Source organism: Zea mays, chromosome 4 (genome assembly GCF_902167145.1).
Source record: "Zea mays cultivar B73 chromosome 4, Zm-B73-REFERENCE-NAM-5.0, whole genome shotgun sequence".
Taxonomy (NCBI): domain Eukaryota; kingdom Viridiplantae; phylum Streptophyta; class Magnoliopsida; order Poales; family Poaceae; genus Zea; species Zea mays.
The window spans coordinates 171,023,407-171,093,736 of record NC_050099.1 but is presented as its reverse complement, the minus strand read 5'-3'; the positions used below and the strand labels follow the sequence as shown (position 1 = coordinate 171,093,736).

General features: G+C 45.3%; 4 protein-coding genes and 1 pseudogene across 7 annotated transcripts in view; 3 read left to right on the top strand and 2 right to left on the bottom strand.

The window, feature by feature from the left end:
- Window positions 1-2,413, top strand: part of LOC100276831 (Fcf2 pre-rRNA processing protein) — a 3,174-nt gene extending 761 nt beyond the window's left edge. Inside the window, exons 3-6 of one of the 2 annotated variants that reach the window (XR_004857554.1) lie at window positions 282-356; window positions 474-589; window positions 1,589-1,795; window positions 1,902-2,413. Coding sequence is in view for 1 of the 2 variants with exons in the window: in NM_001365973.1 (NP_001352902.1) it covers window positions 282-356; window positions 474-589; window positions 1,589-1,697 (300 nt within the window). In the remaining variant the exon portion in view is untranslated. Of the gene's footprint in view, window positions 1-281; window positions 357-473; window positions 590-1,588; window positions 1,881-1,901 lie in introns of those variants that run through there. The other variant, NM_001365973.1, reaches the window with a different exon arrangement.
- A 436-nt stretch (window positions 2,414-2,849) lies between these two features.
- Window positions 2,850-7,504, bottom strand: LOC100276420 (uncharacterized). 2 transcript variants are annotated; one of them, XM_035966804.1, is made up of 7 exons: window positions 6,820-7,504; window positions 6,625-6,705; window positions 6,356-6,535; window positions 5,593-5,763; window positions 4,625-4,834; window positions 4,404-4,492; window positions 2,850-3,838 (listed from the first exon to the last, which is right to left on the bottom strand). In XM_035966804.1, exons 1-7 carry the CDS (start codon window positions 6,926-6,928, stop codon window positions 3,128-3,130), a joined length of 1,551 nt encoding a protein of 516 aa, XP_035822697.1. In that variant the 5' UTR covers window positions 6,929-7,504; the 3' UTR covers window positions 2,850-3,127. The 2 variants fall into 2 exon arrangements, with proteins under 2 accessions (XP_035822697.1, NP_001360986.1); NM_001374057.1 differs by having other exon boundaries at window positions 6,356-6,532; window positions 6,820-7,167.
- Window positions 7,505-13,450: 5,946 nt separating this feature from the next.
- Window positions 13,451-18,405, bottom strand: LOC103654060 (potassium transporter 25). Its single transcript, XM_008680869.4, has 9 exons — window positions 17,631-18,405; window positions 17,046-17,520; window positions 16,886-16,939; window positions 16,450-16,710; window positions 16,291-16,343; window positions 15,454-15,577; window positions 15,066-15,320; window positions 14,543-14,949; window positions 13,451-14,395 (listed from the first exon to the last, which is right to left on the bottom strand). The coding sequence occupies exons 1-9, from the start codon at window positions 17,673-17,675 to the stop codon at window positions 13,763-13,765; spliced, it is 2,307 nt and encodes a 768-aa protein (XP_008679091.1). The 5' UTR covers window positions 17,676-18,405; the 3' UTR covers window positions 13,451-13,762.
- Window positions 18,406-31,846: 13,441 nt separating this feature from the next.
- Window positions 31,847-36,443, top strand: LOC103654059 (U4/U6 small nuclear ribonucleoprotein Prp31 pseudogene; annotated as a pseudogene). The gene is made up of 7 exons (NR_160806.1): window positions 31,847-32,036; window positions 32,499-32,569; window positions 32,655-32,783; window positions 33,344-34,668; window positions 34,776-34,878; window positions 36,035-36,110; window positions 36,268-36,443. The product of NR_160806.1 is annotated as a U4/U6 small nuclear ribonucleoprotein Prp31 pseudogene (transcript).
- Window positions 36,444-38,295: 1,852 nt separating this feature from the next.
- On the top strand, window positions 38,296-41,411 carry LOC542567 (aldehyde dehydrogenase 2). The gene is made up of 9 exons (NM_001112106.2): window positions 38,296-38,535; window positions 38,834-38,968; window positions 39,061-39,203; window positions 39,301-39,684; window positions 39,770-40,033; window positions 40,111-40,248; window positions 40,349-40,486; window positions 40,569-40,630; window positions 40,755-41,411. Exons 1-9 carry the CDS (start codon window positions 38,421-38,423, stop codon window positions 41,026-41,028), a joined length of 1,653 nt encoding a protein of 550 aa, NP_001105576.2. The 5' UTR covers window positions 38,296-38,420; the 3' UTR covers window positions 41,029-41,411.
- The last annotated feature ends 28,919 nt before the right edge of the window (window positions 41,412-70,330 follow it).

Below are 70,330 nucleotides of genomic sequence, written 5' to 3'. Positions count from 1 at the left end.
TTGTGCAGCTGCCACTGGATCAGTGTGTAGTAGGGCAAACACAGAGAGCAGTTTACTGCAACAATCTGACAGTGTTACCATCTGATTGAAGCTATTTTACTTTCTACAAAGAAGACTCAGAATTGTTTTACTTGGGTTTCGATATACCATGTAAATTGTAATGCACAGTGTCCGATGTGCCTGTCTCAACTCGATTGGTATTGTGTTGTGTGTTTAGTGATTCTGGTTTATCCTTTGGGATGCTTATGTGATAGTAATATGTTTGCAATGTGTTTTTCCAGCTGAGGCATGTAATTGACCCAAAAAGGCACTTCAAGCGGGCAGGAAAATCCAAGGCCCTTCCCAAGTACTTCCAAGTAAGTAGCATAATCACCATCAAGCATACTTATTCAGCATTTTTGTTATCACATCCTAATCTGTGGAAAGCTTTATATGTGGCTGATGTGTACTGAATATTTGAATTTTGGCTTTAGGTCGGTACGGTCGTTGAGCCTGCATCTGAGTTCTACTCAAGTAGGCTGAAAAATAGGGAACGCAAGGCAACATTGGTTGACGAGCTGTTATCAGATCAATCTCTGAAGAGCTACAGGTATACCCATCATACTTTTGCCGTTTTGCATGTACATTAATGGACAGTGGCTTGTTTTTCAGTGCAAGATTTTCTGTAATAATTGCATATGGTCTTTTGGATCTCTAGCAATTCATGAAATCTAGTATCTAGCATTAACTGGAAACATTGTATGTATGGATAGTTGTAACCCGTGAAACCTATTTTAGATATACACACTAGAGCCGTGTAATTATTATGCTGGTTGGACTCTGAAACAAGGCACCAGTGTGCAGAAATTGAGAATGGCATCCTAGTTTCAGCAATCCATTTCATTGTTCCATTGTGTTTGGTTTCAATACACGGTGGGATGGGATTGCCCCGTCCCCGATTTTGAGGGTGGGGCCATCCCGTTTTAATGTTTTGTTAGGGGATGGATTTGTCCCTAGCTTGTGTTCGGTTGGAGAACATGGATCACTGCTCCTTACAAGTGGGGCCCACCTGTCATCCACGCCTACGGCTCAGGCCGTCGGGGTCCAAGGTGGGTGAGCCCGATGGCCGCCGGGTCCGAGGCGGGCAAGCCTGCGGCTGCCGTGACTGAGGCCACTACACCTGAGGCTGCATTGCCCAAGGCAGGCGAGCCCGCGTCTAATGCCGGTGACTCGGTGAACCCGAGGCTTCCTCGCGTGCTGACAGTCGACTTGTCCCTGCTCGTCCCACCTCATCTCCCCAATTTTTTTGTTACGAGCTTGTCCCAGATATGGAGGAAATATTTCCTCAGGGGATGACCTCACCCCGTATGTCCCCCAACCAAACGCTAGGACAAAGTGAGATATCCCACTCCGTCCCTGTCCCACTCCCAAACCAGACGAAACCTAGAGTCCAGGGCATGCTATCTTAGCGCTTTCCCCATCTTTGATAATTGAAGTAACCCAAAACTGCAGCGTGAAAACTGATATTGTGCCGGATCTTGTCCATAGCTAGTGCTTTCTTTTTTTCCCTCTGAAACTGAATGTGGCGCTGATCTGCGATGAAATGCAGGATGCGCAAGGTACGTGAAATTCAGGAGATCCGTACACCAGGAGGCAACCAAAAGTGGAAGAACAAGGGCAAGAAAACGCTCAAGAGGGCCAAGGATAGGAGGAAATGAGACTGGCGTGCTAGCCTTGTGGTCCAGTTGTGAGAGAACAGATTGGAGAAGTGAACCAAGGAGCGCCTTCAAATACCCCCTCTCTCGATTTGTGCGGGGTATATAGATTCTGGTTCCAGTGTAGTGTGATGAACTTCAGTAACATGATGAATTGCTTTAGATACTTCAAAAATGTTGCTGTAACACACATGTATGGTTTTTCAGCTCGTGGTTGTCAATTCTGTCGGTTGGGAGCAGCACAGCACTGTCATCAGCCAGACACCCATCAGGGATGGGGCACATGATTGGAGCCGACCGGGTGAGGCGGCGAACACGCGCGCTTGGCTCGTGTGGTCGTAGTTTTATCATCATCTTTAAAAAGGATGCTTGGGTAGGGCAGGCGAGCACGGCACGGGCTGGACGCGATTTCATGGAGTTGTTGCGCCTTGTCCTTTTGGCGCGACGAACGGACGGTCCTCCTCCATGCTGGTGCGGTGGTGCCGTGGTGTTGGTGCGGGGGGACAGCTGGGATTGGGACTGGTCGGCGTGTGGTGGACGTGGACCGGACGAACGTTCACATGGCGCCGTGAATCGAGTTCAGTGCCCCACTTGTGACCCATCGAAATGGAGAGAGTACTACACTACTGCTGTCTTCGTCTAGAAAAACGTATATATGCAATTCTAACGTGCAACTCACTTTAATATGCCAGTTATAAAAAAAACAAATCCATTTATTATGCCTGTTTATTGGTATAAATATTGATACCGTTTCCTATAAATTTTAATTAAATTAAATCATTCGAGAAAGGATATAGACAGAACTAAATCTTATCGGCACTGAGTCGTGATACGTATAAGCATTCTCTTTACGGTTCACTCGTCGAGTGGGCCACCGCCGCCTGCCTGGCGGCGCATTCAAAAGGTGAAATCATCGCCATACATAATAGATGACCCACGCGACCGGCGGTAGTAAAAAAAACGTCAGACACTATGGCCATGAGCAAATCAGCCAGCCGCCCTGGCCTGCCTGCGGCCTGCCACCGCCACCGCCACCCATGGCCATGAGCCGAGACACACACAGCACATGTCTATGTCTTGGTTCTTGCTACAGGGCCACCACCCAGCCGCTACTCCATAGACCAAATCATCTCCCCCAGACGAATTCGCGTCGAATGAGATCAAAACGCATATACATACATATATTATATATATCACCGCCAGTAAAGAGTCCAATAACCATGATGATGACCAAGCTCTTCCTACCAAAACTCCCAACTTCTCCGTTGCACTTGTCAAATGCTCCCCTCGAGTGCACTGATATCTCTATATCGCTCCCTCTCTTTTCCTTACACTTTACAGGCAGCTACCAGTACAACGGAGGACGCCAAAACACTACTAGGACGGACGGAGGCAACAATAGATCTCTTCCTCGACTGCTTATTGCCACTGGTTTAGCCCATGCCGTAACTGCTGCGGAACCGCAGCCCGTTCAGCTCGAACGGCGCCACGTCGCCGTGGTTCACGGGCTTGATCTCCACGGGACGGCGGCGGCCGGTGTCCCCCTCCTGCACGGCTCCGAAGACGATCTCCTTCGCCGCATCGCAGCTCGGCTCGTAGAAGGTCTGCGGCCCGGCCGAGTACTGCCTGTTGTGGTACTGCTGGTGATGCACCTGCTGCTGCTGCTGCTGCTGCTGCGGCGGCAGCGACGCCGCCTGCTGCTGAGGAGCAGCAGCAGCTTCTCCGGTCCAGCCGTGTGACTGAGGCCGACCGTGCCGGATGTGGTGGATCTTCTCCGGCTCCTTTGACATGAAGGCGTAGCTCTTGCGTGGGGTCGGCGCCCTCGTGTCCAGTGGCGGCGGGGTCTCGTCCCGCGGGATGGCGTAGCTCTCTTGCACTGGCCACGAGGTCGGCCTGCCCAGCTGGTGGTGGTGAACGTTCACTCGCTTCTTTCTGGAGAATGTGGCGCCGACGATCTCTGCGACTGATGATCTTGCTACACCCACGAGTTTGCCAATCGACGTGAAGAGCCCTTCCTCCTCTTGTTTCACGGGTTCGTCATCATTTGGAATCAGCGGGGGGCGAAGAGAAGACTTCAGTGGCTTCTGGTACGGAGGTGGGATGCTAGATAGTTTAGCTTTCACTGGACTCTCGTCTTCCTGCTCCTGCATTTGTTAAATTTGCATTCAGAACGATGTGCTGCAAGAAGAATACTAGGATAAACTAAAACTGAACAACTGCGTGTAAACTAAAACTGAACAACTGTGTGGTTCCCTGTTTTCTTTTTTAGATAATGCTCCACGAACCTTCCATCGTAAACAAACAACTAGATGTCTACATGCCTTTCAAAATGCACAATGTAGCTAACAAGAATATATAAGTTGTTTTAGTACTCTGGTCTAACTCGAATTAAGCAGAACAATGTTAATCTAGACACACAAAAAATTGTTTTGGCACATAAAGCTGGTAATTCTTGGCTGGCTGGAGGCATTTGGGGGCGGGGAGGACCCAGATCGAGGTCACCGGAATGATGGACACCAATACCAGGAGAGACAAAAGACTGATGACAACAAAATCCATGTGCTGGCCTGCTATGTTACAGCAGGCTCAAGGACCACTGTAGTAGTCCTAGCCATATTTGCTAATCCTGCCAATCTGGCAGGGAAGGTACATGATTTTTTTTCTCTTTCCCACCCAAAATAAAAACTGTGTTAGGCACGTGGTACTTACATCTCCATTTGAATACATCCCTAAAACTCGGCGTTGGAGCAGTGCAAGCATGTAGCCAAAGAATGCGGCAGCAAGAAGTAGTGCCACTCCTGCAGGCATGGAAAGTTAATATGATCAGTTGTATTATAGAGTTTAAACTGCATGTTTAGGTGGTAAGTTTCAGTCATATGTTTTCAGGTCCTGCGATGATTGCAGAAAAATTTGAGCAATGTATAATATACCTAGAGGAAAACCAGCTTCATACTGGTATACACAGTCATCAAAGTGGAGCTGAATCTCCCGGATTGCTTGGTTTCCTCTGTCAATCACCAGAAGCGAGCAGCTACTGCCAATGTAACGAACTTCAAAATCAGTAGAAAATTTTGCCTCGTCACTTGGCCCGTCAACATGCCCTCCTCTGCCTGATTTTCCCCCAGCAATAGTTGTAACCCCTAACAATCAGAACTCAATATGTCAGACAGAAAGGAACCTATCCTTTACAAGAGATTAGATAAGGAAGAAGTATGCATAATGATTGAAGAAACATCTGAATATAGACCTTACTAAAACTCAAACCCAGTTAGGATCACGCCTCTAGCTAATTTGAACTTAAATACAACAAAATTTATCCATGACAAATAGTTATGGAGCAAAAAAGTCATGATCCTAAACAAGTCAACAATATATATGTATATATCAAGATACAAGATAGAAATTAGGCTAGACAATAAGAAAATATCAGTTAACAAATTTCCTATGTGATTTAAGAACGTAATCTTCCACGAATAGCTAAGTTTGAATTCAAAAATGCAAATTTGTTATTTACTGATGCCTTTTTGAACGCCAAAGCGGTTTTGTTCTGAAAAAAAAATCAGCAAATCGTTTTTGTCTCTTCCATCCTGTAAAGTAGAATGGTAGGTTTTAAAAATATATATATATATTGGGAAAAGGAAACAGAGCTTTCGACAATTAGCACTCCAATAAATATTTCATCTGGACATCACTATGCAGTTCAGAGACTACTCTTAGCAAGCTGACCACAAAATGTTCATTGCCTAACAGGGCGTCTTCTTTCTAAATGCAGTTTTGGATCCAGGTGCTGAAGACACGCCGGACAAGACCAGCAAACACCAAAAGGCAAACATAGGATACTCAAGGAACAGACAGAACCATGTGCATCTTACCCTGCCCCCAGGACATCTTAGCTTACCTGTATCACTGATCTTTCTAATAGCCATGTTCATGGCATCAGCCACATAGATGTTACCCTTGTCATCCACTGTAAATCCCTTCGGATGGTTCATCCTCGCCTCTCGCAGCTTCCCATCAACATGACCAGGAAATCCTTCGGGAGAACCGGCAACAAGCTTTGGCCTGCTATCTGCATTGTTCAGCCCAGTTTCAAGGAATGAGATAAATCTTATGTGGCTCAAAATTATCTGCTGGAAAGAGAGAGAGAACATGATAGAAAAGATGTAGAATATCAGAATTCAATATAACTGTTTGGGTCAAATGTTTATATCACAGAGAGGGGATCAGCATGTGATGGTAGCAACACCTTGACGAAATTTGATTTGATACCATTGCATACATATAAGCATAAAAGTAGCATACATTGGATTGACACCTTTTCTCCAGAACACATTTCTACAAGTGAACACACCGCATAAAAATGGAAGTAGACCAAGTTGCATAAATCAGCTGAAAGCAACTGAAAAGCATCACGTAGCCTGTGCAGGCTGCAAGCTAACAAAGACATCGCCATCAAAAGAATAGTCATGCCGGAATTGATGACACCAACCAATCCACAGCTTCGGCAGCACCAACTCCACCAAACACCATAGCAGCATATAATTAGCGGAGCCCCACTGGGGAGTAACACCAAAACCTGCCGCATTCAGAGGGGGGGGGGGGGGGGGGGGGGGGGGGGGGGGGGCGGGGGGCTAGAAGGAGATCAGCCAGGGCGCACTCACATCGGGACAGCGGCAGCGCCATCCTGTAGATGTTGCTGTTCATGGAGTCCATGACGAGTAGTTCGCCGCTCTGGGTGACCTCCACGGAGTAGGGCTCGATCCCCAGCTTGCTGCCGTCGAAGACCGTCTCCACAGTGTACCCGCCCTCGTACTTCACCATAGACTTTCCCCCGCTCGCTGCTGCAACACCAGGAGGAAACACATCTCAGGAAAACACAAATCGGAACCGGAGGTGGAACAAAACGGCAGAGAGGTTTCAGTAGTCAGACCTGTCTTGGTGGTGGATTTGAGCGACCACAGCCGCTTCACCACCGCCGACGCCGCATTGGAGAGGAACCCGCTCACGACCCCTGCGATGGCAACGAAACACCCGTCAAATCCAACGCATGAAACCACCCCCGGCCGAGAGACTCGAGACTCGAAAGGCGAGCAAAACCAGGAGAGCCCGAGCCTCGGCTGCTCACTTGCGGGGTACGAGGACGCGGAGGTGGGAACCAAGGAGCTAAGGAGGAGCGCGGCCACCAGCAGCGCCCCCACCGGAACGCCCCTTGCGTTCCCTCCCTTGGTCGCCATTGGCAGCAGCAGCAGCAGGACAGCCGACAAGTGGGGGGAGATTGCTGCGCGGCGAAAGATTTTACAGGACACGGAAGGCGGACATCTGAGCGGGGGGGCAGGGAAGCAGGCAACGCTCAGATCGAGGACGGAGGATGGTAGAAACCACCAGGAATCCGAGCTTTTCTTGCGCTCCGGGAGGCGAGACGGGAGAGGAGAGAGATTGAACAAGTGGTGGTGGGGGCTGCGTCCGCTACTCCTTTCGGCGATTTCGTGGGGTTTTAGAGGGGAAGAGGAGAGTAGGAGAGAGCTCCGCGTGACGGTGGTCCGGTGGCGATGACTGATCAGAGAGAGAGTGTGTGTGTGCCGTGCAGTGCAGGGGAGTGGAGCGGGTCACGTGCAGAGGGTGATGCAGCGGATGTTCACTCATCATCGCGGTTTCGAGTGGCACGGCCCTTGTCAAGCTGCCATCACTCAGCAGGAGTGTAGTGGATGGCTAAAAAAGATTTTCTTTTTCAATTTAAGGTGCTTGCTATAAATTAATGTAAAAAAGTTTCCTTAAAAAAATCAGAAAGTGGCTTAAGATTTAAGCGGTTCTGTGAGGGCATCTTGAATCTCTCTAAATTATCATTTAAAAAATTCCGTGCGTACGATTGGAATACGACCAACCTTAATTTACAGTTGTGTTGCCTGTTAGTCTCTAATTGAGATTGAAAGAATTTCATGTGTGACCAATCCTCCTAAAGGTTACTTTGCTCCCATTTTATAGATCAAGAAAAAAAAGAGAGTTTACATCAGTTGGAGTCATAGGTCTAGTCGGCTAAGACCCAACAAACAAATTATTGTTTGTGAAGTCGTATAAGGTGCCATGACTTGGGTCGTGGTAACGTGTCAGAAATATCTTTCTTTGGCGATTGTCATACATACTGTAGGGACAAATCTATTATATCGCTTTTCTACGGACAGCGAGGGCCGTGACATTTGGTATGGTGTAGCTGTAACATCACACATTATATATTCAATGTGTTATATAAGAGACGTATTTGAAATCACCGCATTATGTGTCTCTATTTCGGGCCCCAATGTCCCTGACTAGACTAGGCACAAACTTTTGTCGTTCGAGTGGTTTTATATTTAATTTCCTTGTGTAGTATAGAATGACCCCCCACAGTTACTTTGGGTCAGTTTTGTTGGAAGCCAATATTGGGCACTGTTGACAAATTTTGATAATGTCCATCCACCATCCACTGAAAAGGATTGGTGAAATCTGGGGGTCGCCACCTCACCTGCTTGGATGGCCGAGTCTTGTTCGCGCTTCACGGGCAACAATTTAAACCTACCACGTAGCTCTGCCGGCAAGTAGCGCGGAGGAGATCTTGGACCTTTCGTGCGTGTGCTCGCTGCCCGTGTTTTGCTTGCCCGCCGCCGCCGTGCACGCCGGCCATGCATGGCCCAACGTTCCATGTGTGCCGCCGGGCGCCGGCCATGCATGCATGTCCCTTCCCCGAGTCCGATCGATCGAGTCGAGAGCGCGCGAGAGACTCGCAGCGAGGTACCTCGCCGAACGTTTCCACCACGTGCCGCGGGAGCTGCGGCCTAGCATTGGAAACGAAACTTCCAAGGGCGGGCGCGTCCGTCAGGCGTCAGCTCACATGCACGAGGGCCCCTACAGCCTGACGAGAGGTTCAGACGTTCAGCAGTAGTAGTAGTACTACTACTACCTCGCTGTTTGCTGTCCCATGCTTAGAGATGGCAATGGGTAAAAACCCGCTGGGTATTACTTGCCCAAACACGTACCCGCGAAGAAAAAATACACCCGCTAAAAAATCCATACCCATGACGGGTATAAAATTTTGCCCAAACCCATACCCATGCGGGTTTCGGGTACCCAACGGGTTTCCCATACCCACTAACATCAACATAAAAAATAATTCATCATGTAAATGACAATCAATACATTAATAAGGTAGCATAAAAGGAACAAGTGATAACTAATTTTAACCTAAAATTTGTTACATGAAGTTTATTTCAATTAGAACATATTCAATTAATAATATTATGAGACATATTTATAAGGAATGTTGATTTTAAGGCGGGTTTTAAAAACCCATGGGTTTGCGGGTATGGGTAGTGGAAGAACAAACCCATGCCCACGTACCCGTTGGGTTTCGAATTGAACCCATTAACAAACCCATGGGTAGAGAAATTGACCCAAACCCATACCCTAATAGAGCAAAAACCCACCGGGTTTCGGGTAGCGGGTACCCATTGCCATCTCTACCCATGCTGCCATGCCATCCTTGGCGTGCCGAGAGGACCTCAGCTTTACGTGACACTCGAGCGTCCTTCCAGGCTTTCTTCCTGCTCCTGCCCTGCCTGGGAGTGGGGGGACGCAACGCCAAGGCCAACGGCCCAACGCCAACGCCAACGCAGCGCACGCACAGGGCCAATCCCGGCCGGCCTCCGCGCTCTCCTTCCTCCCAATTAAACCCACGGGTGCGAGTGCTAGCCATGTGACGGCCGGGGCTCGTGCTTGGCGCGGCGTGGCCCGAGGACGAGAGACGCAAGAGGTGAGTGTCCTGTGTCCCCCGCCTGTCCGCTGTGGTGGCGCTGTCGTCGCCGCCATCGCGGACGCCATGCAAAGGATTCCAAAGTGCTCTCGCAATAGGAGTATAATATAAGCTGGCAAAGAAAATAGAAACCGCGGAAGGAGGCAAGAAACTTTGCCGTGTGGCCAGCCAGATCGTGATTCGTGCTTACCCACCAGAGCCAAGTGGAACTGGGGTCGCACGGACGGAGCATGAGGCGAATAAGCTGCAAATTAAAGGGGGGCGATTACCATGCAAATTAAGGCCCCGTTCGTTTACACAGGATTACACCAGGATTTATTCCAGCTAATCAAAACTTATATAAATTAAAGAAACAATTTTAGATAGGAATTATTCCAGGCCTCCATTCCGTAGTAACCTAACGGCCCCTAAAGGGGACGGATCCTGCATTTGCCGCCCTCCGCCACTTTGGAGGCACGGCCGCACGGTAAATTTCAAAGACGGTGAACTTTCTTTCACCGTCACTTCCCCCGTTAGATTCGTGTACAGTATGCCCCCCGACAGACAGACGCTAGTGTGTTCCTGGACCCAATTTTTTTTTTGTATTTTAGCCATTTTTCGGGAAAAAAATCACGTTTAAACCTTAAAAAATTTTAATGTCATTTTTGGACCCTTTGCTCGGCGCTGTAGCTTATGGCGCCGAGGTAACACAGCTCGGCGCCATAGGCTATGGCGCCGAGGTACGTGCTGCGTTGGCACACCTCGAGCGCGTGGCGTCGACGTGGCACCGAGCTCGGCGCCACAGATCTTGGCGCCGAGCTCGGTTGTGTTATCAACATTTTTGTCGAATACATAAACACAAAGCCTATCTAACTCAGTTGGTAGAGCATAAGGCTTTGAACCATGTGGTTGTGGGTTCAAACCCCACATTTTACATTTTGATTTGTTTTTTTTATGTCGCTGGTTTCTCACCCAGATTTTTTTATCTTTATCAAAATGCAAAAATAGCCGACGGCGCCCCAACGTATAAGCGACTCTATCCGGTCTCGGTTTCCTCGGCATACTACTCTCTTTGTTTTTTTATATGAAGTTCGTTGGAGTCGTTTTCCATGGTGGCCTGTGCAGGCTACACCAAACAAAGCAATTAACCCTCGTTGGTCGTTGTGTCGCTCATGTCGCAAGCTGGTTAGCCGGCCATGCCGATGAGTCGATCGTCTCCGGCCGGCCGTCCCTTGATCGGTGGCCTCAGCTACGCTACGCAGGCGGCGGCCGAGGTTAATGCTAGACGCGGACCAGTCACGCGACCCAAAAACGATGGCGCGCGCGAGCCTGTGCCTGTCTGTCCTAGACGGCCTCCTACCTGTGTGCAGTCAGTGTTCTTGATCAGATCAGTTGCAGGTTTGATCCTCTGTTCGTCGCGGCACGCAGCCTCGGAGTCGGAGTAGAGGCTCTGGGTCGGTGGATGGAAACCGCCTGCTGAGTGCCGAGCCCGAACGAGTATAAAAATATATTCCATGTTTAATTTATTTCTCACACATATTCTTTATCACTACTTAATTTTTTAAATTATTGAATGAATAGTCACAAAGATAAAAAAAATCTGGGTGAGAAATAAATTTAGACGCACCAGCGACATAAACAAAAAAATAAAATTAGAATGCAAACTGTGGGGGTTTGAACCCACAACCACATGGTTTGAAGTTTTATGCTCTACCGACTGAGCTAGATGGGCTCTGCACTTATGTATCCAACAAAAATGTTGATAACACAACCGAGCTCGGCGCCAAGATCTGTGGCGCCGAGCTCGGTACCACGTCGACGCCACGCGCTCGGGGTGTGCCAACGCAGCACGTACCTCGGCGCCATAGCCTATGGCGCCGAGCTGTGTTACCTCGGCGACATAGGCTACGACGCCGAGCAAAGGGTCCAAAAATGATATTAAAATTTTTTAAAGCCTAAACGTGATTTTTTTCTAAAAAATGGCTAAAATACAAAAAATTCGGGTTCCTGGAGCACTGGTACAGAAGCTGCACTACAGATACAGACGGTGGCGATCACCACCAGCCTCTCCGAGTGAAGGAGAGTGCGCGTGCGGCACGTGCACGAGGGGAACAGGTTGCTGAATCCGGGGGCCGAAATAAACACAAGGCTATTGCACTAGCACTAGCAGCTACTGTCATGGAAGAGAGATATAATAAAGTGAGGACCGGAGATGATGACTCGTGGGTCGCGCCCAGTTTGTCGTGGGCCGCCCCCAAAACCCAGGTTACGAAAATTCAAAACTCGTGGGGCGCCCAGTTAGAAATGGTTTTTTTTGAGGTTCACCACGATAATTCAGAAAGATTAAGGACCTGTTTGGTTCGGCTTTTTCTGACCAGCTTTTCTGAAAAACTGGTTGTGAGTAAAAGCTGGCTGTGGGGAGAAGCTGATGGTTAGAATCTAGGTGTTTGGTTCGTCTACTGTGGAGAGAAGCTGATGGTTAGAATTTAGGTGTTTGGATACGCAGATTCTGAGATTGTTGATTTTTATTAAAAAAAAGAAACAGATAAATAAACCGAACCAACAAGGACATTAAAACAAGTACAGTTCATTACAATATAACTCCAACATGGTTCACACAATTACATTGTTCTGAGACATACAACTGTAATTATTGCAAATACTAATAAGCACATTGCAGCTGAAAATTTCAGACTCCACAATTGCGGTGCAAAACATTACCGACTTGAGAGCTGTGTACGAGCCAAAAGAAAAGAAAAGAATTCCGATGCAGGTCACATCGAGGTATCATCTGTGTGCCTGCTGAGTTGGATGTAGCTAGGGGTGGTAATGGATCATGGCCCTAATATTTGCTTCACAAACTAACAAGGCCCTTAATTTTGCTAGTTCAAAATTATATTGTTTTATGATCCGGCCCTAACTTGATTCGATCCTTAAATTTGCTAGGCTAAATTAAATGGCCCGTTACCACCCCTAGATGTAGCACGAACCCGGAGGTCCTCGTACTCGTGGTCGTATTCGTCGTCTGAGAACTGCTCGACGGTGCGCTCCCCGACGGGGAAGCTGCAGAAGGAGTGGCGGGAGAAGCCATTGAGGCGTCGGAGGAGAAGAGCCACGCGAGAGATCGGCGGCGGGCGGCTGGGTGCGTGCGGGAGTGGGACGAGGAGGATGCCCAACCCGCGACGCAGGCCGCGGCGCATGCTACCCGTGCCTCGTTAGCTCTACTGCGGCGGCGGCATGTCAGGAGATGGAACTCAGGGGAGGCACCGAGCCAGGCAGCGCCAGCGTTTGGGAACGTAGCCCACACCTCCCGTCTCGCGCCATTCTTCTCCACTCCCAACTTGAGAGCTTCATCTTCCTCGTCCTGCTCCACCTCGACCTGACCCGCCCAACGACGTCGGCGATGCCGACCTTGGAAGCGGCCAGAGGTGAGATTAGTCCGTTGCGGCGCCTTGCCGGGACTAGAGGAGGAGGCAGGCGAGGCCCTCGCTAGGACCGGGGCGCCGGCGTGGGCGCGGAGGAGAAGGTCGCCGCTGGCCATCTCCGGCAGGCAGTGTTTTGTGAGGACACGGAGGAGAAGGTCGCCGCTGGCCATCTCCGGCAGGCAGTGTTTTGTGAGGACACGGGGTTTCTTGGGCGTGCTGTGTCGTGGCGCGCGGCGTCGAGGATAAACGGCCTTTTTGGCGCTTCTCGCGGGCAACGGTATAACGGCTGCGGGGGGAAGCGCTTCCATCAGAAGCCACCCCAGAAGCTAGGCGTTTGGTTCAGCTTCTAGCTTCTGGCGGCCAGAAGCCCCCAAAAGCTGAACCAAACACGGCCTAAGAGACGTTTCCCATTATGGTTTGTCTGGAAATTTCAGACGTTCTTAAGCCCGAACCAATTAAGAGCCGCTAACTATTAGCTAGTTGTGTCTCAACTAAGCTAACTAACTATTAGCTTTAGGGTTTCCAAACATACAATTAAGCTGCTACCTGAAACATCAGCTATAGAAAAGTAGCAGAACTACAGAGGTCGCTGCACGTCAAAACTGCTATTTTGCTAGTCGCCCAGACAATTACAGCTCACAGACAATGACAGCTCACAAGTACTGTCTGAGACTCAGCAAGTCAACAGCAGCAGCAAACATATCACGAAACTAAACACATGCTTCTGGTTGGGCTATCCACAGCTGTTTTCAAATGTCTCTCTACTCTGTGTTATCCTGTAATTATGTTAACGGTATCGGCAGCAACAAGTGGGTGTATATACAAGCGTCGTCTCATCTCTTCTAGTTTCTTCTACCTTTACACACCCCGCTAACTGTTTGTCAGACCTGGTAGACCATTCCTACCTCAAGAGTGGAGGCATGGGGTATGCTCGCGGCGTACGCAGGGCCACGGCTGTTCTTCCTCAAGAACTCGTACAACAAGTTTATCACGACCCGCTTTACGAAACCCGACCCGCTCTTCGCCTTCATGTACGAGCGTCCCAGGATGAAGGACATGCCCGCCTCCCTGGCGTCCATGAGCTCCTGCAGCTCGCGCCGCACCTCGCTGTCCACCTGGGCGCTCTTTGGTATCATGAACCTCGCTTTCTTTCGCTCGGGTGCTGCGTCGCGTGGGTCTGTCTCCTTGCGAGGGGATGAGGATGCATCAGGTTCTCCATCCTCTTCCCACATGTTAATTCCAGTGCTGATGGTGGACAGCTTCCCGGAGGGCTTATCTGTGTCCTCGGCGAAGCCATTCTTGTCGTATTCCGCGCTGCTGCGGATGAACTCTGCAATGTTGCCGACTAGCTCCTTCTCGAACTCTAGGTCATCTTTCTGGACATCGCGATAACCGTATCTGACAATGACCCTGTATAGCCTATACTCTTTCGGACCAATGCGACCCACCAGAAATCGTTCCTCAGGTTGCACATGCGGCACAGGAACTGATTTGACACAGAGGAATACCAGTACCTGATGGAAAACAGTTGTGAGAACTCTAAAAGTTACCATCCATAAACTGCCCCCCATGCACTGATGCTGTTTATCCAGATATCTGGGAAGTGCATTCAGAAAAACTGTTGCTTGAGTATGTTTATGAGCTCTGAAGTGATAAGGTACCTGGTGAAACGCAGGCAGATTGGTGACGAAGTGGGAGAAGATAGCTGGGATTCCAGACATCAGTTCTGTATGTATTAGCCCAATGCCTCGAACACGAACAATGCCCAGCGAAGGACCAAGGTTTAAGAGCCAGTTTACTGAAACCTTGTTTTGCACATCGAACTCGTACTTCTTTATCGTGCCATAGTGCCAGACACACATGACCACCATAAATATGAAGGAGAGAGTAATAGGAACCCAAGCACCTTCATGAAACTTGACAAGGGAAGCTGAGAAGTAGATTACTTCGATCGCGCCAAAGAAAAGCAGGAAACCAAGGGCAAGGAAGATACTCTTGTTCCAGCAAAGCACAATAACGAGTGACATTAAGCAAGTGGTAACAAGCATGACAGTTATTACTGCCAACCCTGTACCAAGAAAAGACAGGCAAAACCACAACAATTATATACGAGATTCACTTCAATGCATGAACAAGCACTACAAGTAGCTGGGATCAGCTATATGAATCCGAGTTTTTTTTTACCTTGTGCATTTGCCAAGTGCTTTGTGTCTCTGAAGCCAATAGTAACAGCCAGGCAGAGTATCATCAGCATCCAATTGATTTCTGGTATGTATATCTGACCATGCACTGTCGAGGATGTGTGCACAATCTTCACTCCAGGGAAACAACTTAATGAAGAGCACTGCTTGATGATTGAAAAGGTTCCAGTAATAATTGCCTGACTCCCAACTACAGCTGCCAGTATAGCAATCACCAGAACAGGCCATCTGAGTGTTTCTACAAACAAAGTTGCATACATCAGTGCTTCAAACATTGCAGGTCTTTTTAATAGAATTCTATAATAACAAATTACTTTAATAATACCATTTTATAAAGAAAAAAAAAAGACAAGGGAAAATAAAGAAACTACCTGGTACTGACACATAAAATCCAATATGATAACTGCTCTCGAAGTTGTGATGTTGTGAAATAAAAGCCGCTTGTCCCATGTAAGCCAATACAAGTGCAGGATAAACCACATATATGAATGCAATCTGTCAGGATTTTTTTTAAAAAAAAACGTTCAGAATCTGATGACAGTTCAACATTTATATTTTCCTTTTTTCAAGTGTGGTGAGTAGCTAGCACAATCAAGATTCAGAGATGACGCTAATGTCAATATCTCATGCAATGCAGGGATGTCAAGGATAGCGAGTATAATATAAAATATAAAGAATTACAGATATGCTGACAACTTAAACATGCATCGAGTACAGGCACTTGGTTGACCTTTCAAAGAAATCAGTAATTAGTGTTTGCATGAAAATTTAAATCTCCCAGCCCTATAATTAAAAGATTTCAGTCAAGAGGCAGATGCTTTCAGGAATGATTTTACTGGGTCAGGAACTGACTCAGCACAAAATTCCTAAGGAAAGAAACAATGTGGATTAAAAAAAGTAGTTTAAATGTTAATGGCAATTAGAAAATTATACTAGCGGTTCTTAGTGCATTACAATTTTTCTACATTTGCAGAAGTCTAAGTTATGATGATGATATGCAAATACAATGAAAATAAGAGTTTTAATGTGAGTCGTGTAAACATCTGGAGTATCTTGTACAAAGAATAAGAAACTGAGGTAAACTATATATGATTTTATTACGAGAAAATGGTGAACACTGGGAATCAATAAAATTCTATAAATATAACAGTAATCACTTTTCATAGTCGTTGGCTTGCTGTTGTAAGTTGTAACAGTCTCGTCTATACCTGTATTGCTGATTGCGAAAAATGTCCAAGATCTGCATACATAGCTTCAGAGCCTAAAAGTTTTAACAATAATAGAAAAAAAATGACAGACTTCCATCAGTAGAATTCAGGTATTGCCACAGTCAAACGTTAAGCAACAGCAGCCTAGCTTATTTGTACCTGTTACACAGAGAAGGATTCCACCCAGTGACATCCAGCCACCAGTTTGAGTCTTCCTGAGGAATTGATACATGTAATATGGCGAGAGGGCTCGATAAACATGGTGGTCCCAACGGATGATATTGTAGAGGCCTATTGCACTTATGCAGAGAAGCCAAATGCATACGATTGGTGCAAAAAGAAACCCAACTTTGTGTGTGCCGTAGTGTTGCAGCGCAAACAAGCATATAAGTATGGCACAGGCCACAGGAAGTTCTATATCTGCACACAAACAAGTTGCAGTAAGCATCTCATAAGCATGGTATAATAGAGCATAATACATAAAGCTGACTAAAACTAAGACAATTCGACAGTAAATGAAACATTGGCCCATATGCATTCTACCATGTGCTATAAAGCAATAGACGCAGGCAATCAAAGAAAGGATTTAACCTACATTTGTGCTGTTCCTTTTCCAACGACAACTCAAGCCCAGATACCGCAGAAAACACTGCAAACGGAGCGACATCACTCGCGTCAGAAACAAATATAATGCTATAATGCGATTGAGACCAACCATCCAAAACCAAGACTGTGGCAAGGGGTCCAAGTCCAACCAGAGACTGCAGGGGTGAGCACGCCGTCCCCGATGACCATGCATGTCCCGAGCAGTGCGAACAGCAGCAACAGCCGCTGCAGCACTCTGTACTTCTCAAGCACCGCCCTGACCCTGGACACGGGCCGCTCGCCACGACGCCCGGTGGCCTTCTCTTCCTCCATGAGCTCATCTCTGGTGCCGCCGCCGGGCAGGAGGCCGGCGCGGACGTGGCGGCAGATGAGGGAGTAGAGCGCGAAGGTGCCGCCCTCCCCGCCGTCGTCGGCACGGAGGACAATGACCACGTACTTGAGGAGGGTGATGAGGGTGAGCGTCCAGAAGACGAATGAGAGCACGCCGTAGATCTCCTCGTTGCCCTCCGAGTGCTGGATGTCGTCGCCCGCGAAGGCGCTCTTGTAGACGTAGAGCGGCGACGTGGCCACGTCGCCGTACACAACCCCGAGGCTCTGGTACGCTAGCAGCAGCGTCGCCCGCCGCTGCAGGAGAGGGATGGACGCGGCAAGCAGTCAGGAAAATGGAGGAGCAGTCAGAAGAGGAAAGCGCTCCTCCAAATCCAAGGAACCAATCCACACACCCGCGGACTAACCTTCCCGTGCGCCGCCTCCGCGCCGCCCGCGGCTTCCAGATCCATGCCCCTCCACTCCACGGCCCCGCACGCGCGCCTCAATGCGCCACGCCTGCTGGCTCCATGGCAGCGAACCTCGTGGATACCTCGGAAAGAAACAAGGAATCGAGGCACCCGGAATCCTACCGCGGCGGCGCGTCCGAGACCGAGATTTGTGCGTCGGCTTGGACTGTAGCGAGCGGGAGACCAACCAACCAGCCCGGACAGGCGAGGCAAAGCAAAGCAAGACACACTCCGCACTCCTCCTCGTCCCCCCTCCTTCTAGTAGTTTCGCGCAACCTCGGCGCAACCAAGCTCTCTCGCCCCGCCGCCGCGCCTCTTATCAACCGCTATCAAGTATCAACCGCCCGTACGAAGCGAAACCGGAGCGGTAAACTCTCGTCGCTGGACGCGTACGGGAGCGCCACGAACGAGCAAAGGCCAAAGGGGGTGGGGACAGGAGAGGAGAGGTCTCTGGCGGGCGGAGAGGGCAACTAGCCAGCCAACCACCGTGGTCTCCCCTCCGCTGCCGTGCCGCTCGCCCTGTTTTGGATTCCAGACCACGCTGCCTTTGTTTTCCCTGTATGGACGAAGTAGAGTGGAGTGGAGTGAAGCAAAGCACGCAGGCACGTAGGCCGTTCTTGTATCCGCGGGAGGTGGCGCGCCGGCGAGGGGACTGGAAGCTTGCGTGTGGCTTTCGACGGAACGAGGCGCGTGGAGCCGTTTGCTTACTTGCTTGTTGTATCAGGCTTGATACGTACTCCGTCTCTACGTTTTGCCGGTTTTAGTGCCTTTTTGGCCCTAATCAAGTGCCTTTTCTTGTTCCACTCCTTTTTGGATGCGCTTTTAAATGGCTGCCAGCAGTGAATTATACCAGATTAGATAGGAATCCATCATGATGTCCAGATGAAGCTTGGGGGAATATATATATATATATATATATATATATATATATATATATATATATATATATATATATATATATATATATATATATATATATATATATATATATATATATATATATATATATATATAGGCATCTGATGGCAAAACATGAACGCTAACTTTTTTGAACGAACAGCACAAGACAATGCTAGTTTGATTTCATCATCATCACTGAATAAATGCAAGTGAGCAGATAGTGCAACTTGATTGAGAGTTAGGTAGACAATGCTTGTTTCGTGAATAAAGTAGGAGTAGCGATACAAGTGACCAGTGAACTATTTACGTAAGAGAGGGGGAGGGGGGGGGGGGGGGGGGGGGGGGGGTGGAGTAAGTAACAGTAGTTAGGTAGACAATGCTAGTTTCATGAATAAAGTAGGAGTAGCGATACAAGTGAGTAGTGAACTATTAAGAGAAGGAAAAAAAAACTGTCGATACATCTTTTATAGCGCGCATGGTCTAGCTTGTTATCCAGTAGCATCTCTTAACGCGTATGGTCTAGCTTCTTATCTAAAGGATCTAAATAGTATTTCCCATTGAGTGTGACTTAACTGGTTAGGCAAACAAACTAAAATGTAATCCCTTTACTCATAAATATATGACATCGTTTACTTTTTAATTTTTTTTGACCACTTGTCTTATTCAAAAAAAATAATGAGTTACTATTTTCTATGATTTGTTTTATCACTTAAGGTAGTTTGTGCTTGACTTAAAAATTTACATTTTTCAATAAATTGAATAAGATGAGTGGTCAAAGTTTTTTGAAAAAAAAATCAACAGTGTCATATGTTTTTTAACGGATCTAGTAGGTTCTTTACGATTTTAGACAGTAAAAAAACTATGCACATTAAATTGTTTGGCAGAGCTCCGCTCCATGATTCTCTAGCTTCGAGAGCTAATTCTTCAATAAAGTGATTTCAAATGATTCTCTAACAAAATTAAATCTATCTGACGAATTTTTTTTTGACAAATAATATGTGAAGTGATTCATATGGGGGTTAGAGAGTGAGGAGCAGGTTGGGAGCAACGAGGCAGTTTTTTTAGCTCACAATCTCTAATATAAAACAAAGACTAGATTTATTTCGCTCCCACCCTTGAGCAACTCGGTTTTTGACCATTTAGCTCACGGATGTGATCCTAACGGAGAAAGAAGTTGAGGGAGCTTTGCCAAACGCTACATGAAACTGGCCTGTTTGGTTTGAAGCCTAATTTGCTACACTTTGCCTAACTTTTCTGGCTAAGGTTAGTTTTTCAATTCGAACGACTAACCTTAGACAAAGTGTGGCACATTTAGCCACGAACCAAACAGCCCAAAGCCTCGTATCGGTGGGCTTAGGCGTCGCGAATCCAAGTTCTTCGAATAAAGCGTGTTCACATTACTTCGTTTGTATACCACAAAAATGGAGTCTCTTTGTTGAAAATCTCGTTTGGTGTGGCTCCATCTGCTCGGGCGCGGGATCTACACACGAAGCATGTGTGAATCCACTCCAAACAAACTCTAAGATTTATATGATTTTCGTTAAACCTAGACAGGAGAGATAAAAAAGGACATCTATTATTGACAACTCTCTCGACACTAGGAATTCATAGTTGAAGTAACTAGAAAAAATTAACATAAAAATATTTAACATGCCTTTTAAACAACTAAGTTTGTCTTTAGGGTATCTTCATGCAATCTCATCGGTTTCTCTGGTGTCCCATCCATCAGGGCATCGAGACCAACCCAGACAAAGTTCAAGTCATTGAGCTCATGTGCCGCCAACTCACGTCTAGTAGCTCCAATACCTCACCAAGTGCACGCGAAGGCTCTCAACTGCTTCATCTCCAAGATTGGAGAGCAGAGCCTCCCATTATTCAAGCTCCTCCACGGCTCTAGTCCCTTCAAATGGAATGGTGAAGCTAAGCAGGTTTTTGCAAAAGCCTCAGCAAGTATCTTCCCTCCCATGCATCTAGTCATGGTAGGTCTAGAGCAAGGTGAATTGAGCTTGCCTCTCCTACACTCTTGCATGATGTTTGAAGGTTTTCAAGGAGTTTTCTAATGTCTTATTTTAATGTGTTGATCTTCTTGATCATCATATTGTCTTCGTTCAAATCTGCGATGCATCATTTGAACTATATCAGAAACACTTACAAATAATCACTACAGGAAAACGACCAGTTTCCGACGGCCTAAACCGTCGGAAATAAGTCCTGAACCGTCGGAAGTAGTTACTTCCGACGGCTTAAGACGGGTCCCGTCGGAAGTAACGCCGTAGGGGATACCCAGTCGGAAGTATCAGCGTTTCCGACGGCGCCGTCGGAAGTAAACCTATTTCCGACGGCCAGGGTGGCGCCGTCGGAAATAAAGCGAGGTGGGCCCCGCAGACGGCCGGCCGCCGGCGCCTGACGCCGTCACAGCTTAGTTCCGACGGCCCCGTCGGAAATAAGCGGCCGTCGGAAGTAATTAAAAAACAGAGAAACAGAATTTGTTTGCTTTTTGTTTTACAAACAATCACACAAATTCAATCTGCACACAATATCCAGTTTTCATCCAGAATCACATACAATACCACATGAAACACACAATAACACAAGTTCACAAGTTAAAGCACAAGTTCACAAGTTAAAGCACAAATTCACAATGTTCACAAGTTCACATGTTCAGAAGTTCACAATAACACAAGTTCCCAATACCACAAGTTCACAAGTCCATAGTACGAGAAAAACACAAGCAGACAGGCTACTCAAATGGAGGAGGTTGATCAAATGGATGTGGTTGATTTGATCCGCTAGCTCCTCCACTGTTTAGAAGACCGTCCACAAAAGAAGCGACCGCATCTTCAGAGTCCTCATTTCCCGGAGTTAGCAAGTTTCCTGGAGGGACCTACAACATTCAAAAAAATGTGTTAGTAGTTAAATTCTTGTTATGCAACGTCAAAAGAAAAAGTCAAGTAATATAACCTGAGGTGCAGGTGTGGGCCAACTAAATTGTGGAGTCGGTACAAACTGCGGGATAGGTGGAGGAGGTGGCATAGTCATCGCTGAAAAATCTGGACGTTGCCCTAGTGCTATTTGCTGAAAGAAATTGAAAGCTATGTTACGAGGATATATTAGAAAATATGTGCTCCAATTATAGTAGAGGCTCACGAGGATCTAATTACCTGCATCATCTCCTGCTGTCGTGCAAATTGAGCAGCCCAGTACTCTTGTTGTTGCTTGTTATACTCCTCCTGCCGCCTCAAAGCTTCCTGCATCCGGATCAGCTCGGCGTTTCCTTGGGTACTAGAGCGAGGACCACGGCTAGACGACCTCGATGGACGAGACCTTTCAGGCCTCACCTGAGTCGAGTCGATAACACTACCAAACATGGGGTAACTAGAAAAAAATAGAAAGAAGTTAAACACGCAACACATCATGTTAGAAAAGATCAAATCGACGAATTAATAATAGCAAACTCACCGTCCATGAGGTTTTCCGCCTCCACTAGCATACACAACCTGAGGATCGATAGGCTGATTCATCCAATCATAGTCTTGCCCATGCTCCGACATCATGGAAGCACCATATGAGGCCTGACAAATAATAAATAATGCAGTTATATTTTTCTCGACTCTTAGAATAGAAGTGCATTGTAACTAGTTGCGAAAGTCTCACCACACGCTCAGCAGCTGACTGAGAACACAACTGTTCTGGATTTGTAGGATCCGACCCCCTGTGACCTCTAAGGTAAACCTGAACATCACTCGGCGTAACACCAGAACTAGCTTCCTACAAGCAAGAGAAAATAACATAAACACATAGAAGATTCATGATATGCACGACCATAAATTACACTTACCATGCGCTTTGCCAAACGAACGTGGCCATCACCACCATATCTATGGTGAACATCATGCCCACGATTTGAGCTGTTTCTCATTGAAACACCTTTAAATCCATCTGTTGCCCAATATTTGCATACAGCCCGCCAACCAGCCTCATTTGATGCCATCCATGGCACCGAGTCTGAAAACTTTATTTCGATCCAATGTATTGTTAGTACTAACACTTGGACATGAATTAGGATAAAAACAATTTACCTCAAGATATTCTTCTTCGGTTAAGTATTTGTTTGATGCCTCACTTTTGGAACGTGGCCGACGTCCTTCCTGCCTTAATATGTAATCAGAAGTGACCTGGATCCGAGCATAATACATCTGATCCCTAACCAAGGTAGTCGCGCTCTTGTTAAAAACGATCCGTGCACGATCGTTCATACTTCCATCTTCAGGCAACTTGTAACGTTTCTGAAAAAAACAAGAAACAAGATTTTTAGCACATTGTATAGTTGAATCAATTCAAGTTGGGCTAGAGAACATACCCAGAACTCATGCCACACAGCACCTTGGGCATTCCTATGTTCCGCATTGAACGCGAGCCCGTACTGATCCCAAGACATACAAGGCACCTCAACGCCTTTCTCCATCACTACACCAGGCCAGAGATATTTGCATATACTTCCCAAAACTTTATTCACCTGTGTGCGACGTCCTTGACCTTGAAAAGATGCATCAATCCAAGACCTGCAACCACATTGTACAAAAGAAGCATTAACAAATTTCATATAATGCATGAACAAATATTTAACATTAGAATCAACTCACTCGTCGCCACACGGTACGATCAAAATCTTATCCTCCTCACGAGCAGGAACTTTAGGAGGAGGCACCCAATGTGTTTTCCTCGACTTCCGTGCCCGAGAAGACCCTCCACCACTAGAAGCTCCAGCATCACTGCTAGGCCATGAGTCCCATCCGCCTGCTGACCATCCACCCTCAAACTGACCACCACCGGAAGACCACCCATCTCCACCTCCACCTCCAGCATCATCTTCCTGCTCATAGTCTGCATCGGCCGCATCGTAATCGGCCGCATCCTCACCCCTCGCCTCCTCCTCTCGAGTCTCGTTAACATCCTGCACATGAAACACTTTAATCATTAGATTCATATAAACATTACTATATTGAAATAAAATAATAATTTAGAGTAATCACACCTGTCCATGCATATCAGGTGGAAGATGTTCCATCAAAGCCTGTCGTCTGTTGCTCGAGAGCGACTCGGTACCCTGGAACAGACACTCCTGTGCTTTGCTTCTTCCTGAAGAAGAAGAAGAGCCCTTCGTCATGCCCTTCACAAAATTCTTCAACTTTCGAGCCGCCATCCTGCATATTGAAAATTATATTAGTATAACAATAAAGAGATAACAACATAGTATAACAATAAATTAAATTTTAATTCATCAAAATAAATATTTACTTCTTAATCATATTCGAAATCAGGATTAATTTGTTGTCTTCTCAAGCGCGTCGACTTTCTCTCGGGCGTCTTTTTCTTCTTCGACTTCCGTTTCCTTTTTGGAGGAACTATTACATCATTAAGATCGCCCGCTACTGAATCTGGCTCCATTGTTGTTTCTATATTAAAAACGGGTGGAACTTCAATTTCTTGATAAATTTCTTCAACATCAGCTTCCACCTCATTTTGTCGATAACTTGTATCACCCTTTAAATATAATCTTTGACGGGGATTTACGTTGTACACTACCCACTAGTCTTTAAGATCGATACAGGGATATGACATATAATACACTTGGTCCACTTGAAAACCAAGAACAAATTTACTACAACCACGAGTCATTATACGCTCGTGTTTGACTTCTACCATACCAAATTGGTTTTGTCGTATCCCATGTTTAGGATCGATCCAATCACATTTGAAGAACATAACTTTCAGATTTTTCCCCCAGCGAAGTCGAATTCCAATATATCTTTGATAGTTCCATAATAATTCATCTCCCTTCCTTGCTCATCAAAAGACCAACATACCACACCAGTATTTGTTGTCGCAGCTAACGGTCGAGTACATTCAAATTTGGTTGAACGAAAACGATATCCCTTGACATCATAACGACCATAGCTTCTGACTTTGACAAGTGCACGTGACATCTGACGTAAGTCCTCGTCAACGTTGGAAGTTTTTTCGCACTGTCAGTTACGAATATAGATCAATAGGAGGAACTATTAAAAAGATAAACTATATGAACACATAAGAAAACGGATGTGATATTTACATGAACTCGAAACCAATTAATGAAATTGGGAGTGCCTTCTTTTCCTTCGCGAAGCATGATTTCATACAACCTCGTCGACAGTTTACCCTTATTCTGTCGTTCGTACTCTCTGTTGAAAAAAAGTAAATAAAAGAGTTACGAGGAGTAATGAGCACATGTTGCTCTTCAATTTTGAAAATCTATGCTTACTTGAAGTATGGAGTCATCTCTTCCATGTTTTCATACATGTAGAGTAATGCATCCAACTTTTCTTCACGTCCAATGTGATATTCAGTTGATGCTCCAACTGTCTTTCCCTCGAATGACAAAATTTTGAGTTTACTGCATGGACCAGCTTGATCAACATTATACCTTAATGTAGGTGCATTTACATTGTGTTCTTCTGCAAAGTATACACTCGTGAAGGCTGATATCTCTTTATATTTAAATTCTTCAGCAATACACCCTTCAACTCTTCCCTTGTTGCCAACCATTGCACTAAGCTTCTTAAGTACCCTTTCTATGTGATACATCCATCTATACTGCACAGGACCCCCAATCTTAGCTTCATATGGAAGGTGTACAAGTAGATGTTGCATCGGATTGAAGAATCCAGGGGGAAATATTTTTTCCAATTTGCAAATAAGGACCGGAATCTCCTTCTCTAATTTCTCCATCACATCTTTTTTAATTTCTTTAGCACAAAGTTGTCTATAGAAGTAGCTTAACTCAGCTAACGCCGTCCACACATCATTATTCAAGTAACCCCGAAACATTACAGGAAGTAATCTTTCCATAATAATGTGATAATCATGACTCTTCAATCCATTCATTTTTCCTGTCCTCAAATTCACGGACCTTCTGAATCCCGCGGCATACCCATCTGGAAATTTTAAGTTTTTCAACCACACCATCACCTCTTTCTTTTGCTTAGATTTTAGACAAAATGACGCACGTGGCTTAGCACCACTCTGAAGCAAGACTAGGCTTGGTCGGTTACAAATTTTCTGTAAATCTTTTCTGGCCTTTATATTATCTTTGGTTTTATCGGGAAAATCCATACATGTACTAATAATGCTTTCAGCAACATTCCGCTCTTGGTGCATGACATCAATGTTGTGCATCAGAATCAAGGCCTCCGTATAAGGGAGTTCCCACAAAGAACATTTATGTGTCCAATTATGTTCTATTCCAAATCCCAGGTAACAAGTACCGTCTGGTTTCAAATTATCGAGCGCAGCATGAATCTCTGCGCCACTCAAACGCTTCGGTGGGCCTTTGGTAACAATGGTGTCTTTTCGAAATTGATTTGCCTCAAATCTGAACGGGTGATCGAGAGGCAAGAAACATCTGTGGCAATCAAAGTAACAGATCTTCCCACCAAACTCAAGACGAAAACAATCTGTATCCTTACCACATATTGGACATGTCAACTTTCCATGACAACTCCATCCAGCAAAAATACCGTAGGCCATGAAATCATGAATCGACCACAAGTACGCAACTCGAAGATTGAATCTCTCTTTCTTGTAGCAATCGTAAGCTTCGACTCCTTCCCACAATTTTTTCAACTCATCGACTAAAGGTTCCAACATTACATTGAGATGTTTTCCAGGGTGTTCTGGTCCAGGAATGATTAGACACAGAAACATGTAATCGTATTTCATGCAAAGGTGAGGTGGAAGATTGTATGGAACTGCAAATACAGGCCAACAAGAATACGGCGATGCGGTCATATTGAAAGGTGAGAACCCGTCCGTCGCCAACCCGATTCGAATATTTCTAGCTTCACTAGCAAAATCCGAATCAAAATCATCAAGCGCCTTCCACGCATCACTATCAGATGGGTGCATCATAACTTGAGGGTTCTCGCGGTCACGTTCTTTGTGCCATCTCATCTGCTTAGCGGTGTTTTTTGAGAGAAACAACCGTTTTACACGAGGCGTGAGAGGCATGTAACGAAGTTGCTTCTTTGCTACTTCTGTTGTCAATTTATCTCCATCTTCATTTACGACCTCAACGAACCTTGATTTGCTGCATCTCAAACATTTGTCTAATTTTTCATTTTCCTTCCAGAAAAGCATACAGTTATCTGGACAAACATCAATTTTTTGATACTCCATACCTAAGCCAGAGAGTAACTTTCTTGACTGATACACGTCTTTGGGCATTTTGTGATCTGGTGGTAATACGTCGCTGATCAAATTCAAAAGTTCATTTAAGCAGTTGATGGAGAATGCGAACTTAGACTTGATAGCCATAAGTCGCGTCACAAAAGCAAGAATGGTTACTCTCGTGTGTTCGTGCAACGGCTCTTCTGCTGCTTTGAGAAGTTCAAAGAATTTTTTAACTTCCGGCGGTTGAGGATCCTCAGGATTATCTGGAAACACTAAATCGGGATCCTCTCTTAAATCCTGAACCATCTCCTCCATTCGGTCTAAATCCGGGTCAAAATCGTCTTGACCTTCTGGAGCATATCCACGGGGAAGCTCCTCACCATGATGCACCCAAACTTCATAATTTGGCACGTAGCCATTTTTGCAAAGATGACCAGACATCTCTTTCTTGGTTTGACGTTGATAATTTTTGCAAACACTGCATGGGCACCACACTCGACCATTTCTTGACGAAGAAAAAACACGATTGATAAAATCTTCGGTTTTCTGTATCCACTCAAGCGAAGGATCATTTTTTCGCCAGCCTTCATACATCCAGCGACGACTATCACCCATCGTTCGACTAATTAAAGATCAAGACAAGTTCATTAATTTCTAGATATATTATCAGCCAGTGGTCCTACAATTATAGGAAAGGATAGGTCCTAAACCCACCTAAGGGTGAACGACATATCACAGATTTATGATAAGTCAATGAGTTTGAACGAAATTTCGGCAGCATAACCCCGTTGTTCTCCATTGCACGCCCGTAATGGTGCAACGGAGAACAAGAGGGTTATGCTGTCGAAATCTCACTCAAACTCATTGACTAATCATAAATCATATTTGATATGTCGTTCACTCTAAGGCTGTCCAAAAAGGGACAATTTCGGTACAACACACTACTTTATTAAGCAATGTGTTGGACCGAAACGGGTGACGCATAAGTTTAAACCTATTTTAGTATAGTATCGCATTATACTACAACATCACATCAAATTATACTACAGCATCACATTATACTACAACATCACATCAAATTATACTACAGCATCACATTATACTACAACATGACATTAATAAAGTTCAAAATTACCTGAATTGCCCACATGAGTGACGGCTGGCGACCGGTGTGAAGCTGCGTGCGCGCGCTCACGTGCGGCCGCGTTCGGCCCCGTGCGAACGGCCACGTGCGCGCGCTCACGTGACAAGACTCGACGACGGCCTCGGGCTCGGGGACGGCTGCGTCCTCGGGTAACGCGGCGGCGGGCCGCTGCGGCCTCGGGCAACGGCCGCGGAGGCTGTGGACGACGGCGGGGAGGTCCCGGCGGCCACGGGCGGCGCTGGCCAGGGGCGGGGAGGCGGCGGCGTCCACCGCGGCGCTGGCCACGGGCGGCGGCGTCGGCTCTGGCGCGCGAGCCCCCCGGGCGGCGGCGGCCACGGGCGGCGCTGTCCAAGGGCGCGGGCGGCGTCTCTGGCGAGCCCCCTGACCGGCGGCGGCTCTGGCGAGCCCCCCGGCGGCGGCGGCGCGCTGTGCGGCTGCGGCGGCGCGCTGTGCGTGCGGCGCGGACGTGGGTGCGTGTGTGCGTTGTGTGCGTGCGTGCGCGGGGTAACGGACGTTAGGGACTCTCTTTATTTCCGACGGCCAAGGTGGTGGGCCGTCGGAAATAGACGTATTTCCGACGGCTGGCCGTAGGCCGTCGGAAATAAGACTATTTCCGACGGTACCCTAGGAACCGTCGGAAACAGTGTAGGCCGTCGGAAACTGGTCGTTTTCCTGTAGTGAATATTATTAGTCTAAATAGTTACGTTGTTCATCAAACACAAAAAAACTATTAATTAAATAGGTCACAGTTCATTTCCTTTACAACGACAACAACCAAAAAAAAAGATACGTATATGTCTGTGACACAAGGCAACCTGAACGCTATTGTCTCTTTATGTCAGTGTCGAACACCGTACCGTTATGCAAGTGCTTTATTTTTTTTTAACTAATAATACGCATGGATTTAAATAGCAGGCCAAAAAAAAAATATCAGCACCCACCTCCGTAAACTAAAAAAAAAAATCTATATGCCAGGATACAACGTAAGTAATTTTATTTAGATGTTGTAAAGAAAAGATAAAAAAAACTCTTTAATTGTTTGTGTATAAAAATGTAACTAAGAAAGTTTCATAAAAAAACAAATATTCTCGGTACATGCACACGTACATGGTTATGGAGAACATATATACCTCCGAATCAATCACAGATCGAGCGCTGAACAAGCATGCATGAAATCTATGTCACGGCTACGATGAACATTCAACAATTAATTAATTCGATAACTATGCGATTGTGCACGTACGTACAGTTTTCAGTGAGTAAAGAACGTAACAAAAACACATGGATTATAGTCGCCTCACGTAATTAATTCTCCCCCTGCAGAAATATCTTAATTATATATGGCGGAGGAAAGGTGTTTCCTTTCGTTGAAAAAATAAGTCCACTTTACACTCGCTTTGATAGCTTGCCGACGGACGACACGAAATGTGGACGAAAGGAAAGAGATATGCACGGACGGACCTGTACTTGCAGTTTGGACGAAAGCTATAGCTACGAGCGGATCGGAGCGGGTGATCGATGACGCGCGCCGGGCGTCGTCTATATCCACACAGCGGTTTGACCCTGAAAAGGACCTGTACTTGCACAACGGTAGGGGGGAAAACAAAGAGAGAAAGAGTACACACGGAGAAGTTTTGTCCTTGCTCTGTTGCTATCGGATGATGCTATCTCCTACCTTTCCCTGTTGATATTACTTGTAGCTAGGTCAACGCTGCCCGGCTAATTTAAAATCTGGACCGTCGGCGGGGTTGAAAACCTCTGGTCTTCGTCTGCGCACTCGGAGGACGACAGAAAATCTCACGCGCGGGCTCTGACAAACTGAAACCGAAGATATATTTTTGTTTTGATTGCGTAGTGTGTCATTGTGTTTGTGTGTGTGTGGGTGCTAGCTGCTTCAAATCCGTGTAGGAGCTTGACCAACAACGCGGCAATGCTCACCATTCTTGTATACTACGTACCTTTTTTTTAAAAAAAAAAATAGAAGAAGTAGATAGCGGTCGGCAGACAAGGCACAGGGGGGAAACCGAACGAAGAACAAGCACAGGCCACCTGTTCCCAGACGCCGATAGAGCCGGATATGTACGTATATGCATGATTAAAATCGTTTGAAATCACAACAGACGGAAATGGAGATGTAGTATGTGTCATGCATATTGTGTGCCTGCTACTGCTAATATATAAGCTAGAGATGTGGTGCCACTGCCACATAGCTGGGTTGGGAGGAGGCAATTAATTAAAGTTTTGACAAGTTTTTAGATCAATAGATTAATTCGGCCCCAGAGAGCTAAGGCATCAGTGTCCTGCTGTGTCCACGTCTACACCATTTCTCACAATTTACACGTAATCGCGGGTAAAATGCCACGTACGTACGTAGTTGGTGAGCAAACAATCGAAGATTTTTTCTCTCTCTAAATTTACGTACTCCGTGCTCCCAGTTCTGTAACACCACCGCAGCCTCGCCTCCTTTCATATGCTTTTAACCTCCCGTTTATTTCTAGAAGATGCCATCGCCATCGCTCGATCGTCTACCTAGCACGCGTGTCGTTTGGTCGAAAATGAAACAATGGGGATGCGGAGACGTGCGTTGCTTTCGGACCCTCGATCGACGGTTACTATGACGGTTGCCCCGGACGTCTACGTACGAGAACGATGCTCTAATGTCCCGGGAGCCGGGCAGCTCGCCGCAGCCTCCGACGTGCGCAAGAGCTGGGCTCCCGTCACATCCGCGCGCTACGCGGCCGGGCGCATGGCGACGTCGCTCTGTCGCTGTCGCGGCCGGCCGGGACCCGATGGCCGTGCCCGAGATCGATGCGGATTAATTGCGGGAAGCGGGCGTTGAGCTCAACTGGAGTCTGGAGATTGTTTTTTTTTCGGCTTAGGCCTATGTTCGTTTCTGTCGGATTAGTGGGTCGGAACGATTTTTAACCGAATTGTTTCTCTAATTTATATAAACTTTGATTATGTATAATAATTCCAGATACAATCCGTCACAGACGACCAATGTCTTAATAATTCAGCGTACGGTACGGGCCCGGCGGCGCTGGACGAGAAACCATCCTCTCGAATTCTCGATCGTCCTCGTCTTCCCCGGCAGGCTCCCATATTATTAGGTGTGTGACCTGTGTGCTCGGGCAGACATGTTGTGTGCTTCATGTGGGTGGCTGCTGACTGACCAACAGCCGGACACTCCGGTAAGCTATAGCTACGACTACGAATGTTGATTGAGATCTCCACTCTCCAGTTTGATTTTTTTTACTAAACCACACGTCATGCTTTGCTGCAGCGTGTCCTACGCATGATTTTTTATTATTAACCTATACAATGCATATATACCGTCCCGTCAGCTTCGCTTCATTTACAATCTGCATGCGTGGATTCTGTTGACAAACCGATATCAACCCGTCGTGTGTGAAGAGTATCCGGCCTACCTGTACCCCCCCCCCCCCCCCCCCCCCCCCCCCCCCCATCGGCTCGAATATAGCTGGGGCTGTTTACGTGTGGCTAGCGAAACTGCTGGTTGGTGTGCTGTTTGGTGGTCTCGGCTAAAACTAATATCTCGTTTGGGTTAGATGGTATTGAAAATAAAAATAGAAAGAATTTTATGTTGCTAGAAATTTAAATTCATTCAATTCTCTCTGTGACCTATATGAATTGAAATTAAAACGAACAGGTCTAAAGGATTATCCTCTCCAGCGCCGACACCCTCTCCGGCCGCGGGCCATCCATGCGAGCGGGAACGAGAGTACGAGACCGCCAACCACAAAGCACCGCTGACGGAGACGCAGATTTTTTTTATCTTTCTTACATGGGTCGTACGGCAGTGACCGGCGGCCCACGTAGAGAGACCTTAGCCCATTAGTGTGCAATGGGCCTTCCGCTCCTCGGCGCCTTTATTACTCGTTCGGGCTTCGGGCCCAGCCGTATTCCGAACTCGACAGTTCGGACCCGGTGAAGACTCGCTCTCTCTTTTTTTATTAACCGTACACGCGGACGGGCGCGGGGCGCCGTAGGCCCCTAGCTGCGGTGATCCGCCGCTCTCGCAGCACCGTCGCGCTCGCCTCCGCCCGCCCGCTCGTCGAGTGGACGCGCGCTGCACCGCGACTCCAGTCATGGTAACTTGATTCTACCTCGTCTAGACTCTGGACCGGTTCGATCGCACGTGCGCACATGCCGTGGTTACTTTCTGCTAGGCTACGCTTCCGGATTATGTGATCTCTCTATGGGTACGTTGCCCGTTGGAAGCTGTTTCTGGACCTAGCCGCCATGTTTCTTCTGTTATCTGAATGTGCTTTGCTGAACTTGGGGGGGGGGGGGGGGGGCTAAACCATTCGTCTCAAATCTGGATTGATGTCACATTGTTCACTATCACACGTTGTGTGCGGTATGCTTGGTTCAAGTGATATCTACTTTACGCATCCAGTTTAATAACTTACTTTGGCACTCTGATATGATTGCCTAGTTAATCTCTTGCATCCACATCCAGTATTTGGTGATACTCTTACATTTTTTTCTTCTTCTATCTAGTAACATGACTGACAAAATTACAAGCTGCCAACTAATGGCTTCTTCTTCAGGCTAGTGTTACCGATTCTTTCGTGGCGGATCTTGATGAGCTATTGGAGTATAGGACAGAGAAGACTATCCTGTGAGTTCATTTCTATCTTGGTGAAGGATTCTTACACTGCGGCACATTTTGCTAGCTGATTACTGACATGTTGCGCTGATTTCAGGGAGATGAAAACGCAGAGACAGAAAACTTGGAAGATGATGCTAATGATAGTGTCCCTGACCTGAAATCTCTTGATCTTGATAGTGTCTAAAAACATCAGAAGGCACAATGGTATAAAGACATAATGAAGGTAAACCAGCTATTTCTTGGAAACCCATGTTTCCCCCCTTGTTACATATCTGGTCAACTGTAATTAAACTAGTATATATGGTTGAAGGCGCACTGAGCTTTTAAATGGGGCTGCCCATTGTTACCCACCAATGCATAAGCTGAATAATTATAAAATTAAAGCTTCTTGTGAAGGTGAATGAATGGATACTAAATGACATAATACGATTTTTAACTGAGTCTCTTGTACTATCAGTTCTGTTCACATATTTTATCTTCCTTGTTGAATGGACTTTCCATGATGTAAATAGTTCTTCATCAAATGTTAATGGGTGTATATTATAATGTAAGTGAAGTATAAAATTATCTCTTTTTTTGTTGTTGTATTTCAGAGAATCGTCTTTATGTATTTATCTTTTGTGCTCAAGTGTTGATCCTATCGATATGTAATTTAATTGACAACACTGGATAGTCTATTCTGCTTTGTTAAATCATTTTATTACTGATGTGAGCCCTAGCTTTCTTCATTCCGTAAGCCATTTGTTAAAACCGTTTTTACTTGTTGTTCACATAAACTTGAAGATGCACTTGAAAGGTGACTCCAATCAAGGGGCCATTCTGCAAGATCAAGATACCAGCTTGTTGTTGATTGCAATGCTTCATCAGTAGATATTGACAATGAGATTACTATAATCCACAATTTCATACGTGACAAGTTCAAGCTAAAGGACCCTCTACTAGAATCCTGTGTTCACTATCCGATTGATTATGCCCGTGTTGTCTGGAAGATTGGAAATGACATGGACTTAACACTTGATTTGAAAGTTATTTACCTTCTGCAGACATGATCACAATGGCAGAAACGACAACTGGTGGGGAGCCTCTTTCTGAAGATAATTTAGTAAATACTATTGAAGCATCCGACAGAGCTCTTAACCTTGATGCCGACAAAGAAGATGATACTTGAATTTTTGAAGGGCAGAATGGGATACGTTGCACGAAACCTTGCCGCCATTGTTGGCAGTGCTGTTGCCTCGAAACCGAGTCGTGCTGCCGTGTTGGTGGTTTGGGAGCACTGGCCAAAATGCCCGCTTGTAATGTGCTGCACTGCTGCTTCTCGGTGCAAAAAAGACAAATCTGTCTGGATTCTCTACTGCGTCAGTGCAGTCTCGTATTGGTTATCTAGAACAAACTGAAGTATTATTTGAAAGCACACCTCCATCTTTAAGATTTCAGTCTAGTAGACTTATAGCTGCAAAGTCAACACTAGCAACAAGGATCGATTGTATAAGGCTATCTTCAGCAGTTTACTCATTCTCATCTCTTATTTTAACCTACACTCTATAAACAGTGCATTTTACAGTACAAAACAGTGTTTTACATGTTCATATGCACGATCTGCTGGCTATAGCCTAAGAGATGATCCAACTAGAACGGTTGTGCAGAACTTGTTAGAAGAAATTAGTAAGAAGATTGAAAACTGGCAACAACTACCACCTGCAAGGCTTCCAAAGCCAATTCCAATTCCAGACTTTATGCCTAAAAAGAAACGAGGGGTTGTTGGCTCCGGAAAATGAAGGAAAGATAATTTATTTGAAACTTTCTCATGTCCAAATTGATTAAAACTATTGTACTTCATGTAAAAGATTGCTATATAATGCCCATTCACATGTCTCATTTGCATTTTGCAATTTGTTATATTACTCGAGTTCCCTGGTTGCATTACCTGTTTGGCTGTTTGTCTTAGTTGCATTTTGCAACTTACTTTGTTATATCACTCTGAGTGACCCTTCAATTTCCTCTTACCTTTTTGTATTTGGGAACTCAATTGTGAAGATATGCACAGACCAACACGATGAAGCTTGTGAATCGGATGAAGTTTAGCATGCCAGAGGAGAGCACATTGGGTAAGTTACTCAAAACATGAACACTAGAATGGCATTGTTTAGTTTCACCCTGTCGGGAACTGGAATTCTTTTCTCCTTTTAATACCCTTTAGTATTTCTATTACTAGGTGATGGCTTAGGGAAAGGTTACGGCTTGCTTGGGCAGGCTGGAAGCGGGAAGCTACGTGTGTCAGCTGGTCAAAGCAAACTTTCTACTAAAATTGCTAAAATGTAAGCGATTTATACGTGAGTGACGGTGTTGAAATATATAAGTGAATTGAGTATTTTCTTCCGTCAGTTTAAATTTTTGGGTTTAACTGGTTAGTGCATACTAACATGTAGGTCTTCTGATTCTAGGGGCGAAGCTACTTGGTTAGCGGTGGATGCACATACATCCCTTCAAATCCAAAATTCAGTTATAATAATCAAAATTTCACCATATAAGCATCTCTCATATCCTATTCTTATGCACCCACAAGAGAGTTGCACCCCCTTTATATCCATAACTATAACAAAAAAGCAAACACGTCAACAGTGTGATGGACTGATGGTAGTGTTAGAGTGGACGTACTAACCAGTTCAATCAAAGAGCCTTTAAACTTTTCGGTTGAACTGGTTAGTGTGTCCACTCTAATAAGTTATCAAAGTCAGAGGGCTCGAGTTCGAATCATGACAGAGACTTTATTTGTGCCTCCACCCATTTATTTCTATGTTTGCACCTTTCTCTTTGGCTGCACATGATTAGGGTGTTGAAGTGTATAAGTGGATTTGTTACCTTCTCCTATCTGATTAAGCTTTTGGGTTGAAGATGTTAGTGTGTCCAATCTAACATGGTATGAAAGCTACAGGTCTTAAGTTCGAATTCTGATAGAGGCTTTATTTGTGCCTCCATTCATTTATTTCCACGTTTGTGCGTCCCTTTCTCTCTAGTTGTGTTTGCGCCTTTCTTTCTAGATGGACGTGAGTGACAGTGTTAAAGTATATAAATGAATTGATTATCTTCTTCCATCAGTTTAAAATTTTGGATTCAACTGTTAGTGTATACTAACATGTAGGTCTTCTGGCTATCTATTAGTATTCAAATCTTAGTTGCATAAAAGAAATGCCCCTTGCTGTGTAACTATCTACAGCTTTTGGGGGTCTTTTCTCGACCCTGTATCCCTGTAGTTGGAGTTAAACCTTGGGGAGTCGAAATTGTTTACCTGGCAGCATATATGCCATTGCACCGGATACCATTCCCAATAGACACTGCTTTATTATGCATGCTGCTGCCCTGAACTTATACATTCTTCAAGAAAAAGCTTATTTGTCTGCACTTGTAATCTTAACAGTCCCTTTTTTACAATACGTACCTCGTCATTAATCTGTTTTGGTATACTTACATCAGTTTCAAAGAGAACAGTTCTGAGAGTAGTGTGTGAAGATTGGGGTTGACATCAAGCTTAGCATTTTCGCCAGTTCAAGTAAGTGAGCTTTGAGTTGGGAGTTTCAATGTTCCGTTTCCACTGTAATTAAGCGTGATACACGGCCTCAGTTTCTTTCATTAGAACTTGGCCGATTGCCATTTAAATGACTGTTTGGCAGCTAGCGCCCATAATAATTCTACAGAAAACCATACAGTGCCAGTGATGAAGGGACTAGGTGCATAGAAGAATTAAGAAGAGCAACTCTCGGATCCGAACTGCTCTTTAATTTGCTTGCTCCAAAGTCATCATCGACAACGCTCGCTGTACTTTCTTGGAAGTCACCACGCAGCTTAAGCCACAAAAATATACCATGTAATCTTGACTTGATGCTCCGTCGTATGATTCTAGATGCAGCTTTTTGACTGCTACTTTTTTCTTTCTTGTTTGCGCTTATGATCGCTACAGTTTCCCCTTATCTTTGGTCCTCCTATCAGTTTTTTACATACAGCTCTACTTTCTTCTGTGCCCCTGTGTGTGATCCATCTTTCTCCCTCTCCCGGAAAAGACAACCAACAGGAGACGATGTGGCTGCATATATTTATATATATATACAATACAAATCGAATTGTCACTCTTTTCTTTGGACCATTCCCTGCTACCTTTCGAAAACCATTTGTGATGCTGGCGTGTAAAAGGACCCGACCTTAATCTGTGTGCGCCCACAGTTTTGGAACAGCGGGCGGACCTGGTGGAGCACTTATCAAGTTGAGGACCTGCCACGGCTGGTCGAAGTGGACGATCAGTTCCTTGGATGGTTGCTCGAGAACTGTTGCGCATCTTCTTATCATCTGCGGTGCGTACTAGAAGCCAACCAACTTTTCTGCATCCAGCCATCTAGGACCAGGCAGGAGCCCAACTTTCTTGTGACGACGGTCCTTGCTCGATGGATTGCCCAAGTCTGTCAGTCTGTCCGCGCATAAGCTCTACCTCTACGAGATTTTGGCCTTGCATACGCGGCCTGTCTTTCGGATTTGCTTTGCGCCTTGTCGAATTTTATTTGGCCGTATAGACCGATCAGTGTGGGCACGGTTCATTGTAGCTGGACTGCCTCCGCCCGCCCTCCACTGTGAGTTCCGGCTTTGTTTTTCACGTGAGCTCGCCATGAAAGGCTGTGGAACGATCTGTGCTGCTTACTCCACGCAGTACAGTACTTATGGCGACATCCGTCGTAATCGTCGAACCGGATTCGTCTTACTCATACGCTTCAGGATTCAAGAGCCACGAAAGCAAGAGTCGTCGTCGTGGATAAAGTAAATTACCTGACAATTCTTTTTTTTCCCTTGTTCGCACGTGGTGCAAGCTAAACTTTGCCCACCAATGTATGTTTTTATATATTTATCCTGAACAATTGGTTGCGACCGGGATTTAAAATGTTTTTATTCAACTCTACAGTTGAATGCTCGTGCATTAGACGACGGGCGGGCCCATGAGCTACGTCACCGACGAATACAACCAGATATCGAAAATAGCGAAAGGGGGAAAAGAATCCACGCTTGAGAACGAACTGCATGCGCGCGAAGTGAAACATTCGGCTGTACGTTCGTAGTGGAAAATAAAACTGGGCCAGAGCAATACCTGAAGATTTGGATGACAGATTTGAAACACGCTGGGGGGATATTTTTAGGGGTTGCTTGGTTTCTAGTGACTAATTTTTAGTCTTTCTATTTTATTCTCTAAATTACCAAATTCGGAAACTAAAACCCCCCTTAATTGGACTTTCTAGCCTACTTTAGCTTCCAATGTTTGCGTTCTAAAATTATCCCGCCCACCTTGTGGATTTGATAGGCAGAGCTCCTGCCGTTTTCGTTCAAAAAAAAATCCAATCATTTGTTTTTTTAGTATCATAAATATCAATCGCTTTTTTGTGAAAGACAAATACAAAAGCTTAATAGTCTTACAAATGTCTTTAAATCAATAAACCAAAAAAATTGTCTTAAAAAATTTTATGCAGTACATTTGTCTTTGTGGCGGCGATGGTCACCTACACGCTTGTGCTCCCATAACTGTCTAGTACTACTGATAGAGCACAACACTGTCATGCATTCCCATTCCTTTATTTATCTGGACGTGCGCCGTCAGCAAGATGGCAACTACTCCGGCGCTGTCACGCGACCCTGCTTCCCGTCCCGAGCTCGACGCTGGCCTGATATATAGCATTGGAGTTTGTTGGACCTTTGGTGGCTAGTCCCGTCCAAAAGAATCGCAACTCGCAAGGCAGCAGAGAGCGAAGGAGGCCAAGGCCATCGCTCTCCTAGCCTCGGAGACTTGCCTTTGCATACACATCCCCCCGGAGGGCGGTGTGAGGGCATGGCTGCAACCGTGAGGAGGGCTGCTTCCTCCGTCCTCTCTCGCTTCCTCCTCACAAAGCCTTCGCCTTCGCCTGCTTCTGCCGCCGGCAATAAGTCCGCTCTCCTCGGAGCAGGTGACGGTCTCTATGGACCCTATTATTTTCTTGGTTCATCTCTGCCCGTGATCGCAATCGAGCTCTGGTACTGGAACTGCAAGGGATGTCTTGGCTTGGCTTGGCTTACCATTTTCCTGTTGCCGTTTCAATCACCTTATCTCCGATAGATCACGCGCCTACCATGCGCCAACGAACTAGTTTGAAGCTACTAAGAAATTGTTCCGTCAGTCCATGGATTCTCCTTTCATCAGCGATTTGTGATTCACGCTCTCGCTGAAACTTTTGGCTCGACTCACTGGACGCGATCTGCTGCCAGGGGCTGCTGCTCTTCACAGGTTCAGCACCGCACCGGCATCCGCGGCCGCGGCCGCAGAGGAGCCGATCCAGCCCGCGGTGGAGGTGAAGCACACCCAGCTCCTCATCAATGGCAACTTCGTCGACGCTGCTTCTGGTACGTACGTACGTACGCACGCACAGCAAGCTTATTGCCTTGGGCCTGTCCTGCCGACGGCGTCTCAGCGACCGACGTGTGCCTTTCGCCAGGGAAGACGTTCCCGACGCTGGACCCGCGCACCGGCGAGGTCATCGCGCGCGTCGCCGAGGGCGACAGCGAGGACATCGACCGCGCCGTGGCCGCCGCCCGCAGGGCCTTCGACGAGGGCCCGTGGCCGAGGATGACCGCCTACGTACGTACGCGCGCAGCAGCAGAACCCGGCGCTGCCTCCATTCCATGTCGGTAGGGAGCTACACGCTGACGGACGGCAGCTCACGCATGGTTTTCAGGAGCGGTGCCGCGTGCTGCTGCGCTTCGCGGACCTGATCGAGCGGCACGCGGAGGAGGTCGCGGCGCTGGAGACGTGGGACAACGGCAAGACGCTGGCGCAGGCGGCGGGGGCCGAGGTGCCCATGGTGGCGCGGTGCGTCCGGTACTACGCCGGGTGGGCGGACAAGATCCACGGCCTGGTGGCGCCGGCCGACGGCGCGCACCACGTGCAGGTGCTGCACGAGCCGGTCGGCGTGGCCGGCCAGATCATCCCCTGGAACTTCCCGCTGCTCATGTTCGCCTGGAAGGTCGGCCCGGCGCTCGCCTGCGGCAACACCGTCGTCCTCAAGACCGCCGAGCAGACGCCGCTCTCCGCGCTCTACGTGGCCAACCTCCTCCACGAGGTCGGCTAGCGTCAGTCACACGTCCCCGAACGAGGTCTCGGCACCTCGATCCTGAACTAGCCGTCACCGTGGTTGTTCGTTGCAGGCTGGGCTCCCCGAGGGCGTTCTGAACGTGGTGTCCGGCTTCGGCCCGACGGCCGGCGCAGCGCTCTGCAGCCACATGGGTGTCGACAAGCTTGCGTTCACGGGATCGACGGGCACGGGGCAGATCGTGCTCGAGCTGGCGGCGAGGAGCAACCTTAAGCCGGTGACGCTGGAGCTCGGTGGCAAGTCCCCTTTCATCGTCATGGACGACGCCGACGTCGACCAGGCCGTCGAGCTCGCGCACCAGGCGGTCTTCTTCAACCAGGTGCGTGCGTCACTCAGTGCGTGTCCAACTCTACTGCCGGTTCCGAACGCTCAAACGCTTTCCCCCCGGACGCACAGGGCCAATGCTGCTGCGCCGGGTCGCGGACGTTCGTGCACGAGCGCGTGTACGACGAGTTCGTGGAGAAGTCCAAGGCCCGCGCCCTGAAGCGCGTCGTCGGCGACCCCTTCAGGGACGGGGTCGAACAGGGGCCTCAGGTACGTATACGTACTCTTATTTCTCAGCGTCGCCCGGCGCATCCGCTTCGGTTTCAGCCGTCCCCGGCCCTGAGATCTTCTCCTTGCGCCGCGTTGTCAGATCGACGGCGAGCAATTCAACAAGATCTTGCGGTACGTCCAGTCCGGCGTCGACAGCGGTGCCACCCTCGTCGCCGGCGGCGACAGGGTAGGCGACAGGGGCTTCTACATACAGCCGACGGTGTTTGCCGACGCCAAGGTAATAGGTTCAGCGAGCATCTACCAAACCAAACCACACCCTTCGATTTCGATCTCTCTTCAATGGCGTAAGGTTCATGCAGGACGAAATGAAGATCGCTCGGGAGGAGATATTCGGGCCGGTGCAAACCATTCTCAAGTTCAGGTACACACGACGCATGATCTTCTTCTGACGACACAGTCACGCAGGGCAATAATGGCGTTCGAGTAGCGTGACGGCTGACGGCGCAGAGGCGCCACGCGCGCTCTCTCTTCTTGCTTTGTGGCAGCGGCGTGGAGGAGGTGATCCGGCGCGCGAACGCGACGCCCTACGGGCTGGCGGCGGGGGTGTTCACGCGGAGCCTGGACGCGGCCAACACCCTGTCGCGGGCGCTGCGGGCGGGCACCGTGTGGGTGAACTGCTACGACGTGTTCGACGCCACCATCCCGTTCGGCGGCTACAAGATGAGCGGCGTCGGGCGGGAGAAGGGCATCTACGCCCTCCGCAACTACCTCCAGACAAAGGCCGTCGTCACACCCATCAAGAACCCCGCATGGCTGTAAATCACATCCTCCGTCCTTGCCCGCACGGCGCTGCGCCGGTTCTCGGAGAACGTGACGAATAAAACAAACGGTTTGGTTAAAAAGACAAGGACGACGGAAAATGGGTCATTTTTATCTCCCTTAGAGCATCTCCAACAATGCCTCAAACTAATGCCTCAAATCGAAATATAGGGCTCTACACAGGAAAAACCACTCCAACAGTGCCTCAATTCAACAAATTTTGTCAAAAAACTATAGGGCACCCTCTCAAGTGCCTCAAATATACTACACCGTAGTGGGCTGCCCTATAATCTAGATTTGGGGCTTTACTGTTGGAGCGGGGTGTTTTGTTGGTGCCCTAAATTCTATAAAATTTACTTATTTTAAAATTATAAGGCATTTTTATAGGTCACGTTGTTGGAGATGCTCTTAACAAGCACCACCCTAGTCACGTTTTCATCGAACTTTAAAAGCACGCGAATTGCTCAGCTCTCAAAACCATTTAAATTACCCATTAGGAGAGGTTTTCATGGTGATTTTAGCTTTTTTTTAATTAATGTTTGGTTGCAATGACAGGACAGGATGAGATGAGACGATCTCTTGTATCTCTTAAACAAGTTTGTTTGGTTGAGGGTCAAGTGTTGGGACAAGACTAGGGGTGGGCATTTTAAAACCGAAAATCAAACCCGAACCGGAACCGAACCCGAATAGACCGAATTGTCGGTCTATTCGGGTTTTCGGGTTCGGGTTTGGTTCCTATATGTGCTATATTTCGGGGTATGGGTTCGGGTTCGGTTCCTAACCTTTAAAACCCGAATAGACCTAATAACCCGAAATATAAAAAAGCTCTTAATATGTGATGGTATTATTATATGATTTATGAACTTATTAGCTAGAAATAATGATATCATCTTAACGATATTATATATATCTTTGTATGCTAATTTTTATAGTCACTTGTTGTAGTAATAGTACTTTCAATTAATTATTCATTGTATATATTTTAACAAACATACTAGTCTCTCTACAATTCGGGTCTATTCGGTGGACTGAATAGACCGAACCGAAATTGTGAGTCTATTCGGGTTCGGTTCCTAAAATATTTTTGAAAATTTTGGTTCTCATTTTTCAGAACCCGAAATTTCACAAACCCGAATAGACCGAACCGAATTACCCTAATAGACCGAATGCCCAGCCCTAGACAAGACTATCCCAGTGTTGTCTCCAGTTATCCCTTAAAATTGGAGGGACGAGAGAGGACACCAGAAAACATCCCTGTCCTGGCTGTCCCACAACCAAACGCATAAAAGAACATCGGTAGACAAATGAGTAAGGTTTTTAACTACAAAATATCTCTACTTAAGAGCATTTTGAGAGAGAAAAATCCTATATATGGATTGGGACATGATAAACCAAAAAGAATTATAGATGATGGAAATACATCTACACACTTTTAGGAATTTTATATAGCTCTAGTGAAATAGGGAAAATATCTAGGAAAATATATTTTCCCCAAAACATTCTAAATAGATAGAATGAACATAAATGCAACATAAACTAATGTCGTGGAAAGTTTTAAAAATGCATTTAGACATTGAGATAGTTTTGTGGATTTTTTTAGATTTTCATGGATATTCACATTTACTTTAAGCTAATTCTGATTTCTAGAAGCTTCTAAATACATTTTAATGGTTTCTAAAATTTCATTTGGGTTTCTCTTTTCTCAATCTAATTCTAGGATTTTACACAAAAAATAGAAGTTTAGATACCATTTTCCGATTCTAAAAATTTCAGTGAGTGTTTAATATAATTGTTTAATTAAAAAATAAATCAATCTAAAACTCACTTCTAACTAGAGCAAGATGTAACTTAAACGATTTTGAGAATTGTGGAAGTCTGGTTGTCCAGTTTTATAGTTTAAGGAGTGTCAATAATGTGTACCATGAGTACCACCCTTGTGAGAGCACCTAGAGGGGGTGAATAGGTGATCCTGTAAAAGCTTAAACTTAATGCCACAAAAACTTGATTAAGCGTTAGCACAATAATGTCAAGTGGCTAGAGAGGAGTCTAAGCAAGACACGATAACCACAAGAAGATCAACACAGATAGACACAATGGTTTATCCCGTGGTTCGGCCAAGTCCAACGCTTGCCTACTCCACGTTGTGGCGTCCCAACGGACGAGGGTTGCAATCAACCCCTCTCAAGCGGTCCAAAGACCCACTTGAATACCACGGTGTTTTGCTTTGTATACTATATCCCGCTTGCGAGGAATCTCCACAACTTGGAGTCTCTCGCCCTTACACTTAAATGTTCACAAAGAAGCACGGAGTAAGGGAGGGATGAGCAACGCACACAAGACACAAAATCACAGCGACAACACGCACACAAGTCGCAACAAGAGCTCACAACACAACCCGACGAGTTCACAACTCAAATAGAGCTCTAGTTGCTCTCACAAAGAATCAAATGCGCGGAATCGAGGTCTTGGTGCTTAGGAATGCTTTGAGAATGCTTGGTGTATTCCTCCATGCGCCTAGGGGTCCCTTTTATAGCCCCAAGGCAGCTAGGAGCCGTTGAGAGCATTCCGGAAGGCAATTCTTGCCTTCAGTCGCCTGGCGCACCGGACAGTCCGGTGCACCACCGGACACTGTCCGGTGCGGATTTCCTTCCTTATTTGGCGAAGCCGACCGTTGCAGATTGAGAGCCGTTGGCGCACCGGACACTGTCCGGTGCACACCGGACAGTCCGGTGCCCCATTGTGACCGTTGGCTCGGCCACGCGTCACGCGCGGAATCCTCAGCCGACCGTTGGCCCGGCTGACCGTTGGATCACCGGACAGTCCGGTGCACCACCGGACAGTCCGATGAATTATAGCCGTACGCCGTTAATCTTCTCCCGAGAGCGACGAGTTCGCCTGTGAATGGCTCACCGGACAGTCCGGTGATTTATAGCCGTACACCGCCGTCGAAGTCCCGAGAACAGTAAGTTCGCCAGAGCCAGCCTGGCGCACCGGACACTGTCCGGTGCACCACCAGACAGTCCGGTGCACCCAGACTGAGCAGACTTTGGCTGAACAAAGCTAAGTCTTTTCCAATTCGATTTCTCCTGTTTCCAGCACTTAGACACAATACATTAGTTCTAAAAACAATGTACTAAGTCTAGAAACATACCTTTAGACTTGATTTGCACTTTGTCCATCAATTGGCATAGATTTACACTTAAGCACTTGTGTTGGCACTCAATCACCAAAATACTTAGAAATGGCCCAAGGGCACATTTCCCTTTCACCTTGGGGCCCCTCGACGTCGGCCCTCGTGGTGCCTCTCGCCCTGGCTCCTAGGGGTCCTCACACATTGACCCTAAAGGCAACTCAAGCATCGGCCTTAGGCATCTCATGCATTGACATTAGCTGTTGGGATAGCTCTAGTCCCGTCCCAGGCACATGTATCGTTTCCCCCCACCTCACGAGGCACCGTGTGCATCGTCCTTGCACCAACATCAGCACCCCTTGGTCCTATGACTCATGATTGTGTTTAGAAAACTTAACCATCAAGATAGTACTAACATATGCCATGCGCTTCAACTTCATAGGAGCATCTATTGGGGCGTTCAAGTACTTCACTGAAAGCTATCGAGTTTACTTTTAAATTGATATGGTCTCACATGTCAATGGTGCTACCCTATTTTGGTTAGCAGGTTATGTATCAAGTTGAGTCCTTTAATGACACGTCCTAGCGTTGGAGGATGACCCTAACGCTAGTATCCCTTTGGTCGTCTGCCATGTAATTAATATCGTAGGTTGTCGCCAAGAAGTCTCAGGTTTTATTCCATCAAGTTAGCCATTACTATAATCTCTCAGTGCTTGTGTCGAATAGACTGCTCGTCTGATTGTATTTAGAACCCCACCATCTTGTTGCAGATCAAAACCTCCATATTTATCTTGCAAAATAATGCTTATTTAGTTGTTCTTGCTAAGATTCTTCGATTTCTCGTGGTTGTGCTCCACAAGATCGTGTCAACCATTGGAGGAGATGTATCGATTGCTAAGATGAAATATCCTTGTACCATTTTAATCACAAAACTTCAATCATTATCGTCTTGTTGAAGCTTCACATAGGGTGACGAATAGTATGTCTCTAATCCTTTAAAGCGTGAGTTTTCATGCGGTTGTGCTAAAAGTTCCCTTTGCCTGGGAACAGGATCTGGATGTCGTCTAGAGGGGGGTGAATAGGCGAATAAAAATTATCACTTTAAAACTTTAGTTCTTACTCTACTCGAAGACCAGATCGCAGTGGAATGAAAGACCCTTCGAGTAGGTTGCAGCGGAATAGAAGATCCTGTCTCAAAATGTCCTGCACTTCAAATATAACTTGTACCACAAATAAGTGTTGAAGTGCAGATATAAAAAGTGAGTAAGACAGAGAGTAAGCACACAATACAGAGCGAAGCACACAGACGCAAGGATTTATCCCGAGGTTCGGCCAAGCCTAAAATGCTTGCCTAGTCCTCGTTGGAGTTAGCCACACCAGGGCTTGGAGTCTGTTTCAACTCCTTCCTCCGTTTGCTCATATCTGTCAGTATGACAGATAGAGCCTTCCACTATGTTGAGTTAGGTTACAACAAAGCCGCTGTTGGGACCATGCTTCGTCGCCGAAGGTCCTGCAGAAAGAAGCAGCTGCAGCTGAAGCTGCTCGTACGTGACGACGAAGATATCATTCATGAAGCTTCGGGGTTATAACATATCCGAAGATGAAGGGTCGAACCGACTTAAAGATGGAATGACCTTTTAGCCTGCAGGGGTCTGAGTCATTGTTGTAAACTTTTATGAAGGGCATGATTGTAATTCCTCACAGGCTGTGTCCTGCGTCTATAAATAGTGAACAATATTCCTTTACTGTTCACGCATTTCTGTAATTGCAAGAGCATCATTCGGGAATTATTGCTGGTCAAGGCGAAGGTATAAGCATACCTTAAGCATTGTATTCAAACATTTTAGATTCAGATAATAAATATGTGAATGGTGTCATTTATCTCCAACATATTTATCTTTAATATTCTACATTTCACATCGTTTTATATTATTTTTATTACCTTCGTAATGTTGTGTTTGTGACCTTCGTCCGAAGTTCATTAAACCCTTGAGGAGATAATGCTTCAGCGGACGAAGGGTATTTAATATTTAACACCTTTGTGTTGCCTTGTTCTTGATTCCTAGCATTTGAGAACAAGTCCCCAACATTGGCGCCCACCTCCGGTCAACTCACTTCCACCTTTTTTTGAGCTAATGGCTTCGTTCAACAATCAAGCTGGAGCTACTTCGGCTCCGAAGCTGGTACTCCCCATAACAGACGGTTCATGCTCAGAGCCAGCTAACAAGAAGCAGAAGAAGGAGGCACAAAGAAGGGTACAGCATGTCGGGGTGCAAGGACCCTTCATCAAGTCAAGATGGTCTCACATTCCAATTACCTTCTCTCAAGAAGATCTTCAACTCAAGGACTACCCACACAATGATGATATGGTTATCTCTTGTGTGATCAAAGGATTTCTGGTCCATAATGTTTTGGTTGATACAGGCAGTGCTGCAGATATCATATTTGCTAAGGCTTTTAGACAAATGCAAGAGCCCAAAGACAAGATCCATGATGCCACGCACCCTCTTTGTGGCTTCGGAGGGCGGCAAATTGTAGCACTTGGGAAGATTACCATGCCGGTAACCTTCGGATTTGTCAACAACACAAGGACTGAGCAAATTGTGTTTGATATTGTTGACATGGAGTATCCTTACAATGCTATCATTGGTCGTGGTACTCTCAATGCCTTCGAAGCAATTCTTCATCCAGCTTACCTTTGCATGAAGATACCTTCGGACCAAGGGCCCATTGCTATTCATGGAAGTCAGGAAGCTGTCAGAAGGGCCAAAGGAAATTGGACAGATTCAAAAGCAATCCATAACATAGATGGAGCTGAAGCTTGTGAGCAGTACAAGTTCAGAAGGGAAAAAGCTGCTTCGTGTAACACCCGGTTTTAAAGGACAAAGCCGGGTGCATCTCATACATGCGCCAAGAAGACAACATATATAATAACAGAGTGTATAGAGATAAATGTCATAAAACATCAGAGTATTTATTACATAGCGGAAGACTTATTACAAAATAAAAGTAATAAACATGAAACGAACTAAGGATCGTTGGCGCCAATGTCGACTGAGAAACGCCACCTAGATCAGATCGAACTCCTCAGTGTTAGGCAGCTCCTCCTGAACCACCTGATCTTCTCCTGTGGGGGGGGGGTGTGAGACAGCAAGGGTGAGCTCACACATGATCATAGCTCAACAAGTTGTGGGGAACCAGTGGACATAAACTCACAAAGGTGTGAGCTCATGTGAAGTGTAAGGCTTAATCAATGATAGGGGTTAAAGCTGAGCGTTGCTTTTAAGTAGTTGGTCAAAATTTTATTAGCAATTACTAAGTGTAAGTAAATACCAAACCATAAGTAAAGTAATAGAACACAATTAATAATAAACCCATGCAATGCAAATGACAAAATTGAATTTAAGTTCCATAATTTAAACATCAGAGAGTCCTGAGCTGCTCATGACCGTGAGCTCGGCTAGTATACCAGTTTTACACTCTGCAGAGGTTGTACCCTTTACCCACAAGTCATGTTACCCATCTGCCAAGGGGTCATGAATCCCATACACCTCTACCTAGGAAGCGCGGCAGGGCAACACTACGAGGCCTTTACAAAGTTCCACTAGCTTCCGAAAACCCGCTACAGTTTATGGGAAGATCCAGTACAGGGTTCCTGGCTGACCGCCATCGCAGCAAAATCAACCAGGGACCTCCCCGCACTGACCTCTCCCCTACTGCCCTTGCCCCTTTCGGGTAAGGTAGTCTTCCACTAGATTTCCTAATTAGTCAGCCAAGGGCGTCCCATTAAACCCTTGTGGTGGCACGTGGTTCTCAAGTTAAGCTCTATGTTCCAATTAACATTAATGATCTCAACATGAACATAAATAGAATAACAAAAATAACTGGAACATAGAGGTAATAAATGATTATCCCAAAACTATGTAAAGCAATAGCAAACTACCCAAGTGATTCAGGGGTGAACAAGGTAATGAGATAAACAATCTAGGGTAACCTATTGGGTCCCATCAAAATTAACCTATGCATGGATAAGTGATATTAAAGAACATTATTGGGTAAAAAGTGGTCAAGGGCACAACTTGCCTTCAATGAGCTCCTGCTCAGCTACTTCAATCTGCTGCTCACCAGGATCCTCACCAACGGGCTCTTCTACTCGCCACAACACAAACAAGCACAGTGCATATAGAAAAATTAACATTACACCAAACATATAAACAAAATACACAGTAATAATCTACACATTAAAATAAAATTCTAGGAACAGGAATCATAATTTTTGGAGCTATAGAATTTAAGTTATGCATTTTCAAAGGTTTTATGTGTTTAAAATAGGATTATGTGATAAATAAATTTCTTTACTGTTTTCATGACATAACAGAGGCTCTAGGTGGTAGAGAATAAAATTACAAAATTTTAGCAAGTGGAATGAATTAATTTGGAGCTCATATGAATTTTCTATGAATTATTGGAGTTCTAGCAATTATTTTCATATTAAAAACTCATTTATAAATCATTTTTCCTGATTTTATTATATCCTGGACTGGGCCTCAATAAATGGAAAAGTCAGGGGGCTGTTTAACAAATAACCCGAGACTCAGAGCACTGTTGCTCTGGACGGCGGGTTGTTTCCACGAAAACAGGAGGTCTCTTTTGCAAAAGATACCCACGAAGGGGTACGGTGCAATCTGAGCCGTTGGATTAGACACGGGCGTGCCAGATTAAACCTAAGCCTATGCGAACCGGTACCCACAGTGAGCGTTGGATCGGGGATCAACGGTTAGAATTTCATGATATGCGATCTACACCCGTCCATCAGATCTAATTTGAACGGTCCCGATGCAATTCAGACGAATAGGCCCAACTTCTAATCGTAGTCGTCCACGCAGCGATCAGCGGTTCCCAATCGCTGGCCGTGCCCAGTGCGCCCGAGGCGGCGCCGCCCTGTCCCCGCGGCGGCCCATCGCCGGAGGTCACCCGTGATGGCTACCCCGTGTTTCCCCCGACTCAACAACCGGCGCAAAACAGAGCTCACGACAAAGTGAAGTTGTCCAGGGGCTTACCGGAGACAAGGATGAGGTTAGGGAAGCCGTCCACGGCGCTCTGCGGATCCGTGACGAGGGTGGAGCGCCGTCGAGCGATTGCCGGCGTCCCGAGCTCCAATCGCACCAAGTGAGGCCACGCACGCACACCGCCAACCGTGCCGGAGCACCGAGGACTGCAATCGCGACCACGCACGTCGAGAACCCAGACGTTCACCACCCCGGCACTCGAATTTTTGTTCTCTCTCTCTCTCTCGGCTACCGCACGGTTGTAGGAGCAGATTGAACCTTATAAACCCCGTGACGGAGTCCAGGTGAGGCGGCGTTGGCAGAGGGAGACCGATTCCATGGGTTTGTTGCGCCAAACGGGGAGTCCGCGGCTGGTAAATCGCGGCGCTCGGGTAAGCCGGTCCGCGTTTCGCGCGAGGAAGAAGAACGTGCGGTAGCGCGCACGAGGGAATGACAGGCGGGCCCGTGTACCAGTGAAACAAACGAGCGCTCGCGACCGCTGATGCGTGGGCCCCAGTCGCCAGCGACACGCGCACGCGATCAGGGTGCTTGGGCCGCGCGGTAGGAGGAGACGAAGTGGGCCGAATTGGTAGCCGCCGGCCTAGGTAAGGTTTTATTCTTTTCCCTTTTATTTTCTGTTTTCTTTTATAAGTATTTTGAATCCAATTTGAATTTGAATATGAATTTCACCTTTGAGTAAATGTACCATTTCAAATCTTGCTGCAGAAATAATATATTTTGTTATATATTTTTATTTATATATTTTTTTATAATATTCCCTTTCTTTTCTCTATTTTCAAGGATTTCTTTTAGGTTTTAATTTTCCCTTTTTGGTCTTTACTATTTTCTTGTTACAAAATGCACACAAAAATAAAATATTCAACATGATGCATGGATTTAGTTGCATATCTTTTTATTAATTGTTCTCGGACGTGGTGTTCACATATGATGATGCACAAAGACCAAACTCACATAAAGAGAAACTGCTTCTCTATTAGTATTATTCCTAACCAATTACAAAGTGGGTGTTACAAATCCTACCCTCCTTAAAAATAATCTCGTCCTCGAGATTTAAGAAGAACTAGAGAAAAGGTGGGGAAAGTCTATATGAAGCTCTTCTTCTCTTTCCCAAGTTGCTTCATCTTCACCGTGGTGACTCCATTGGACTTTGCACATCTTTATCACCTTATTTCTTGTAACTCGAGTCAATGTATCCAAAATCTTGATCGGGTACTCCGTGTAAGTCAAATCACCTTGAACACTGAGTTCATCCATGGGTAACTGTTCCTCGGGAACACGGAGACACTTCTTGAGTTGAGATACGTGAAACACATTATGCACATCCGATAGACTAGCAGGTAACTCAAGTTGGTATGCCATCTCTCCAACTCTCCTAAAGATCAAGAATGGTCCAATATAGCGAGGGGACAATTTGCCCTTAACTTTAAATCTCCTCATTCCACGCAGTGGTGACACCTTGAGGTACACATAATCTCCCTCTTCAAATTCCAGTGGTCTCCTTCTATTATCAGCATAGCTCTTTTGCCTGGTTTGAGCCACTCTCAAATTCTCTCGAATTATACGGACTTGTTCTTCTGCTTCTTGAATCAATTCAGGCCCAAAGAACTGTCTTTCTCCAGTCTGATCCCAATACAAAGGAGTCCTGCACTTTCTCCCATATAAAGCTTCAAAAGGTGACATCTTCAGGCTGGCCTGGTAACTATTGTTATATGAGAACTCAGCATAAGGTAGACTTTTATCCCAACTCCCTCCATGCTGAAGGGCACATGCTCTCAACATATCTTCCAACACTTGATTAGTCCTTTCAGTCTGTCCATCAGTCTGAGGGTGATAGGCTGTACTAAAATTCAGCTTTGTACTCATGTTCTCATGAAAGCTTCTCCAAAATCTTGAGGTAAACTGCGAACCTCGATCAGACACGATCTTCTTTGGTACTCCATGTAAACACACAATCCGAGCCATATATAACTCTGCTAGCTGAGAACCTTTATAAGTAGTCTTCATAGGAATAAAGTGAGCCACTTTAGTCAATCTATCCACAATCACCCATATAGCATCATATCCTTTCTGGGTGCGAGGCAATCCAGTGATAAAATCCATACCAATCTCTTCCCACTTCCACTCGGGTATCTTCAGTGGATGCAATAGTCCAGCTGGCCTCTGATGTTCAGCCTTAACTCTTTGACATACGTCGCACATAGCCACATGCGCAGCTACATCCCTTTTCAATCCATACCACCAATACTTCCGCTTCAAATCCTGATACATCTTAGTACTACCAGGATGAATAGAATAATCTGAATCATGGGCCTCTTTCAATATAGTCTCTCGAAGGCTTTTAATATCAGGAACACACATTCTGTCCTTGAACCATACAGTGCCTTGCTCATCTTCCGTGAATTCCGGAACTCGACCTTCAGTAATCAGATCCTTAATCTCTTTTATTTTAGCATCACCAATTTGTCCTTTGCGGATCTCTTGCTCCAAAGTAGGTTCCACATCAATAGTAACTCCTTCAGTATGAGCAACTATCCCCAGGTTAAGTCTCCTGAAATCCTCAACAATCTCATCGGGTAGCTGGGCAACAATAGCTGAATGAACATGCTCCTTGCGACTCAAGGCATCTGCAACCAAATTAGCCTTGCCCGGGTGATAGTGAATCTCCAAATCAAAATCCTTTATAAGCTCCAACCAACGACGTTGCCTAAGGTTGAGATCCTTCTGAGTGAATATATACTTCAAACTCTTATGATCCGTAAATACTTGGCACTTGGTCCCCATAATGTAATGTCTCCAAATCTTAAGTGCATGCACAACTGCTGCCAATTCCAAGTCATGAGTGGGATAGTTCAATTCATGTTTCCGCAACTGACGAGATGCATAAGCAATCACATGTCCTTCTTGCATGAGCACACATCCTAAGCCTTGGCCACATGCATCACAATAGATATCAAACCCCTTCTGCAGATCTGGCATAATCAATACTGGTGGCGACATCAACCTCTTCTTCAACAGATCAAAGCTGTCTTGACACTTCTCGTCCCACTTAAATTCTTTTCCTTTCTCCAAAAGCGAGGTCATAGGCTTAGCAATCTTAGAAAATCCTTCAATAACTCTCCGATAATATCCTGCTAATCCCAAGAAACTCCGAATCTCAGTAACTGTAGTGGGTGCTCTCCACTCCATTATCTCCTTAACCTTAGCAGGATCCACTGAAATTCCTCCATTAGAAATAATATGACCAAGAAATGGCACCTCGCCAATCCAAAACTCGCACTTACTGAACTTGGCATAGAGTTGATTATCTCGTAGCTTCTGTAGCACCATCCTTAGATGTTCCTCGTGATCACTATCACTCTTAGAATAGATAAGAATATCGTCGATGAACACCACGACGAATCTGTCCAAATACTCCATAAACACCTTGTTCATTAAGTTCATAAAATAAGCTGGGGCATTGGTTAATCCAAACGACATAACAGTAAACTCATATAATCCATATCGAGTCGAGAAAGCCGTCTTGGGAATATCCGATGGTCTAATCCTCATCTGATGGTAACCGGATCGGAGATCAATCTTCGAAAATACTCTTGCTCCTCTCATCTGATCAAATAAATCCTCAATACGGGGCAACAGATACTTGTTCTTCACCGTAACGTCATTAAGAGATCTATAATCCACACACATCCGCTGCGATCCATCCTTCTTCTGTACAAACAAGACCGGCGCTCCCCAAGGTGAGGAACTCGGACGAATGTACCCAGCCTCTTGTAACTCAGTTAACTGCTTCTTAAGTTCCTTTAGTTCTTCTACGGACATCCTATATGGCCGTTTAGAAATAGGGGCGGTTCCAGGTAAGAGGTCAATAACAAACTCAACTTCTCTCTCAGGTGGCATCCCTGGTAACTCCTCTGGAAAGACATCCGGAAAATCTCTAACCACCCGGATGTTGTCACCAACAAACTCCTCCGGTATAAAGAACATTGCACGCATGGGTGAGGAGGTTACTGCAATATTAACTTGAAACCTTTCTCCTTTAGTAGTAGTGAGTTCTACGGTACCTCTACCACATGCTATAACGGCTTTTGCCTTTCTTAGCCATGACATACCAAGGATCAGATCTATACTGCTTGACTCCAATATTATGGCAGTAGCTCCAAATTCTCTACCCATAATGGTTAATGTCAATCTACGTGTCATTTGACTTGCCTCAACAGGCCCTTTAGGTGTAATTACTATCATGGGTTTTCTCATATTTAGCAGTGGTATTTTATTTGTGTTGGCATATCTAGCAGACATGAATGAATGTGTAGCACCAGAATCAAATAATATGGTTGCAGGAATTTCATTAACGTAAAACATACCAATCACGAGGTCCCCTCCATCCGGAGTAGCATCAACGCTGACTTGATTAACCTTGGCAATAGAATATCCCTTGCTAGAACCTGGTGTTTGCTGCCTGTTCTGAACTGGTGTAGTAGCCATCCTCTGTGGGCAGACATTTGCATAATGACCATTCTTCCCACACTTGAAACATTGAGTGCCCGGACTCTGTCCTGAAAACTTCGTCGGGGTGCCAGTAGGGGTAGCCTGTCGAGGAGGTGGAGTCCTCAGTGGTGACTGCTGAACTGGGCGTGGTCCTCCTGGTCGGGTCGGTGTACCCTGTGGTGAACTGTAGCGAGGACGAACACTGCTGCTTCCTTGTCCTTGAGATATTGCCTTTCTCTTCAAATCTCCCAGCTGAACACGCTTGTGTTCAATAGCAAGAGCCTTATCCAACAGTCTCTGAAATGATGGAAATGTGTGTGCCACTAGAGCATACTGCAGTGGTCCATTAAGTCCTTCAATGAAATGCTCCTGCTTCCTCTCGTCTTCAGCAACTTCTTCAGGGGCATATCTGGATAACTGAATAAACTTGTCGCGGTACTCGCTGACTGACATACTTCCTTGCTTCAGCGACAAAAATTCCTTCTTCTTGATCTTTATCATCCCAGCTGGAATATGGTAGTTCCTGAATTGTGTACAGAACTCTGCCCAAGTGATAGTATCCGCAGCATCGTGGGCAGCAGTATATGAATCCCACCAATCAGCAGCAGGACCAGTCAGACGTCCAGAAGCATATAAAACCTTCTCCCGATCAGTACACTGTGCAATATTCAGCATCTTCTCAACAGACATCAGCCAATCATCCGCGTCCAGTGGATCCGGTGAGCTTGCAAATGTAGGTGGCTTATGACTCATGAACTCTCTATGCTTGTCCCGGGGTGGAACTGGTGGTGGTGGTGGAGGCAGTGGCACTTGTTGCTGCTGTTGCTGTTGTTGTGCCCTCCTTTCCTGGCGTATCTCATCCCGCTCCTGGCGCAACTCCTGTCGTATATCTTCTCTTTCCTGACGCATCTCTTGGCGTTCTTGCTGCATCTGGGCACGCATATCAGCCATAGTATCTGCCATTTGCTGCATCACCGCCATCTGAGCAGCAACCAGTGGGTCAACTCCGCCTGGTGGAGGATTAGGAGGATTCATCTCTACAGGTTGCGGCTGGGGTTGTCTGTATATTCTCCGAGTGTGTCGATTGGGAGGCAAATCAATTCCACCACCCCGCCTGGTATTGACCATCTGAGTTAGATACATATGGTAAGAAAATAGTAGACAAGGCAGGTATTTACAAGCAAGTTACTTTGGGGGATTTATTAGCTAAGAAGATTAATATTTTACCTACTAAAGCTAATTCAACACCTTATATTGGTACATGCTAAGATGTCCATCTAAAATTCAATCAATCAAAGAAGCAAATCAGGCATTTAGCATCAGCACAATCAAACAACATTTTTAATAGAGAAAATAATTTTAATTTTGTCTTAGGTTCCTTATCTCTTAAAAATGTCATAGGGGTAGGGATTCCAAGATGTGAAATCCATCTTGTCTTAAAGTAGAAAAGATAAGAATGGTCAGAGTGGAACAGTAGAAGGTGAGACAGGATCAAGATAAGTATAGAAAGAATCAGAGTAAGGTAAGTGTAGAATGAATCAGAATAAGATAAGTAGGTAAGGGATTTGTCCATTTCTATCTAGGTTTCGTCCTACAGTCAACATTTGCTCTGATACCACTTCTGTAACACCCGGTTTTAAAGGACAAAGCCGGGTGCATCTCATACATGCGCCAAGAAGACAACATATATAATAACAGAGTGTATAGAGATAAATGTCATAAAACATCAGAGTATTTATTACATAGCGGAAGACTTATTACAAAATAAAAGTAATAAACATGAAACGAACTAAGGATCGTTGGCGCCAATGTCGACTGAGAAACGCCACCTAGATCAGATCGAACTCCTCAGTGTTAGGCAGCTCCTCCTGAACCACCTGATCTTCTCCTGTGGGGGGGGTGTGAGACAGCAAGGGTGAGCTCACACATGATCATAGCTCAACAAGTTGTGGGGAACCAGTGGACATAAACTCACAAAGGTGTGAGCTCATGTGAAGTGTAAGGCTTAATCAATGATAGGGGTTAAAGCTGAGCGTTGCTTTTAAGTAGTTGGTCAAAATTTTATTAGCAATTACTAAGTGTAAGTAAATACCAAACCATAAGTAAAGTAATAGAACACAATTAATAATAAACCCATGCAATGCAAATGACAAAATTGAATTTAAGTTCCATAATTTAAACATCAGAGAGTCCTGAGCTGCTCATGACCGTGAGCTCGGCTAGTATACCAGTTTTACACTCTGCAGAGGTTGTACCCTTTACCCACAAGTCATGTTACCCATCTGCCAAGGGGTCATGAATCCCATACACCTCTACCTAGGAAGCGCGACAGGGCAACACTACGAGGCCTTTACAAAGTTCCACTAGCTTCCGAAAACCCGCTACAGTTTATGGGAAGATCCAGTACAGGGTTCCTGGCTGACCGCCATCGCAGCAAAATCAACCAGGGACCTCCCCGCACTGACCTCTCCCCTACTGCCCTTGCCCCTTTCGGGTAAGGTAGTCTTCCACTAGATTTCCTAATTAGTCAGCCAAGGGCGTCCCATTAAACCCTTGTGGTGGCACGTGGTTCTCAAGTTAAGCTCTATGTTCCAATTAACATTAATGATCTCAACATGAACATAAATAGAATAACAAAAATAACTGGAACATAGAGGTAATAAATGATTATCCCAAAACTATGTAAAGCAATAGCAAACTACCCAAGTGATTCAGGGGTGAACAAGGTAATGAGATAAACAATCTAGGGTAACCTATTGGGTCCCATCAAAATTAACCTATGCATGGATAAGTGATATTAAAGAACATTATTGGGTAAAAAGTGGTCAAGGGCACAACTTGCCTTCAATGAGCTCCTGCTCAGCTACTTCAATCTGCTGCTCACCAGGATCCTCACCAACGGGCTCTTCTACTCGCCACAACACAAACAAGCACAGTGCATATAGAAAAATTAACATTACACCAAACATATAAACAAAATACACAGTAATAATCTACACATTAAAATAAAATTCTAGGAACAGGAATCATAATTTTTGGAGCTATAGAATTTAAGTTATGCATTTTCAAAGGTTTTATGTGTTTAAAATAGGATTATGTGATAAATAAATTTCTTTACTGTTTTCATGACATAACAGAGGCTCTAGGTGGTAGAGAATAAAATTACAAAATTTTAGCAAGTGGAATGAATTAATTTGGAGCTCATATGAATTTTCTATGAATTATTGGAGTTCTAGCAATTATTTTCATATTAAAAACTCATTTATAAATCATTTTTCCTGATTTTATTATATCCTGGACTGGGCCTCAATAAATGGAAAAGTCAGGGGGCTGTTTAACAAATAACCCGAGACTCAGAGCACTGTTGCTCTGGACGGCGGGTTGTTTCCACGAAAACAGGAGGTCTCTTTTGCAAAAGATACCCACAAAGGGGTACGGTGCAATCTGAGCCGTTGGATTAGACACGGGCGTGCCAGATTAAACCTAAGCCTATGCGAACCGGTACCCACAGTGAGCGTTGGATCGGGGATCAACGGTTAGAATTTCATGATATGCGATCTACACCCGTCCATCAGATCTAATTTGAACGGTCCCGATGCAATTCAGACGAATAGGCCCAACTTCTAATCGTAGTCGTCCACGCAGCGATCAGCGGTTCCCAATCGCTGGCCGTGCCCAGTGCGCCCGAGGCAGCGCCGCCCTGTCCCCGCGGCGGCCCATCGCCGGAGGTCACCCGTGATGGCTACCCCGTGTTCCCCCGACTCAACAACCGGCGCAAAACGGAGCTCACGACAAAGTGAAGTTGTCCAGGGGCTTACCGGAGACAAGGATGAGGTTAGGGAAGCCGTCCACGGCGCTCTGCGGATCCGTGACGAGGGTGGAGCGCCGTCGAGCGATTGCCGGCGTCCCGAGCTCCAATCGCACCAAGTGAGGCCACGCACGCACACCGCCAACCGTGCCGGAGCACCGAGGACTGCAATCGCGACCACGCACGTCGAGAACCCAGACGTTCACCACCCCGGCACTCGAATTTTTGTTCTCTCTCTCTCTCGGCTACCGCACGGTTGTAGGAGCAGATTGAACCTTATAAACCCCGTGATGGAGTCCAGGTGAGGCGGCGTTGGCAGAGGGAGACCGATTCCATGGGTTTGTTGCGCCAAACGGGGAGTCCGCGGCTGGTAAATCGCGGCGCTCGGGTAAGCCGGTCCGCGTTTCGCGCGAGGAAGAAGAACGTGCGGTAGCGCGCACGAGGGAATGACAGGCGGGCCCGTGTACCAGTGAAACAAACGAGCGCTCGCGACCGCTGATGCGTGGGCCCCAGTCGCCAGCGACACGCGCGCGCGATCAGGGTGCTTGGGCCGCGCGGTAGGATGAGACGAAGTGGGCCGAATTGGTAGCCGCCGGCCCAGGTAAGGTTTTATTCTTTTCCCTTTTATTTTCTGTTTTCTTTTATAAGTATTTTGAATCCAATTTGAATTTGAATATGAATTTCACCTTTGAGTAAATGTACCATTTCAAATCTTGCTGCAGAAATAATATATTTTGTTATATATTTTTATTTATATATTTTTTTATAATATTCCCTTTCTTTTCTCTATTTTCAAGGATTTCTTTTAGGTTTTAATTTTCCCTTTTTGGTCTTTACTATTTTCTTGTTACAAAATGCACACAAAAATAAAATATTCAACATGATGCATGGATTTAGTTGCATATCTTTTTATTAATTGTTCTCGGACGTGGTGTTCACATATGATGATGCACAAAGACCAAACTCACATAAAGAGAAACTGCTTCTCTATTAGTATTATTCCTAACCAATTACAAAGTGGGTGTTACACTTCGGCTGATCAGCCGAAGCCCATGCTCTTATGTGAGGATGTAGCAGAGCAGAAGGTACTACTGGGATCTCAATTGTCCGAAGAACAGGAGAAAACCTTGATAAGGTTTTTGTTCAACAATAAAGATGTCTTTGCTTGGTCAGCTAATGATCTTTACGGAGTTAACAGGGATGTTATTGAACACTCCCTTAATGTTGATCCATCATTCAGACCCAGGAAGCAGAGGCTTCGGAAGATGTCTGATGATAAGGCTGAAGGTGCTCGGAATGAAGTGAAAAGACTCCTCAGTGCCGGAGTTATCAGAGAGGTAAAGTACCCAGAATGGCTGGCTAACACTGTTATGGTAAAGAAGGCCAATGGTAAATGGAGGATGTGTATCGACTTTACTGATCTCAATAAGGCTTGTCCGAAGGATGAGTTTCCATTGCCGAGGATAGATTCCTTAGTTGATGCAGCAGCTTCATCAGAGCTCATGAGTCTGTTGGATTGTTATTCAGGCTATCATCAAATCTAGATGAAGAAGGAGGATGAGCCGAAGACAAGCTTCATAACCCCTAGTGGAACATATTGTTACCTTCGGATGCCTGAAGGGCTTAAAAATGCTGGAGGAAGCTTCAGCAGAATGACAGCGAAGGTTCTCCATTCTCAGATAGGCAGGAATGTGCTAACTTATGTTGATGATATCATTGTGAAAAGCACGAAGCAAGATAATCACATTGCTGATCTGCAGGAAACCTTCGCTAATTTCAGACAGGCTGGTTTAAAGCTGAATCTAGAAAAATGTGTCTTCAGAGTGAAGAAGGGGAAATTTCTTGGTTGTCTAGTTTCAACAAAAGGAATTGAGGCTAATACAAGCAAAATCGAAGCTATCCTTCGAATGGAACCACCAAGTACAAAGAAGGGAGCTCAAAGATTGACAGGAAGACTGGCATCTCTCAACAGGTTCATATCTAGATCAGCAGAGAGAAATTTGCCATTTTTCGAAGTGCTGAAGTCAGCCGAAGTTTTTCAATGGGGACCAGTCCAGCAGAAAGCCTTCGAAGAGCTGAAGCAATATTTGATAGATCTAACAACATTAACTCCACCAACGCCAGGGGCTCCTTTGTTATTATATGTGGCAGCTTCGCACTCAGCGGTAAGTGCAACACTTGTTCAGGAGAAGCTTGAAGGCCAAGTCAAGAAGCAGGCCCTAATATACTTTGTATCCGAAGTCCTTAGCTTATCAAAGAAAAATTATACAGAATTGGAGAAGGTACTGTATGCTGTTTTGATGGCCTCCAGGAAGCTTCGGCATTATTTTCAAGCTTATAATATAATTGTTCCTTCTTCACAACCGTTGAAGGATATTATGAGAAACCGAGAAGCTACTGGAAGGATTGGAAAATGGGCTGCAGAGCTCAATGAATTTTGTATTGATTATGTGCATAGATCTTCGATCCAGTCCCAAGCGTTGGCAGACTTCATTGCCGACTGGACGCCAGGGGCTCAGGAGGAAGAAACGAATAAAGATGCTGAAGCATGGACAGTGTTTTGCGATGGGTCTTGGGGAACCTTCGGAGCAGGAGCAGCTGCTGTGTTGGTTTCACCTTCCAAAGTTAAAACTTGTTATGCGGCAAGACTTGATTTCAGTTGCACAAACAATATTGCTGAATATGAAGCTTTGCTCTTGGGTCTTCGGAAGTTAAAGGCAATGGGAATCAGAAGGGCCATTCTTAAAACTGGTTCCCAAGTTATTTCTGGTCATATTGACAAGAGCTATAAGGCAAGAGATTCAAAGCTTGAAAAATATTTAGATACAGTCCGAAGGATTGAGGCCTCCTTTGAAGGATTCTCTGTTAAAAACATTCCTCGTGGAGAAAACGAATATGCTGATCTATTAGCCAAGTCAGCAGCACAGGGGCTGCCTTTACCTTCGGAAGTATTTTTCGAAACAATAAAAGCACCTTCGGTCGAGCTTCTTGAAAGAGCGGTCCTCAACATATCCCCTGTCTATAGTGAAGATTGGAGAAATGAAATCATCTCTTTTCTTCAGGGTAATTTTCTTTCAGATGACAAAGCTTATAACAGGAGGATAGAAGCAAGAGCTCGACCATATGTCATTATAGAAGGGGAGTTATACAAGCGTGGGGTCTGTTCCCCGTTGCTCAAGTGTTTATCCAGAGATGAAGACATAGAATTGATGAAGGAAATACATGCAGGCCTGTGTGGATCTCATATTGGATCTAGGCCTTTGTTGGGAAAAGTTTTTCGCCAAGGATTTTATTGGCCAAAAGCAGCTTCAGATGCAGCGGAACTAGTGCAAAAGTGCGAAGGTTGTCAGAAATGTGCAAGAGATCAAAAACAACCTTCGTCTCTAACTCAGTTAATACAACCCACTTGGCCGTTGCAAAGGTGGGGCCTTGATTTGTTAGGTCTGCTACCACCAGCACAAGGAAATTTAAGATATGTCGTAGTGGCAGTGGAATATTTTTCTAAATGGATTGAGGCAAAGCCTTTAGCCACAATAACTTCGGTCACTGTCCAAAAGTTTTTCTGGCAAAACATTGTTTGTCGCTTTGGAGTGCCGAAGGCCATTACTGTGGACAATGGAACACAGTTTGACTCCGAAGCTTTTAAAGACTTCTGTGATCAAATTGGCACGAAGATCCATTTTGCGTCAGTTCGACATCCAGAATCAAATGGACTAGTCGAAAGAGCTAATGGGATCATAATGACAGGAATAATGAAGTCAATCTTCAATCAGCCCAGGGGAAAGTGACCAGAAGAATTAACCAAAGTGGTGTGGAGCCATAACACAACGGCGTCAAGATCAACAGACTTTACGCCATTCAAACTATTGTTTGGTGACGAAGCAATAACCCCGGAAGAAGCCAAAGCAGGATCAATAAGAACAATAGCTTCGGCAAAAGGCGAAGATGAAGCTGACTGCTCTGTGGAAAAAGATGCTATAGAAGGGATCAGGCTTCAGGCTGTGGAAAACATCAATAAATACCAAGCCGAAACAATAAAATGGCGGGATAGAAAGGTTCGGTTGAAGAACATTAAGCCAGGACATTTGGTGCTTCGAAGAGTGGCCAACTCAGACACAATAGGCAAACTACAGCTGAAGTGGGAAGGCCCTTTTTTGGTAGTATCTTCGTCAAGACCCGGTTCCTACAGATTAAAGGATATGGACGGCAACGACATCCCTAGATCGTGGAATGCGGATGAGCTTCGGCGATATTATGTTTAGTTTGATGTAATTTTTTCTATTCTTTTTTGTGGCACCATTTTCCTTTCCAAAGGGGGAGAAAGGTTTTTAATGGGGCCACAACATGTAATTTTCCTTATTTCAATTCTATAAAAATGATATCCCCCAAAAATGTAAATGTAAATGCAAAGGAAAAAGAGAAGAGTTCAGAGAGAAGCTCAAAAGTCATTCCTAAGGAAATGCAGAGCTTACAGCGAAAAGTCAACGCTGATTTCGCCGAAAGTAAAAGGCGAAGAAGCTCCTAAGGGACGCTTACAGCGAAAAGTCAACGCTGATTCCGCTGAAAGTAAAAGGCGAAGAAGCTCCTAAGGGAGGCTTACAGCGAAAAGTCAACGCTGATACACCGAAAAGTAAACGGTGAAGCCGAAAAGTAAACAACAAAAAGATTTGAATCATTCCCCAAGGGGATGAAAGGCTATAATTATGGTGTTTGAATATGTGTTCCGCTATTCATCTGCATGATACATTACATCATGTTATTTGCATTCATAAACATTCATTTAGACATATAGAATCATCATCATACCACGCATAAAAGATAGATGCTTCGGCAATCAGGAAAAACTTTGTAGAAAAGAGGAAGTTTTCATGCTTCGTTGTGTACAAAAAGAAGGGAAGGTGTTTTTCGCCTTCGGCTCAAAAGGAGAAGTTTCGTCCACAACAAAGCAGGATGCACACGAATAAAGGAGACAAAATATATTACAAGGTATGTACAAATGTACATAAGTTTTTCCATAATGATATTACAAAGATCCCTTCAGAATTTTTTATAGGAAAGTCTATTCTAGCAACTATCAAGCTTCAGCTTCGTCATACTTCAGCTTCGTCGTCCTGCACATATTAAGGAGCAGAATAAGAAAGATGCAAATTTCAAGGAGAAGGTAAAAGTAACAAATATAAGTTTTTTACCGGCTTAAGGTGACTTCGAGCTTCGTCACCAGCCATCCTTCGCCCGCCATTTACCCAAATCTGGGTCATAAATCTATTCCCGATGCTTCGGGCTAGGCTCGGGATATCAATCAAGTCTGCTGCTGACAAGCTAAAGTTTGGTCTATTCACAATTTTCCCATGAGTGCAGCCGGCCTTCAGAAAAGCGGCAGCTGTGCCTCGAGAAGCTACCAGGGCGCAGAAATCAGCATGCCCCCAATAACTTCGTCAAGAGCATCAACCTCGCCTTCAATATGTTCCAAGGTGCTGGGCAGGTTTTCGGCTGAAGGTGAAAACTTTTCAGAGCTGGCTCCGATAGAGTGAAATACGTCCTTCAGCCGTTGCACGCATCGGCTGCCGAAATTTAGACATCTCTCTTGGAGATCTTTCAATGATTCTTGCAAATTTGAATATTTCTCGACCTCAGCCTTGAGACTTGCTTCAAGCTTCTCTTTTTCTTGCTCATATTTTTCCGACTTTTTGAGTAGTTCATTCTTTAAACTGTCATTTTCGGCTTGGACTTCGGCCAAGGAGCCTTCCATAGACTGAATAATAAAGTCTTTCTTTTCTAAAGCACCTTCGTGTTCTTTAGCCATAATTTCAAGATCTTGAATGGCGAAGTCTTTCTTCTTCAGAACAGCTTCGTAGTTTTCAACTTTTTCTTCTAAATCTTTGATGATAGCTTTGTTCTTCTCCTCTTCAAGATCTTGTTGCATTTTCAGCACTTTACTTAATAACATACTCTGCCAAAACAACCTTCGTCAGAAGAAGACATAAAAAATAACAATAATAAAATAATAATATTTTTACCTTAAAATTAGCGTAGAGCAGGCTGCCTACAAAGGTCTGCTTCTATCTTCAGCAAGTCAACGCTTTTGGAGAGGGTTCTAACAATTTTGGCCTCGGTGCGGTTCTGAAGGCATCTTAGCTTCCCTTCGTTGACCCCACCAAATAGCATAGCCCCTGATTTATATCCGCAAGATATGGCATATTTTTTCAACTCTTCTTTTTCGGCGTCTGTTAACTCCTGTCCAAGCAAATCTTGAAAGTTAAAATCTCCTTCTTCCGAAATTTCATCAATCTGCTTTTTTCCCTTTTCAGTTGCCGTGTTCACCGCAGCCATAACAGCTTCTTCTTCAGCCATTTTCAGGAGTATATTGTCAATAACCTCAAGTGTGGTTTCCAGGTTCGACTCTTCGGTAGCCCCGGTAGCCTCGGCTTCGGCCCCGGTAGCTTCGGCTTTGGCCTCGGTAGCTTCGGCTTCGCCGGTTTCAGCTTCAGTGGTCTCCACTCCGATAGCTTCGGCTGCGGTGTCTTCGGCTTCAACAGTCTCGGCAAGGGCAATTTTTGACACCGTCGCTGGTGGCGGTGTCTGATGGATCACATCTGTCACTTGAATGATTCTCCGTTTTTTCGGTTTCACAGGACTTTCTGCTGCCGAAGTTTTTTTGTCTTTCTGAAAAAACTTTGTCAGTTCCAGTGCCAGCGGACTTAGCTTGACAGGCAAAGATTCAGTCATTACCTTCAAAATTTCTTCTACTTCGGCAGCAGAAGGTGGCACAGACGTTTCCTCATCTCGGACCAATATCTCTGGTTCTGGAGACGCAGGCTTCGGAGATGCAGCTTTTCTCTTTCTTGGAACAACTACTTTCGGTTCAAGCTTTTCTTTCTTCTTTTTTGGTTGATCTTCGTCGTCTTTAATTAAAGTGCTAGCCACTCGTTTTCTTTTCTGCCCTTCGGCACCCTTGTCTAATCGCTCGTAGTCAGGGTATTCAAAGCCTATAGCATCAAGCACTCTGTTTAGCCTTCGTTTTGGCCGGGTGCCGAAGGCTGCCGTCATCAATTGATCTTCTTTTTTAGAATAATTCCCAAGAATTTCAGTACTCATTATTTCGATTGTTTCGAGCCATTCTTGGCAGGGTTCTTTAAAATATTTCTTGAACTTGTAGTGGTAGGGCAGGCGGACAAGTTCCCCCTCTTTCTTCTCTTTTTCGAGCTTCGGCATAGCCCATTCCTTCATAGTTGGAAATATTTTGAACGACAGAAATTCCTGCACAAGATCTCTAGTGCCAATGTGCTCAGCAATAGTCCTGAATTCAGCCAACGCGATTTGAGTTGGACCTTCTGGTGACATATTGCAGTGGGGTCTGGTCTCTCCGAAGATCAGTTCAAGCGGGCTCTGTACTAGCTTCTCTTTGTCGTCATCAACTTTGACGTAGAACCATTCTGATTTCCAGCCTGCTGGCCACTTGCTTTGGTAGCTGATCACAGGAAATTTTGTAGTCTTCCGATAGGCAAAATTATAACAACCAAAATTTTCATGTAACCCATCTTTTCTAGCCTTAGTTTGATAATGTAGCTCGTGTACCCGGCAGAAACCTTCGGCAAATGGCTCCACCCCCTGGCTTCGGAGAGCCCAAATATAAACACTAAGTCTCACAATAGCATTAGGAGTTAGTTGATGAAAATAGATACCAAACTTCTTTAGCACATCGGCAATCATTCTATTCAAATGAAATCTCAAACCAGCTTTGAGGAAACTCTTAAAAATCACTATTTCATCTTTCTGTGGCTTCGGGATAGTTTCTTCTCCACCGAAGCGAACCACCTTCTTCTCATCTTCGCTAAAGTAGCCCGATTTTACCATCTTTGGGAAATCAGCCTTGGAGATAGTCGACTTTCGAAGTCCAGGTGGCTAGGCTTGCTTGGTATTGCGATATTGTGGTCATCTTCAGAATCAGTCTCTTCAATATCTGCTTGTTCTGCTTCGGCAGCAGGGGTGTTCTCCGATGTCACCAACCCACTTCGCCTCATTGCTTCCGAAATAGGGACAGTTTCTGCAGCTTCGGCTTCGGCTTCGTCTCCTTCACGCTCAGCCCTAGCAGTAGAGCGCACTCTGGCCATTTGATTTTGAATATCTTGGAAATTGCTCAGAAATTAATAACCTTTTTCCCGAAGCTCTTCTTCTGACGAAGTAGACGCTAGATTAGAGCTTCGTTCGAATGCGAAAATCAAGCTTCGGCTATGGTTAAAAATTTTGGCAGCAAAACGGTGCAATAGCAATGAATGTTGTGGTAACTTCACACCTACCCGTCTGTTTATATAGTGTTGCAGGAAAGAAGGTGAATCGTCAGGATTTTTACACCAAGCAAACAGTTGCTCGAACCCGCTGAACGGTGGGCCGCAAAAACAAGAATAGTGAACCTGCATGGTGGAATCGCTACGCGCTCGAAAGCTGTATCGTTTCTCGACAATGAGCTCTGGGAAGGTGTTTTTCGGACCTTCGGCTTCCTGAAGCCTAAGAGACGTTTTTCATGGATCAAGCTCGTTACGAAAAACGATCTAACACCGCGAAGGGGCTACTGTTGGGACCATGCTTCGTCGCCGAAGGTCCTGCAGAAAGAAGCAGCTGCAGCTGAAGCTGCTCGTACGTGACGACGAAGATATCATTCATGAAGCTTCGGGGTTATAACATATCTGAAGATGAAGGGTCGAACCGACTTAAAGATGGAATGACCTTTTAGCCTGCAGGGGTCTGAGTCATTGTTGTAAACTTTTATGAAGGGCATGATTGTAATTCCTCACAGGCTGTGTCCTGCGTCTATAAATAGTGAACAATATTCTTTTACTGTTCACGCATTCCTGTAATTGCAAGAGCATCATTCGGGAATTATTGCTGGTCAAGGCGAAGGTATAAGCATACCTTAAGCATTGTATTCAAACATTTTAGATTCAGATAATAAATATGTGAATGGTGTCATTTATCTCCAACATATTTATCTTTAATATTCTACATTTCACATCGTTTTATATTATTTTTATTACCTTCGTAATGTTGTGTTTGTGACCTTCGTCCGAAGTTCATTAAACCCTTGAGGAGATAATGCTTCAGCGGACGAAGGGTATTTAATATTTAACACCTTTGTGTTGCCTTGTTCTTGATTCCTAGCATTTGAGAACAAGTCCCCAACAGCCGCGGCTGCTTACAATCTTCTTGACAGCACTCCGGCAGAGTAACGATATGCTCAAGACCTTGCTCTAGCTCTTAGCAGCACTTCTCCACTCTCTCAAGGCTTATAGCTTTGCCTCTACACAAACTAGGGAGATATACACAAGAGGGACAAAGATAATTGATCCGACTAATGTCTACAATTGTTGGCTGCACTTCTATCTTTGTTGGAGGCGCCTAGGAGTCCCTTTTATAGACCCAAGGGGCCTAGGAGCCGTTGGAATTCATTTTGGAAGGCAATATTTGCTTTCTGTCGGGTGGCGCACCGGACAGGTCCTGTAGAATGTCCGGTGCGTGATCTCCTTCCAAATCGGGCTCAGCTGACCATTGGAGCAACGGTCGTCTTGGCTCACCGGACATTGTCCGCTGCACACCGGAGTGCGCCAACTGACCATTGGCTCAGGCCACACGTCGCCCGCTGATTGCGCTGCCGACCGTTGACGCAGTCGACCGTTGGCTCACCTAACAGTCCGGTGCACCACCGGACAGTCCAGTGAATTATAGTCGTATGCCGCCAAACTTTTCCAAGAGTGGCCTGTTCACCGGAGTTCAGCCTGGCGCACCGGACACTGTCCGGTGCACCACCGGACAGTAAGGTGTGCCAGACTGAGTTGAGTCTTGGCTGTATACAGCCAAACCTTTTGCATCTCTTTTCTTTTCTTCTTTTCTCTGTTTCTAGCACTTAGATAAATATATTAGTACACAAAAACCAATGTACTAAGTCTAGAAACATACCTTCTCTTGATTTTCACTTCTTCAGTATTTGGCATAATTGAGATTGATGTTGGACTCATAAATGATCAAGTCAGCTTGACTTCATCTAGATTGGCATTTCTGAGCTCCAACATCCTGCAAAGGTCACATCGAATATCTCCAAGCACAGGAACAACCCAAACTAAAGGTCAAGGTACACTTAGCTCTTTTGGGCCGCTTCCATTTCTGATTTTGACATTGGTTCTCCTTCCAGTGACCTTGTTCACTTTTTGAGCTTGGTCTTGAGCTTTATGACTTACACCACATAATTGTGGATGTTACCTCATTGGTTGTAAGTCATGTTCTTATGTAGTGTTCCTTGATGCACCATAACTCTTCTCAACTCGATCAACCTTAATTCCGCAAGTCTTCTTCTTCACCCCTGGCCTTGGGTTCCTAGTCTCCTTGACTTTCTCCCATGCACTCGGTACCTCGAAGCTCTTCTTGCTTCCATCCTTGGCTTGATTGGTTGTCTCTGAGTTATGCACATCGAGTCTCACTTAAGCAATGTCCATCTTCCTTGTGATGTCCATTATCTGTAAATAATTTAGTCTTTGGACCATCACACTTGTTCACTTGTGTTGAACCATATTAGCTTTGTATAAAGCACCTGTTCAACACTTAGCACACTTGTTAGTCCCTTAATTGAGTTGTCATCCAGACACCAAAACCCACAAGAGAGCTTTCAATCTCCCCCTTTTTGGTGATTGATGACAACACAATTAAAGCTTACATAAGAATAAGATTTAAAACACAAATTTTGAATTCTAAGTTTATAGAATGCTCCCCCTAAATATGTGCTTACATCAAAATCTTTATTTTGGCCTTATATGCCAAATTGCACATACTCAGGCTAAGTCGAAGCATTACTACACCTTAGCACCTGTGGGATGCATTGTCTAAAATTAAACATATGCACAGAATCAGAGTTAAACACCAATCAATTGAGTGGATATATCACAGGAATATCAACATACCACTATTCACCATTAAGATACCAATTTAAAGCAATTTTAAAGCACCATCACCATAACCACATGGATATCTATTACAGGATAAACACAATAGATGCCAATTAATTCATATCAACGGAAGCACTAGTTTTGCATCATCACCATATAATACAACAAGAAGCATCTGATAACAACAAGAAGCATATGATAAGAATTATCAATAACATAAACTAACACATCCTTCCTTAAGATCAAAGGAAACCAAACTAACACATCCTTCACTAAGATCAAAGGAACACAAGGAAACCTAAGCTTTAATGCACAAAATTCTCCCCCTTTGACATCAAACACCAAAACCATATTCAAGCAAGAACATAGGATGATGCCAAGGGACAGCAGGGTATTTAGTAGGTAAAATACACTAACATTACTCCCCCTTACACATTAAACATATGCAACACAAGCATTGGAGGAAAATTAAGATACAAATACGCAAAAAGGTTAACACTACCTTTTGTACCTTTACCCTGTTATGATGTACTTTTCATCTTGAGAGTTTAATCTCTAGGACGCTCCTCCACACTTGTGCCTGATCCTTTATCCTAACCTTTTCTTGTTGCTAAGACACCAAACAAGTTATAGTATTGTGGCACAAGATGAAGCTTCTATTAGCTTTAGATACCAATTACTTGATTTGCGGAGGTACTCAAGTCCTGATTGCTCCATTTCTCGCTCATCCTCCCTTTTCCACCTTGAGACTATATAGGATCACTCCAGAAATAGTTAGTCTCAAAAGACACAAGTTATGTGTGCTCCCCCTAAAGTTGTGCATCAAGTATTTGAATGACTTGCCCTTTGCACATTCTAGCGTCCTCAGAACTAGAGGGGATCACAGCATACCTTGGTCTAGGCATAATATATCAATTGCATTACAAAAAGATACCAATTGAATAGTTGACTTAATACAACAATGCATGCCTCAAGGAGTATAATATTTTACAAGTAACCTAGGCATGCTTCACACATGATGATCATTGCACCACATATACCAATTGAAAACGACAAGATCATGCATAAAAAGCACAATGTCTAAGCACACCATGATTAAGAAGGTTTCTTAGGTACACCAAAAGAAACAACATTCTAAAGTAAGGAGCACCTAAGCCAGGATACTACCAATTCAGAGGCAAGAACATAGCTGTGATCACAATCAATGGAACTTCAAGATATTTAATGAAATTGCATAGTTCTATTCTCCATACCTTTGCCTTTTACCTGAATGCCATGAGATCCATTCTTTTAGGTAGTGTGGAGTGAGAGCACCTGTTGTCTCCAATTTAGGGCTCCTTTTGCTCATGCACCTCATAGCTTAAGAGGGTGCATTGGAGACACAAACATGGATTTCTTGTTTTGGTATACACAGAGTACCAAGACAAGGTAATCATGTGAACATGGACTAAACAAAGCTATCATGCTTGCACATAGGTTGATTATTAAAAACCACATAGCATGACTTACAGAAATATACATGTTTATCCATGAACACACAAAGAGTTAATCATGGTGAATATATCAAATGAAAAGCTACCAATTGAATGATTCACACAATCATGATTAAGCAAGCTTCATTATGATCTTGGAAATCATGAACCATGATTGAAAGGTATTCAACACAGACAATCTCAAAAGCATAACTACTCCAAGGACAGGTAGCACAACAATCAAGCTTAAGAGCAATACTGATTTGCAATAATGCACTTAAGATACACGAGTACCGTCCTTTGGAGAGCAAGTTGCATATTCTCATCAAGGTCCTTTGCTTGATTCACCAATAATGATTAAAGACCTCTACAACTTATTTTACTCAAGATGAACATGGAATTAG

Excerpts from the sequence above, each read along its gene's own strand:
- LOC542567 (NM_001112106.2), top strand. The coding sequence starts at position 38,421 with ATGGCTGCAACCGTGAGGAGGGCTGCTTCCTCCGTCCTCTCTCGCTTC. Across the intron at positions 39,204-39,300 it reads GGCCGAGGATGACCGCCTAC|GAGCGGTGCCGCGTGCTGCT; the intron begins GTACGTACGCGC and ends CATGGTTTTCAG. Across the intron at positions 40,249-40,348 it reads GGGTCGAACAGGGGCCTCAG|ATCGACGGCGAGCAATTCAA; the intron begins GTACGTATACGT and ends CCGCGTTGTCAG.
- LOC103654060 (XM_008680869.4), bottom strand. The coding sequence starts at position 17,675 with ATGGATCTGGAAGCCGCGGGCGGCGCGGAGGCGGCGCACGGGAAG. Across the intron at positions 15,321-15,453 it reads ATTTTATGTGTCAGTACCAG|AAACACTCAGATGGCCTGTT; the intron begins GTAGTTTCTTTA and ends CTTTGTTTGTAG. Across the intron at positions 14,396-14,542 it reads ATCTGCCTGCGTTTCACCAG|GTACTGGTATTCCTCTGTGT; the intron begins GTACCTTATCAC and ends GTTTTCCATCAG.
- LOC100276420 (XM_035966804.1), bottom strand. The coding sequence starts at position 6,928 with ATGGCGACCAAGGGAGGGAACGCAAGGGGCGTTCCGGTGGGGGCGCTG. Across the intron at positions 4,493-4,624 it reads TGAAGCTGGTTTTCCTCTAG|GAGTGGCACTACTTCTTGCT; the intron begins GTATATTATACA and ends CCATGCCTGCAG. Across the intron at positions 3,839-4,403 it reads GGATGTATTCAAATGGAGAT|GAGCAGGAAGACGAGAGTCC; the intron begins GTAAGTACCACG and ends TAACAAATGCAG.